The sequence below is a fragment of the Hemicordylus capensis genome, chromosome 4, assembly GCF_027244095.1.
Source record: "Hemicordylus capensis ecotype Gifberg chromosome 4, rHemCap1.1.pri, whole genome shotgun sequence".
NCBI classification, from domain to species: Eukaryota; Metazoa; Chordata; class Lepidosauria; order Squamata; family Cordylidae; genus Hemicordylus; species Hemicordylus capensis.
In genome coordinates this window covers 274130775-274202863 of record NC_069660.1, presented here as the reverse complement: position 1 = coordinate 274202863, position 72089 = coordinate 274130775, and the positions used below count along the sequence as shown (strand labels likewise).

Here is a 72089-nt window from a genome sequence, read left to right as displayed (position 1 = left end):
ATGTCCCATGTTCACTGGGACATTCGCTGCAGATGTCCCAACATCCTCCTGTCGTGTCCCTTTATTAAAAGGATAGAGGGCCCTGTTCATAACAACAACAACAACAACAACAACAACATCATCATCATCATCATCATATACTTTATTTATTCATATAACATATTGTTCTCTAAAAAATTGTTCTCTGGATGGCTCACAGCAGAGGATTAAAATGTACAACACGTAACACATCTAATCGTAACAGACAAAAAAGGTTAGAAGAAAATACAAAATACAATACAAAGCAGCTTAAACACTCATTAGTTGAAATCATTACAATTAGTTAAAAATCATTCATCCAATGTCCGCTTTAGACATGCTGGAAACACTTGTTTAAAGAAGTATTTGCTGTGCATAGAGGTGTCAGGCAAATGAACACCCACCCAGTGTGATAGAGGGGGATAAACAGCCTCCCCATGGGACATGCTAGGAGGGTATAAAGACATCTGTGAAGGACATGATGATGGCACACTCTTGGGGTGTCCCTTTGCTAATTGCATGGGCAGGGATTGTATCTTCTGAAAAGGCCCAGTGAAGACCATAGTATACCAGAGTGATATGTTCCGAAACTGAGCCCTTGACAGCAGCCTGATTGCAAAACTTCTCCAGCGGTAGTTTCTGGCCACTTTTCAAGGGCTGCCTTCCACAGAGTGCATTGCAAGCTAAACTGGATGTGATCAGTGCAGTGTTGGTGTTAATAACTGAGGTTGAGAATAATAATAGTGATGAACAACAACAACAACAGGTCTACTAGTCTAGTGGCTATAGGCACCTCCAGCCTCAGAGGCAAGATGCCATTGAATATCAGTTGTAGGAGAGCAAGGGCAGGAGAGAGGGCAAGCCCCCTTGCCTGTGGGATTCTTTGAGGCAGCTGTTGGGCCACTGTGTGAAACAGGATGCTGGACTAGATGGGCCTTCAGCTTGATCCAGCAAGACAGTTCTTATGTTCTTCTTCTTCTTCTTCTTCTTCTTCTTCTTCTTCTTCTTCTTCTTCTTCTTCTTATTATTATTATTATTATTATTATTATTAATTTGATTTCTATACCGCCCTTCCAAAAATGGCTCAGGGTGGTTTACACAGAGAAATAACAAACAAATAAGATTTGCGTCCCCAAAGGGCTCGCATTCTAAATAGAAACATAAGATAGACACCAGCAACACTCACTGGAAGTACTGTGCTAGGGGTGGATAGGGCCAGTTACTCTCCCCCTGCTAAATAAAGAGAATCACCACGGTAAAAGGTGCCTCTTTGCCCAGTTAGCAGGGGTAATTTAACACAAATGCCCCAGTATTCCCTTATCCTCCCTGTTACTGGATACTGCATCAGTGCAGTTATGAACAGGACTTAAATCATTATCCTTTAATGGCAGGGTCATCCAAAGAAAGGTCTCATTATTTTGAGATATTCCTCCTGGTATGAAGTTCTCTCCTGCTTCAGTTGCTAACCGCAGTAATTACAAATTTCAAGCCAAGTAGCTACAATCAAGTTGAGTAGCTTGATATTACAATACAGCGTCTCACAGATTTTACTCACAGATCTGAGTTCCACAGGAAGAAAGGGGATTTCCAGCCTCCCCCTCCCTCTGCAGCCCCCCCCCTCTGCAGCCCCCCCCCCGTGCCCCTCCCTCAATAACCGGTTTCTGAGGATTTGTACAGAACTGAATGGCATGTGGCTCAGAGAACTGCAGCAGGAAAAGGGAACTGGCAAAAATCAAGGGTGTGTGAAGGGCTGCACAACTTCAGCCTGGCTACAACTCCCATAAGTCCTGGCTATTGACGACTGTGGCTGGGGATTACGGGAATTATAGTCCAAGAATAGCTGGAGGGTCAAAGTTGTGCTATTCCAGTGCAAATGGCAATGTTTGTGTCTTATCTCTCACTGCCTGACTTTGTGTGAAATGTGGCCAAAGTTAAACCAGTTTTAAACCACTGATTTCAATGTGGGGGTGTTCAGTGCATTCTTAACTTCACATTTAGACCAATGGCATTTTGAGGTGCTTAGCAGTCGCAGGATCCTCCTGATGTTTCTTAATTTGACAAGGATACTATCATTCTCTTCTGATTTAAAGAGAACTGATCTCACATAATAATTAGATTATGAACAATTTCCTTAAGAATACATGTGCAAAAAAGCAAGCATGTGTTGCATTATGTGATGAAGCAAAAAAACAAGGTAATCAGTTTAAAAGACAAGTGTTCTATATCAGTGCTTTTAATTGCTCCTGTTATTTATTTTTGCCCGAAAGCAGTTCAGTAAAGAATTATTAAAGGTTCAATAAAGGATTGAACTATTTCAATAAAGGATTTTATCCTTTATCTCTTATGTACTCCAGTGAAACACTGTTATGTACACCAGTGGTAGATGATTTTAAATTTTAAATTTTGTGCTTTTAATTGTACTTGCAGTAAAGCAGTTCCATTCCACCACAACCCCTGTCTTTCTCTCTCTCACACACACACACCTTATTTTTATTCTGTGTCTTCTCTCTCACTGTCTGGCTTGTGAATTATGTGTCTGCTCTGCTCTTGTGTGTTTTGCCAGTGTTTGCTCATCACAGGTTGGTCATTTTTCATTGCTGGAGTTATATATAGTAATCACATTTACCGGTTGCATTCCCAGGGCAGAGAATAAAATGTATGTGTTTCTTTTTGTGATACAAGATTTAACCCCTTTTGGGCTGGACTGTCAAGCATACATGAAAATGCCAGCTTATAACAAAATTTATTTATTTATTTATTTATTTATTTAATCAAATTTATACCTCACTCAAACTTACGTCTCTGGGTGGCTAACAACAACTGAAACACATATAAAAGTTAAAAACAATACAATAATTTTAAAACCATAAAATTAAACAAACAGTATATTTAAAAACCTGAGAAAGCTTGGGTTAAAAAAAAGGGTTTTCAAATATTTTTTAAAAATTGCCAGAGATGGGGAGGATCATAACTCAGCAGGGAGCGCATTCCACAATCTTGGGGCAGCTACCGAGAAGGCCCTTCTCTGTGTGATCACCAAACGAGTTGGTAGTAACTGGAGACAGACCTCCTCAGATGACCTTAATGGGCGGTGGGGTTCATAGTGAAGAAGACACCCTCTTAAATACGAAGGACCTAAGCTGTTTAGGACTTTATAAGTTATAACTAGCTCTTTGAATTTCGCCTGGAAACCTATCGGCACCCAGTGTAACTCCATCAGCAACGGAGTGATGTGGTCTCTCCAAGATGACCCAGAGACCAACCTGGCTGCTGCATTCTGAACCAACTGGACTATGTACAGAGGCTGCCCCACGTAGAGTGCATTACAGAAGTCAAGTCTTGCACTCCAGTCACTTGCACTCCAGTTGCCTACCTTGCTGTTTCAGCCCCCATAGATCTTCCATATACCAAGGGGCCAATTTTGAAGCAGGTCGGATGCTTAAGAGAAATCATATCTACTGCCCTAGTGAGCACGTTGTTCCAATTCTCAACCAGGGCATCAACAGGCAAAACCAACACTGAATCCTTCCAAGGCTTCTTGGAATCCTACTGGATCCAATAACCTCTTCATGCAGACCATTCTAATAGGCCCCTCAACCTGCAGAAGTGGGAAGTGGCTGTAATCCCAACCTTAACCAGATGGTGGTCTGTCCACGACAATGGGGAGATCACAGGAGTCCCCACCCACAGAACACCACTCTGATCAGAGTAAAAGACCAAATCAAGCATGTGACCTGTGATGTGCATCGGTCCAGAGACCACTTGGGATAGGCCCATAGTTGTCATGGCCGCTATGAACTCCTGAGATGACCTGGACAAATTGGTCCCGAAACAAACATTGAAGTCCCGCAGCACCAAAAGTCTGTGAGACTCCAACGCAAGTCCCGCGACCAAGTCCGTGAGCTCAGTAAGGGACTCAGTTGGGCAGCGGGGCGATCGGTACACCAACAGAAGTCTCAATCTATCCCTGGCCCCCAAACTTAAGTACACACATTCAATATGGTCCAATACTCTAACAGGGACCCTGGTAAGAGAGATGTCCTCCTTATAGACCACAGCTACTCCACCTCCCCGCCCACATCCCCTCACCTGCTCCTCTACAGAATATCCTGGAGGGAGAAACTGGGACCAAACTGGACCACTAGCTTCCCCCAACCAAGTCTCAGTAATACTGTAGATACCAGGTCGGCTCCTTCATCCATAATCAAATCTCAAATGAGCTCTGGTTTATTTTGGACCGACCTGGCATTGCAGAGGAGCAAGGTAAGGCTATGTGGGTTGTTGGCAATGCTCCCTGAGGTCAAAGAGCTGGCAGGACAGCAGAAGGGGAAACAGCTATTAAATTTCTGACTACTCTTCCCCTGGAACGGCCTGCTGACCTGCCAACATTACTTCTTCTATTCCCCACCACCACCGGAATAGCTGCCCCACATTAAATGAAGGCGCCCCCTGTCTCCCCATCTCCAGGCAAACCCAAACACATTACCCAATCTCAGTAACAAAGCTGGCAGTAACTTACTGCTGCAACTCCTCAAACAGCCAAACTGAATAGAGTACAGCCCAACCCTCAGCCCTACACTGAACGCTGGCACCAAAGGCCGGACCCCCTTTGGCGGCCAGCTTCGGTGGCTGCCTGCCGCAGCCTTTCCCTTAAATAGCCTCCAGGTGTCCTCTCACCATTGGAGAGGAAAATGACACCATTGGACTTGGCAGGTGAACTATCCTGCTTCCATGTGCTGTACAACATCACCATGAATAAAAGCATGATGGACTGGAACTATGACTCTATTCAAAATCTATTAATGCCCACCTTCCTGAAATTTTGTAATGAATATACATTTTATCCTGTTCACACTGATCTACATTCTGTGCACTGCCTCACTGATCCAGGTATGGAGCATGCACACTAATTCCATGTGACCCAACAGCCCATCCCTGCTGTTAGCAAAGGTGGAGAGGCTCTCTAGCTATTAAGGATTCTGTTCTCACTTTAGCTATGGTTTCCCCAACATTCTTAATGGAAGAAGTGTTGCTAGAGTGAGAATGCAATCCTTAGTCACGCTGTGCAGCATGCAAGTCACTCTCAGAGGCAGAGAACATGTACAGTTGTGGATCCCAGCCACTGTTCCTTCTAAGGCGTGCACATGTGCATGCGCTCACAAGTTTTTGGAAGTCTACTCAGTTCAATTTAGATCCCGCTCAGGTTGAATCAGGAAGGCCCCACTTTGAATGCACATGCTTGCACACTGCCTTGATACTGCTGCCCAGAACAAAACTCATTCTGCGCAGAGAGGGAAAAAATTAGAGGGACCACTGATTCCAGTGTGTGTGTGGCTCTAATTTGTCTATTGTGTGAATTTAGATGAACCATTCATATATATCTAATCTGAAGACAGCAGGAGACCACAAGGTATGATATACATCCAGTGGCTTTTTGTTAAATAAGATGTGCCTATGTTCTATATGAATGAATTTCTGAAACTGTGAACTGATCATAAATACAGTGGGAATGAGCATCTAACTTGCATGTTCCTCTTTCTTCTCCTCTTTGACATGAGTCAGTCTTTGACATGCGTCAGTGGTAGAAATGCTGGTTAGTTAAGACACAGGAAAGAATGCAAGAGGAGAAACTGTGTTTAGTTAAACCACAGCTCCACATGCCATCTGAACCCAGAAGCTAGAGTTCAGCTGTATTTACAAACAGGATAAATATGGCACCACAGTTGCTAATATCATAAAACACACAAAGTTGTGATTTAACTAACTAGCATGCTTGCATAACCTCTCTGTACAGAGGAAGAAAGAGTTTGAAGCCTACTCTGCGAAGAGGAGAAGCAGACCTGAGAAGGTAGCAAGCTTTTCTAATTTTTTTTAAAAATATTTTTCTTCAACAAGCCAACAGGAGGAGGGGGGGATTTTGAGGGGCTATCTCCTTAGGGGAGAAGTCCGTGTGTGTGTGTTTGTTTGCCAGGGCTTGTTTTGTGGCCCTGTGGCTTTTCAGTTTTAGTTTCTCTTTTGCCTGGACAGAGATAGTGGGAGGAGCCATCTAGGCTGGAAATGAGTCACATCTGGTGGGAGGGGCCACATTCCTGTTGAGCCTGTTTGCTCAATTTGAGGCTTACTCTCTTCATAAGTGGCCAGGGGATGTAGCAACCAATGCTTAGTGAACAGAAACTAGTAGCCAGCGATCATAGGAGTTTTTCATGGAGTTTAGCAGGGCAGTGTGCAGAGGATGTTGAAAGGACCCCCTCTTGATCGCAAGGAGCCTATCAGGAAGAGATGGTACATTCTACTCCTTCTTGTATATTATCAGTAAGGAAGTTTAAACTGTTGATTAGCTGACAACTTCAGCTTAGGCCTAACTTTCCAAATACTCTGAAGAGCTAACAAAACCAGCCATAAAGGTAGAAAGTCAGCAGAGGAGGAGGCACTTCCCAGTATATTGTACAGAGCGCATGTATGACTATCTGCTCGATGGGCAGAAGTTGTGGATGAATGCTTGATGCAAGGAACTCCTGGCTTTCAGGGAACAGGTTTATTCCCTCCAAGCCAAGGTGGATGATCTCAAGAAACTCTGAGAGTCAGAGAGGTATGTGGATGAGACCTTCAGGGACATGATAGAGGCATCCCACTCCCAGACTGGTGGCCCCTCTGCTGTCATGGAGATTGAAGGTCCTGGGGAAGGAGGACATCATTTTGAGGAAGAGGGAAATGCTCCCCTTAGGAGAGACCCCTTCTGTGGATTATGAGCCCATATCCCCTTGCACAGCGGATACTCCTCTGTGGGGTGCGGGCCTCCTAGTAGTGGGAGATTTGATCATTAGGGGTATAGAGAGAGGTCTGTGACCCATGGTGACTTGCCTGCCTGATATGAAGGTTGCCGACGTCACGTGGTGCTAGATAGGCTGTTAGGCAGTGCTGGGGAGAAGTCAGCTTTTGTGTTGGGAAATATAGTTGGGAGGTCCTGGAAGCCAAATTTAGGCTGATAGGTAGCATATTGAAGTCCAGGACCCCCAAGATAGCAGTCTCAGAAATGCTACCTGTTCCATGTGCAAGGCTAGTGAGACAGGCAAAGTGAGGGGTCTCGTGTGGATGAGATGGTGGTGCTGGGAGGAGGGATTTAGATTTGTTAGGCACTGGGATACATTTTGGGGAAAGAAATACCTGTACAAAAGGGATGGGCTCCACTGGAACCAAGGTGGAACCAGACTGCTGGTGCTTAAAATAAAAACGGTTTTCACTTTTGAAATGACTGTAGTGCTTTTGAAATGACTGTAGTGTAGCTGACAGGACCTGGGCAATATCCAGTTCAGTAAATGCCACCCTTTAAGGTGCAAGAGTGTAAATGCTTCAGATAAACCAGAAGGGGACAGAGTGGAACCAGATAAAGAACACAGAAGGATGTGCTAGCTGGTCAGAGATCAAATGGCCATAAGAAAGATAGCATACACCTGGTAAGAGATCCAATTTATAGATGCTTATATGCCAATGCCAGAAGCCTCCTAGCCAAAATGGGCAAGCTGGAGCATTTGGTTGCTAATGAAAAAATAGATATAGTGGGCATAAGCGAAACATGGTGGGACACTGAAATATTCCTGGGACCAGTTATTCCTGGATATAAACTCTATAGAAAGGACAGGGAGGGGTGAATTGTGGGTGGAGTAGCACTGTATATTAAAGAAGGGATAGAATCTAACAAGCTAGAAATCCTAGAAAGACTGGAGTCCTCCATAGAAACTCTCTGGGTGACGATTCAAGGCCTGAAAGGAAATATTCTGCTAGGGACATGCTATCACCCTCCTGATCAATATGCCGACTGTGCCTAGGGGTTGCAGAAGGAAATCAGGGAGGCATCAAAGAGAGAAAGAGCTGTTATAATGGGTGGCTTCAATTACCCACACATAGACTGGGTAAATTCACAGTCAGGCAAATTTCTAGACATGCTGAATGACTGTGCCTTAGAACAGCTGGTCATGGAACCAACCAGAGAGAAGGTGACCTTAGACTTAATCCTGAGTGGGACGTGGTGCAAGATGTCAGTGTCATGGAACCTTTAGGGAACAGTGACCATAGTGTGATCAAATTCAGCATATATTCAGGGAGAGAATCACCAAGGAAATCTAACACTTTGAATTTTAGAAGAGGAAACTTCTCCAAAATGAGTATGGTGAAAAGAAAACCGAAAGGGAAATTTCAAAAGAGAGTCACTTCACTCCAGAATGCATGGAGTTTACTCAAAACCACAATACCTAGAAGCCCAGTATACCCAAATGGAGGAATCGTACCACCAAGTCCAGGAGGAATCCAGCATGGCTAACAGATAAAGCCAAGAAAGCTATAAAGGGGAAGAAGTATCCCTTCACAAATTGGAAGGCCTGCCCAAATGAAGAAAACAGAAAGGAACACAAAGGGGCCATTCACACGATTAGCAAAAAATCAGGCTAGGAGAGCCTAGCCCGATTTTTGCTATACGCGAGAACCACCGGTCTCGGCTAAGAGCCCGGTGGTTCCAGAGCAGGTAATCCGCTCAGGAACCCCTGGTAAAAAATGAAGTTTGCAGAGCGAGCGCTCTGCAAACCTGGTTTTTAGAATCGTGAGTAGCCGCAGCGCAGCTTTGTGCCATGCCTACTCATGAGTAGAGCCCCGGCCGGGAGGCTTAAAAGCAGCCTCCCGGCTTGGGGGTCTCCCCAGTATGCCCTGCACACTCATGTAGGGCATACTGGGGCTTGCAGGAGCCACACGGCCCCCGAGCTCCCCAGCCCCCACTGGCTCTGTCACGGAGCCGGCAATCGTGTGGGCGGTCGATCTGGCCGCCCAGGGCTCCCTCTCCGCTCACCCTGCAGAACCAGGTCTCACGGATTGTAAGAACCGGTTCAGTGTCTGGCAAAAGAAATGCGAGGAGGCAATAAAGGATGTGAAAAGAGAGTTTTGGAAACATTTATCAGAAAGCTAAAGGCAAATAACAAAAACTTCTTTAACTACATCAGAAGCAGGAAACCTGCCAGGGAGGCAATTGGACCATAAGATGATGTGGAAATGAAAGGGATTATTAAGGTGAATCCTATGGCTCTTGTATGAGGTATGACAGGAGGATATGGAGATTGCAGAGAAGCTGAATGTGTTATTTGCATTTGTCTGAACAACGGAGGCTACTGACCATATACCCACTCCGGAAATGAGCTTCTTGGGCTTGGAGGCTGAAGAACTGGGCCAATTTGAGGTGATGAGAGAAGATGTTCTGAACTGTTTTGAAAAATTAAAAATTAACAAATCGCCAGAGCCAGATGGCATCCACCCAAGAGTTCTGAAGGAACTCAAATGTGAAATTGCTGAACTCCTAGCAAAAATATGTCCCTACAATCAGGCTCTGTACCAGAGGACTAGAAAGTAGCTAATATAACTCCCATTTTCAAAAAGGGATCCACGGTGAATCCGGGAAATTACAGGCTGGTTAGCTAAACTTCTGCACCAGGTAAATTGATGGAAAGCATACTTAAGGACATAATTGTTAAGCATATAGAAGAAAAGGCCTTGTTGAAGGAGAACTAGCATGGCTTCTGCAAGGGCAAGTCTTGTCTCACTAACCTTTTGGAGTTCTTTGAGAGTGTCAACGGGCATGTGGATAAAGTTGATCCAGTTGACATAGTATACTTGGACTTCCAAAAAACTTTTGACCAAGTTCCCATAAAAGGCTCTTGAGTAAACTTAACAATCATGGGATAAGGAGACAGGTTCATGTGTGGATTGGTAACTGGCTGAAGGACAGGAAATAGAGGGTAGGAATAAATGGACAGTTTTCACAATTGAGGGAAGTAAGAAGTCCCCCAGTGATCTGTATTGGGACCAGTGTTTTTAACTTGCTCATAAATGAGCTAGAAGTTGGGGTAAGCAGCAAAGTGGCCAAATTTGCAGATGACACCAAACAATTGGTGATATGTATATTGGTGCCTAGAGATATACATAGCAGGTGGTATATAAATATGATAAATAAATATTTAGGGTTGTGAAATCCAAAACAATTTGCGAGGACCTCCAAAACAATCTCTCCAAAATGGACGAGTGGGTGACAAAATGGGAAATGTGGTTCATTCAGCATTAGCAAGTGCAAAGTGATACATATTGTGGCAAAACCCTGCAACTTCACATATATGTTGATGGGGTCTGAGCTGTCGGTGACTGACCAGGAGAGAGATCTTGGGGTCATGGTGGACAGCTTGTTGAAAGTGTAAACTCAATCATTAGGAAGGGGTTTGAATATTAAACTGCTGATATCGTAATGCCCTTATACAAATTGCCAAATACACTTTTGGAGTACTGTGTACAGTTCTGGTCACCATGCCTCAAAATGACATTATAGAACTAGAGAAGATGCAGAAGAGGGCAACCAAGATGATCAGGGACATGGAGCACCTTCCTTACAAAGATAGGCTTTTTAGTTTAGAAAAAAGATTACTGGTGACATGATAGCGGTCTATAAACATGTACTTGGTCTGGAGAGAGTGGAGAAAGAGAAATTTCCCCCTTCTCTCATAATACTAGAATGAGGGGACATCCATGAAACTGATTGACATGAAATTTAGTACTGACAAAAGGAAGCACTTTTTCACACCATGCATAATTAATCTATGGAATTCTCTGGCACAAGATGTGGTGACAGCCACCAGCCTGGATGGCTTTAAGAAGGGCTTAAATAAATTTATGGAGGACAAGTCTATCAGTGGATATTATTCTAAGCGCTACAGGTGACCTCCAACCTAGAGGCAAGATGCCTCTAAATACCAGTTGCAGGGGAGCAACAGCAGGAGAGAGGGCATGCCCTTCACTCTTACAGTACCTGTGGGCTTCCCAGAGGCATCTGGTGGGCCACTGTGTGAAACAAGATGCTGGACTAGATAGGCCTTGGGACTGATCCAGCTAGGCTGTTCTTACTTAGGGAAGAAAGAAAGGAGCACATGGACTCAGTGTTTATTCAGATGATCCAACAAACCATGAAATTCCTTCAGATGGAATGCAAACTAAATCATGTTTTTTGAGAGGTCATCTGAATTGGCCCTTCATCAAGTTCCTACCATGACATCAGTTCTTAACCTGAAGTCTATGAACCCATTGAAGGTTAATGGCTTAAGTCTAAATGGAAGCTCTTAATGGAAGCTCTTTGCTGTATTGAATTTAATTTGCTTCCCAGTAAGCCAGAATAAAGTTCTTGGAAAAAACTACAGGAAATGTTAGGAAAATATATAAAAGGATTTGAAGCCCATGGGTAATTCTTCAGGACCAGGGAGTGGGTCTATAGGTGCTCTCACTATATGAACATTCCTCATATATTACATAGTATGAGGACTATCCTTATTTTTCTCAAACTACTACTACTTTTAAAATATTGTACTATTGCTTTAAAAATAAAAATAAACAAGAATTGTTGTGTAGTGTGCTGGTTGGTCACTGCACTAAAAAAAGCTTTGTTAAATTGTTTTCCTATTTGAATAGTAAGATTTGTTGGCTAGAAAGGGTACCTAGGTGGGGAAGGGAGGTAGTACAATTGAGAGCTATAAGAAGCCAGGAAACTGTTGCACATATGTTTCCAGGACACCTTGTTACAAGAAAAGGCCTGGTCTTACTTCCAAGTTGAGAACATATACGGTTTCATGACATATCTGCCAATAAGGGACCTAGGGGGTGGGGGCAAAGGGTAACAAAAGTTCCTTGCTTTGATTGCTCTTGTAATGTAGGCCACTCTTATTCCTATTTTACAGCTAAGAACCTGCGTTTGACAGCTAGAGGCTTAAGCAAAGCCACACAGTGACTTTGCAGCTGCAACAAGGCCTAAACATGCATCTGCCAGTTTCAAATCTAATGAGCCTTTACCGGACACTCCTATAAAACTGTTCCAGATTCTTGAAGCTGCTCAAGCAGTGTCAAATGCTATTTGCACGGGCTTACAAAAAGGAGCAGAGGAAGCAGTGGCTGGCTGAGAGTGGGTGTGAAGCGGGAAAAGTGTTGCAAAGCAAATCACAAGGGAGTTTTCTCCTAATAGCCTCTCGAAAGGAGACTGCACAGCTGGAACCATTTTGCTTTAAGGAACTATAAGGGGGAGAAATTTGAATGGCAGGCTAAGCAATGCAACTTTCTGGGAAGAGATAATTCTGAAGAATATGAAACTCAAGCCAGCATAGTCCCTATTAAAAGCCTAGGGGTTGGCATTAGCAGTGCCACAGCAAGCTGCAGATCCAATCAGGATCCACACTCCTGGTTTCTGTGTGACCTGCCAGCCTGTGGGCACAGCTAGCGAGGGTGGTGGCTGCTCCGTGCATATCAAATTCTGCGTCAGAGCAGCTGCAACCTACTCCCATTGGGACCGGGGTTTCTCATACTGGAAACGAAAGCCCTTTGAACCCCGCATCATAGGAACATAGGAAGCTGTCATATATTGAGTCAGACCATTGGTCTATCTAGCTCAGTATTGTCTTCACAGATGGGCAGCAGCTTCTCCAAGGTTGTAGGCAGGAAACTCTCTCTCAGCCCTATCTTGGAGATGCCAGGGAGGGAACTTGGAACCTTCTGCTCTTCCCAGAGCGGCTCTATCTCCTGCGGGGAATATCTTGCAGTGCTCACACATCAAGTCTCCCATTCATATGCAGCCAAGGCAGACCCTGCTTAGCTAAGGGGACAAGTCATGCTTGCTACCACAAGACCAGCTCTCCTCCTGCAAGTTATCTGGGTCAGAGTTCATGACCATCTCATTCTGAGAATCCTCAGTGTCAGACTCAGGGTTCATGACAGGTTTCTTGTATCTTCTTTGATTGAAAAGTGGCATATAAAGTATCATGATGATGGGCCACATGATATGCAGTATTGCAGCTCTGTACTCCTGCACCCCGGGGCTGCTACAGATTCAAAGGCAGCCCCCACGCTGTTCAGAAGCAGAGGTGGTGCAAGCCACACTACTACGGTGCAGTGAATGGGAACAATGTGGTAGTGCTACTTGCACAACCACAGCTTCTATACAGTATCAGGGATACTTACGAGAGTGCAGCAACCCAAGGTGGAGCAGTACACAGCCATAGTGCTGCGCAGCATGTCAGTGACTAATAATAGTGGCCAATATACTGCACAGTGTTACACATGTGGTGGGACAGGTTTGCACAGTTGCACAATAGCATGGTTGTGCAAGTAAAAAATTGCACAAATGGAGTTGCGCAACAGTGTGGCCACTATGTATCCTGCAACTCCATTTGTACAATATTTGTGCTTGCACAACAGTGCTCTTGTGCAACTACACAGACATTACGTTCCGCTGTGTGTGTAAGATTGTGCAGGATGTCAGCCACTAATAAGAATAATAAGCACACTGTATTCAGCAGAATTCAAATGATAGTGAGTCACTTGAAAAGGCACTTTCTCTCAAGAGATATAGGTTAGATATGCAAGCATGACATCTGGTGAGTGGCAAGCTTGATGCAATGTTGTTCATTCCAGAATAAACTTTGATCTGCCAGAGACCTTGCTGCCAATCTCTATAGCCAGAAGAATGGGCAAAACTGGGCAATTAGCATTGAGTACAGGAAATGTACTGTCTTGCCATGTTTTCTGGGTAGATATGATGAATAACTTAAAAGCCAGCATTTCACATATTCTCAGAGCAAGTGTCACTGTTGGAACCCATAATGCTGCTGAAGGATTTTTCCAGCTCTATTAATAAACCAGACTTTTTATTTCTTTCTGTGCATGCAGCAACTGCATGAATCTGCTCAACGCATACAAATTGGTAGAAAGGTCTGCATGGATGCCTCCTTTGGATGTGCATTTGATGGCTGTCAGGAGATGGCTTTCTCAGTGGTGACGCCTAGCTATGGAATTCGTTCACCTGCTCGATCTGATCCACCCTTCCCTATTCTCTGGGTCACAAAAACCTGACTGTTCTGCAGGCCTTCTCTAACTTTTTGATTTTGTTTCTGATCTCTTGTTCTCTCCATTATTTTTTTTTAAAAATACTTAATTTTAGTCATCTTGATTTTTATCTGTGATAGTCACTTACATCCTGTATAGCCATCCATCCAAGTGGGATACAGGCTCACTGGCTGTGCATTGCTCACCACTCCAGTGCTTCTAATGAGGGTGCGGGAGGTTTTGTGTCATCACTGCTGTGCCCGACTCCCCATTGGGAATTATGGGAGTTGGGCACAGCTCTGCTGATGCAGAGTGTTGTTTGCATGGTGCTCTTGTGAAAGTGATGAGTAACACACAGCCGGCAAGGGTGTGTGCCTGACTGTGTGGTGTGTAAGCTACTCTTTTTAAAAATTTAAAATGTGTTAGTGGCTTTGAAACCATGCTGAAGAAAAGGGGGGGGGGAATAAATGGACTTCCCTATAATTTAAAAAAGATGTTTTTTTAAAAAGTTTGCAGTATATCTGGCTGCAGCACAAAAACTTTCACTGACACTTATGAGGGGGAGGTTGGTCTGGAAGGGAAGCAGTAGTAGCTTGTATTTATACAATCAAAAAGGAGGCCATTTTTGGCCCAACTAGACCTGATATTGTAAGAGACCCTTCCCAGAGCAGAGAGAGCACCTGCATGCAGAAGGTTCCAAGTTCCCTCCCTGACATCTCCAGATACGGCTGAGAAAGAGCTTGGAGAAGCCACTGCCAGTCTGTGTAGACAATACCAAGCTAGCTGGACCAATGGTCTGACTCAGTGAGCCCTTTCTCACAATTGTTGAGTGGGAAGAAAGCCTTAAAATGCTTACCTCCCAACAGATTATCTTCAGCACCTTGCTGGGCAGGTGGATAGCCCGGCCAGATGAATGCTGGCTTCTGCTGGCAGCAGGGAAGCTTGGGGGATGGGAAGCCCCTGGAACTCCCATAATGCACTGAGTGCATGCTGTACAATGAGGATCCCCCCAGTGCCGGCCAGGAGCCCCACAATCTCCCAGCCCCAGCGATGACAGATTATCAGGGAAACAAGGGAGTGCTTGCTCCCTTAACCTTATTTTGAAGGCGGGCTCCAGAGGTGGGTTTGCTGCCTCACTGCTGGCAGATGCCGAGCTGTTCTCACGTGCAGGTGAAACCGGGCTGGGCTTCCTTCACCCCATTTTGCCTGCACGTGAGAATAGCCTCAGGATCTAGCAGCTTCCTATGACTTTAATCATGGCATTGGCCCTAGTGCTTTCCCTTTTATTCTGTGTAAACAGCTCACGCGAGCGGCCTGCACTACCCACCCCCACAAGTGCTATTAGCAAGCGGGGGTGGGGGAGCAGGCATGCTGGGGCCAAAGAAATGATTGCCTGGATGTGGTCATATGATTTCAAAGCAAAGAGGATTTTAATCTTCTGGTTAAAGACAGATCAGCAAACATAACTGACCTACAATATATCATCATGCTTAACCGTTCAAAATGAAACAAGCCAGCTGCAGTGTCCGAATGGACGGGCTATGTGCCAAAGTGACGAGGATGCCTCTTCAGAAAAGCTTGGAGAAGAGATTCTCATGAATAACACATCAAGAATGACACTACTGGAGTGTGAGCATGTACCCATGGCCTGTTCTGGTGGTGGTGGCGGCGGCAATGAAAGTTGCCTTCTCTGCCACCATTGCTCCTGCTCCATGTTGTCCAGCTGATAGGCTTGTGTTGTAACCGGCACTTTACCACTATTTAAAGAGGGTTAAACTAGCCTCATGGAGTGTCAGTCTGAGTGAGCAATTTCGGGAACATTTTGTGGATAAAATTGCTCATTTCATGCTGACTTGAAGTCCACATTTGTGCCATGGTTAGAGATGGGTATACCTAATTATTTATCTCAGCAGGTTAGTCATGGATTCATTTCAGCGATGCACAGGGTGTAGATAGTCGACTTGGAAGCTTGAGGCCCACTATTTGCTTATTCAGTCCTTTTATTTCCCCACTTAGGGAAGGTGTATTTAGGGAAGGAATGCCTCTCTTAGGGAAGGTGTAGTCACTGCCCTATTAAAAGGAAGCAGTGCTTTTTCCCTTTAACAGGAGGAGGACCATGGCCTCCTTTAACAGAGAGAGGACCACCACCTCTTCTTTTTAAAACCCTCTTTGTACCAGGGTTATCGAAACAATTATCACCTTGCCCCTCATCTGCCATTCCTGGACAAGATCCTGGAGTGTGTAGTGGCAACCCATCTCCAGACAGAAACTTGGTTCAGCTACCTATCTCCCGCTTGAGCTGCCTTTCCCTAAATCATGTGGTGGTGATGGTGGAGTTCATCCAAACTGCTTCTCTACACAACACCATGAGGTCAATGCACACAATCAAAAACTGTGTTCTACCCGGGTTTGGGATATGCTCCCAATTTTCAGTTGTGTGGAAGCGAGGTAAGAGGAAAAGCTACCCATGTTTTCCTCCTACCTTGCTTCCACACAACTGAAAACTGGGAGCACACACAGCTCCCAGACCCAGGTAGAACACAGTTTTTGACTGTGTGAACAACCTCAATATCAGTTTAAGCTATACTGTATTTGGGTCAGGTATACAGAAGAGTTCAGACAAAACTTCCTTTGTGTGATTAGATAAAGGCACCTCAGCTAAGTTGCCAATGAAGAGATGGACATGAACGCTTATGGCACATTTTATTTATTTATTGATCGATCAATCGTATTTTTACACTGCCCTATATAAAATCTCAAGGTGTTACAATTTAACCCAACAAAAACCGAAAAATCATGTAAAACACATTGAAATTATCACAAATAAAACTTTGAAACATAATAAACTAAATGCCTGATAAAACAGGTGTGTTTTCAAAAGTTGTTTAATAACAGTAAGATGCAGAGATTCTGATGTCATTCCTAGAGAAGGCCCAGTTTTGGGTCGCCACTAAACGAGCCAGTGGCAACTGCAACCAGATGGGGTAGAGGCTGGTTGCCCCCCCACCCCCACCCCCACCAGCAGGCTGGTTCAAACATTGGCACCCAAGCCAGTTCGGTGGTTCCCAGAGGAGGCACTGAACTGGCTTGTGCAGATCCCTATTTGAAAGGTGTCTCTTTGCCCAGAACCAGTTGTATAGTAAATTTATTGTTTTACTTACCATCATGGCTCATATAAATGGAACAGGTGAAGAATGTAAGGTCAGGGTCGAGGGGGAGAAACTCAATGTTCCTCTTTTAGATTTTAAAATATTGGCAGGATTCTATCAGGATGTGCATGGAGTATTTATTAGATCAAGTAAGCTTTCAATATCCCAGTGTATTTCAATGCTTCTTTTAAAGCCTATTTTAGGAGAGGGGATCTATATATTTAATTCTCTTGGGACATGCGTGCCCAGGATTTGGCGGCAGAACCCGCATGACACACTGCGAGAAGAGGGGGGAGAGAAAGGCATCAGCAAGAGAAAGGCGGGGGGAGAAAGGCAGCGGCGGGCAGACGGGGGCAAGGAAAAATGGCGGTGGGGCCCTTCTTGGCCGCCCACCGTGGCTCTGTGGGTGGGGCGGAGGAATGGGAGGGGAGGAGGGCTGGAGAGCGTGGGCTGGAGGGATGGGGAAGAGAAGAGAGACCGGGCCGGGAGGAAGAGGGAAGGGGAAACAGCCGGCCCCAAAGCGCCCGCACAGATGCTCTGTGCGGGGGTCGGCTAGTTATTTGTAAATTCATTAGAGTGTAAATTCATTGGGGGAAATTAAAGTTTAACATGTAAATTCATTAAGTAGCCATGACTTAAATTCTAAGAGCTCATTGGAGCGTTTGAATTTAAGGTCTGTCTTCCTTAGTTGGCTGTTTTTATTAAACTTCTAGAAAGCTACACTTTACTTGTGATTGGGAACTACTAACTTGCTTCAGTGACAATTGTTGCTTTTTCAGTTGGTTTTTGAGCAATGCACCCCCCATGTCAATGAAATATGATGTCTGCTTGAGGGATACAACTACATAGCAGTTTTGTAGAGAGTTAGATTGTTTTCATCGCAATAAAGTGCTGCCAATTATACACTGTCCAAGTGTGGTTAACTTTTTGCCTCCCAAGCAAGCAATTTTGTTGGGTTTTGGCGTGGTTTGAGTAATTGAGACGCAGAAAGCAATTGCTCAGAACTTCGCTAAGCAAGGGCAACTCCTATATCTGATTAGCAAATGGGTTATTAAATTTCATTATGTGGAGCTACAAGATCAGAAATCCAGAGTATCACAGAAAAAACATGTCTTTTCAGAGATTCTCTTGAAAAAGCACTGTCCTGCATTTACCTTCTATCTTAGGTCTCTTTTTTAAAAACCAAAGTAGAGTCAATGGCATGTATAGTGTATATTTCAGATGCCCTGAGACAGACTTCAGCAAGCAAATGATATACACAGAATCCTAGAGAGCCCTTTCTCATGATCTGTGAAAGGGACTTGATGGCAGGCAGAGAGGAAGGCTTCAGAAACTTGCCTTCCCCACAGACGATCATAGGAACATAGGAAGGTGCCATATACTGAGTCAGACCATTGGTCTATCTAGCTCAGTATTGTCTGCACAGACTGGCAGCGGCTTCTCCAAGGTTGCAGGCAGGAATCTCTCTCAGCCCTATCTTGGAGAAGCCAGGGAGGGAACTTGAAACCTTCTGCTCTTCCAAGAGCGGCTTCATCCCCTGAGGGGAATATCTTGCACTGCTCACACATCAAGTCTCCCATTCAGATGCAGCCAGGGCAGACTCTGCTTAGCTATGGGGACAAGATAATTGATGGCTGCCCCTGGCAGTGTGGAGGGTTGGGTGTCAGGATGTGTGGTCCCAGCCCCTGGAAATCCTACAATGTACTGTGCAAGTGTGTGGTGCATTGTGGGGATTCCCTAGGTGCTCGCAGGAGGCCCACAGTCTCCTAGGTCTGGCTTAAAGCAGCTGGTGCTGAAAGGCTATTAAAAATCTGGGCTAAGGGAGCACTCACTCCCTTAACCCCCATTTAAGTGGTGGACTCCACAAGTGAGTTTGCGGCCAAAGCACAGCTAGGATCGGGTACGATCCTGGTCGTTCTTATGATCAGCCAAGACTGGGCTTGGCTTCCTTAGCCTGGTTTTGGCTGATTGTAAGAGCAGCATCACTATGTTAGAGTTGGAGTGGACAGGCGTGGAGCCAGAGTGCCAGTGGCCTGTGTCTGGCTGCTGCAGCAGCCCAACTCACCCCGCCCCCGTGTCTGACATCAGACACAGGGCTAGCCATGCCCCCACATCTGACATCAGACACAGGGTGTGTGATCTGGCTCCCAAATGGAGCCACGCAGCTCCATCTGGGAGTTAGAGTCCGGCCATTACTACATTCGCAGCACGTCCAGGAGTGGCTCTTCCCTGCCTTAAAGGCCGGAAAGAGCCACTCCTGGCTGCACCGTGAACGCAGCAACCATTTAACTCCCGAACAGGGGCCATGTGGCCCTACTCAGGAGCTAAACCAGCATCCCCATGTCTGACATCAGATGCTTGGGGTGTGTGTGTTGGGGCTGCGAAGTGTGGCCCCTGATTGGTGGCAGTCCAGGTTCTTTGAACTCATTCGCCCAATGGTGGCTCCGCCTCTGGGAGTGGACCTTTGAGGTCTAATAATCCAACCCCCTGCTCAGTGTAGGAAACTATTAACAGTGTCCCTAACATTCCCAAGCTTCAGTGGAATGGTGCTCCATCATCAGAAACTTCTTTTGCTCAAAGGAAAGTTGTGCTGATTCCAAGATCCATTTTAGGAGGACAATTTGCAGAAGGCAATTTTTGTGAGCACAAATTGCCTTCCATTGATGGAGCTCTGCCCTGCCCAAGATTTGGATGTCATTCAAGATGATAGTTGCATATTTAGTCTTGTTTATAAATGCATATTGGGACCCAACCTGGATTGTGACTGTAGTGGTAGAAAGCGGGGTTTAACTCTTTACCTATGTCACAGTCCCAATCCAGATCCTAATACTTGATCTGGTTGTTATTTGCCTCAGAGGGGACAACATACAAAGACAGGCTAACTTGACAAGAAGTTGGGCCACTCAAACAGTCCACTCCAATAAACTATGGTCTGTTGGATCATAAATGTGGTTGGAAGGATTGTTGAACACATAACCTCCCTCCTTCCCCTTTTCCCTCACACTTTCAAGAGGGAAGAATCCTAGTTCAACCACAGCTCTACAGTAAGAGCAAGTCAGTTTCCCCAAAGGGGAGATGTCTGCTTTTCTTCCTCTTTATATTCATTTTGGCATATGCAAAGACTTTCATATTTGCAAGGTCATTCTCTGGCTAGACAGTTTTGTCTAGCTGGTGTTTTATAGTTGCTCTGTTCTTGAATTTGGCCTGAATTGGGGGATTCCCCCCCCCCATTTTTGGTAATGCTTTGTGAAAGCTGGACTTTGAAGAAGCAAGATAGAAAAAGTATTGACGCTTTTGAACTTTGGTGCTGGAGAAGACCTTTGAGAATATCATGGACAGCCATGAAGACAAACAAATGGATCATAGAACAAATCAATCCAGAATTTTCACTCCTGGCACAAATTACCAGGCTCAAACTATCATACTTGGGATACATTATGCAAAAACTCAGCTCCCTTGAGAAGTCTATAATGCTGGGAAAAGTTGAAGGAAAGAGAAGAAGAGGACAACCAGCAGCAAGGTGAATGGACTCGATTACGACAGCAATGAATGCACCACTTAGAGACATTAAAGGCCAAGCTGACAGATCATCCTGGAGAGAATCTGTCTATGTGGTCACTAAGAGTTGACACCAGCTTGACAGCACTCACTCAATCAGTCATCAATCAATCAATGCTTTCTTGTTTGCTTTGTTTTACTGGTTCATGTGTTAAAGTGGCATTTGGATGTTTCTTAAATTGTGTGTTGCTTCTGGTATCCTTTGTGGAGAAAGTAACATAAGCTTATACATTTTTTAAAAAATGAATAAAATAACTTGACTTTGAAAAATAAAATACTTAATAGGATTAACATACACACAGAACATTATTTTGTGTTGCAACAAAACCAGAAATCATAATTTAGAATTAGAATGCCCCAGAAAACTGAGCAAAGAGGCATCTTTGGTGGCTATTTTATATTTATCAGAGAGACTCTGTTCTGCCCAGACTCTGTTCTGGGCAGAACAGAGATATTTAATCTCTGTTCTACCCAGCGTAGCATCTCTCCCTGTGGCTGTTGCTGGTGCTTTTTTCTAGATTGTGAGCCACTTTGGGAAAGGGACCCATTTTTTCCACACCTAGTTACTCTGTACATTAATTTGAAAACTCTTTTGTCAAAAAGTAGTTTTAAAATGTTTTTTACTACTTTAATGGTGCAGCGGGGAAATGACTTGACTAGCAAGTCAGAGGCTGCCAATTCAAATCCCCGCTGGTATGTTTCCCAGATTATGGGAAACAACTGTATCGGGCAGCAGCGATATAGGACGATGCTGAAAGGCATAATCTCATACTGTGAGGGAGGAGGCAATGGTAAACTCCTCCTGTATTCTACCAAAGAAAACCACAGGGCTCTGTGGGCACCAGGAGTCGACACCAACTTGGCGGCACGCTTTACCTTTACTTTGAAGGCTCATTTACACAGTTACAGTTAGGGTAGGACAAGTGTTCTGGAGCTGTGCACACTCCCATTTTGTGTGAGGGGGGGAAGCAAGGTCGAAGGGGGAGGAAGTAGTCATCTAGGAGAGAGGAACTGGGTCAGACGGCATTTTCTCCTGCCTCAGTGAAATGCTGGGTACGAGAACTGAGTTGAAAAGCAGTGTCTGACCAGCTCCTCTCTCCCAGATGAGCACTTCCTTCCTCCCACTCTAGCCTCAAACACAAAATGGGAGTAAGTACAGCTCCTGAACAAGTGTCTTACCCTAATTGTAATCATGTAAACTAGCCTTATAAACAAGCTCCTGTTAAGGATGGAGGGCATTTGGGGGTGTTGTGAGACCACAAAACATCTCTAAAAGTGTAGTTTTGGAGGGAGGAAACCCGGCCATCTCCCATAATCAAAAAGCACCCCTGAAGACAGACAGCCTCCTACCCATGGACTTCTTGGCCAAGGTCCAGGGCCTCCACAGCCCTTGGGGACCCCCCAAATCCTCTTTTACTCTGACCCAGGTGGTATGGTCACCTGGCCAAGCATGACATGGCTTAATTTGCAGTGGGGTGTGTGTGGCTCCAAAGGCCTTTAGGTCCAGGCTCCAAAATTACCTAGGTGCACCTCTGCCTAAAGAAGCAAAGAGCTGATATACTCTGTAGCCACAGAATGCCTGAACAAAAATTCCAAAAGGAGGTTCTTCTCCTGTCAAGCCACAGGGCACAGCCAATAATATTGGAAGTTGGTAGGAGGGTAGGATAAAAAATTAGGAGAAGCAGATGAGAGAAGACTCATTAGGACACTCCTCGTAACAGGAAAAAATAGGAGAAGCACTCTGACAAGACTCTCTGAACGCTTTCATCTTCCTCAGGCCCATTGATGTCCAGAATAGGACATCAATCCCTTCCCTTCCTTGCCAATGTCACATTTTTGTCATGGGTTCCACGTGTTTAATAAGGATAAACATGTTGGAAGTGAAGGACTTTGCGCTGTCTCTTGTCTCAATGACAGTGGAGGACAGACTAGTGAGTCAGAGGGCTAGAGGGTCAAGACATTGGTCATCCCTTCTCTACTGCTCTGACACTATCCCTTTGGAATGTAGATTGCTACTCTTAGGGACTAACTTACTTACTTCCTGCTTTGCACTTCCTCTCCCCCTTCTCTTCCTGTTCCTTCTACCTTGCAACATACAAGCTCCTCTCTCTGCACCATGTGTGCAGAGAAGCAGAATCCATCTGCATCCAGCTAGCTAGCTAGATTGGAGATCCTAACTCCTCACTTTCCTATCCAGAATGGAGTTCTCTAATAAATATTATTTATATTGATTTGAAACTATGAACTGGCTCCAAGTTACTTTACTCTCAGCATACACACATGCCTAACTAAATTCCACTGTGTTGTGCCTCTGTGCACTCTGCTATAATGAAAAGGGGTTTCTCCTACCAGAGAGAATTCCCAACAGGTTATGGGCCCAGTATTTTGAGCTGCGTGTACTGCAACTAAAGAGTTAGGTTTGTTCCAGGAGATCCAGTGAAATCTAGCTGTGGACACTTTGAATTGCTAATCTACAGCAGCTGCCCTTTCTTGGAGCTCAGTGAGGATGGCTACTTACCTAGAGGGAAAGCTCAGGCTGACTATCCTGAACCCAGACAATTACTTGGAATGGAAAACCCGACTGAGACTTGCATTGCGTGTGGAAGGACTACAGAAAGTCACTGAAGAAGACCCCCCCGCCGCAGATGGAACCACAGCTGCTGAGAAAACTGCTAAAGAGGCATGGCTACTCAAGGATGCAAAATCTTAAGCTTTGATCGCGGCTTCTGTGAGTAAAAATTATCTTTCGACTATATGTGATCTTGAGACCTCAAAGGAAATGCTAAGCAAGCTAGATTCTTTGCATATGAAAAAGGGGTGGGCATACACCTTTAACTTGAGAAAGAAAATGCAGAATCTCCAGTATAAAGATGGGGGCTGTTTTGCCACGCATGTTGGACTGCTATGGGGCTTTTTTTGTTTTTTTTGTTTTTTGCTGCATTTAAAGCTGCAAAGGAGGAATTTACAGAGAATCAGAAGCTGGAAGCTCTGTTCCTAAGCATGCCTCCCAGCTATAGCAATATAATCGGCCAATTGGAAACCCACACCGCTCTAACCTTTGAGAGAGCTGTGGAAACTATCTCTTCTGAGGCAAGCAGAAGGGAAGATTTGAATTCTCGACATGAAGGTGAATTGGCAAATAACTTTGCTCTTAAGGCAACAATTGGCCATTCCAGAGGAAACCCAAGGTGGGGAGGGAATGCTGCAAGAGGAAACTGCATGAGCCCCCCACATTTGCATACAAAGAGGTCTTTCTCCTACCAGAGAGAATTCCCAACAAAACAAATAAGTGAAGAAATAAGATGCTTTGCATTGAATGCAAAATTCAATCCATCAGCGCATCCATCCACCTCTTACACAAACTGACCTTAAAAAAAAACAACTTCAAGCAAATAATAATAATAATAATAAGAAGAAGAAGAATAAAAAATCCCCTGTTATTCTTCAGTGTGGGTGACATATATAATCAAAAAGCTAGGAATGTTGCTAAGTAAAATGCTTTCACCATCAACTTGCATCCCACACATATCTCTTCAAACATCTTATCATTTTAAAATCAGACGTTAACTGCATACTTAGATAGTATTAATGATAACTTTACCAGAAATGAAATTGGAACATTTATCTTCAATGGTTTTTTCATATCTGAGAGTTTGGGAAACATTTTTTATAACATGTATTATGAAGAAATACAGGAGCTTTCAGTTTTATTTACTGCAGGTTCACAATCTGTGATCATGAAGATGGAGTAGTATTTAGATTTGTGACATAAATCTTCTTCCTGGGTTTGCTATATGACACATAAAAACCAAGGAGGCTTAACTGTGCTAGACCAGTGATCTTCACTATTTTTAAAGCTGGGGCCACTTTAGCAAAAACAAACCCCCTCCACATACACACACTTTCAGCATGACAGTCATTTCCTATTGTGCTGACCTCCGCACAGTGCTGCGCTTTTCTTGGCATTGAGAGGGTCCTTTAAAAGAGACACAGTTCTCCCTTAAGAGCTCTAGGAGGAAATTTGGAGGGATACACTTCCCAGCACCCTGTGCATGCCTTTCAAGATGGTGCAGGGGCTCAAGCGGGCTCCATTTCCCCCAAAGGAGCTCCCCTGAGCGGGGCAAAGTGCAAGACTGCATGGTGAGAATGGTCATCTCTGCATGGTGCCAGGGAGACTGTGCATTCAGCTGTGGCTGAAGCGTCACACAGGCCCAATAAACAATTAGGAGCCGTACTTATAGTTGATGCGGTCCACCACTGACCCCTGGGCCTTACAATGATGAACACTGGGCTAGACAGTGGCCTACCAGGGACAAAGCCAGCAAGGGGAGAGTGGGCTCATGTTTGCCCTCTCCCTAGTGGCCGCTTGCATGTGACAGCCACGCCCCCTGCAGGTTACATCACACACAGAGGATGTGACCAGCACACAGAAGGCTAATGCAGCCCTTAGGAGCTCATTTCACAGCCAGTTCCGTTGGTGTTTTCTTGTTCTCTCCCTCACTCAGAGCGAATGAAGAAAATACCCAGCCGACAATGAAGCCAGCTGGGAAATGAGGCCACCAGAGCTTGGGGGCAAGCCAGGCAGCTCCCAGGAGCTGGGTGGCTTGCGTTCTTTGAACCCATCTGCCCAATTATAGCTCTGCCCCATGGCCTACAATAATGGTGAAGTTGTGCCGAGTCGGTGTCGACTCCTGGTGACCACAGAGCCCTGTGGTTGCCTTTGGTAGAATACAGGAGGGTTTACCATTGCCATTTCCCGTGCAGTATGAGATGATGCCTTTCAGAATCTTCCTATATCACTGCCGCCCAATATAGATGTTTCCCGTAGTCTGGGAAACATAGCAGCAGGGATTCAAATGGCAACCTCTTGCTCCCTAGACAAGTTACTTAACACATATTTAATTGTAAAGGAATTGTAATGCTTGAATCACATATGCATCAGTTTTGTGCTAGGAATAATCTTACCTTGTTGTCAGCCTTCCTGGAATTCTCCAAGGCAAACTATCTGCCCTCCAGCACTAAATTCTAGGCGTGGGCATGGCCTCAGAGCTGGGGAAGGAGGGAAGTTCATTCACTCACTTCTCCTATCAGTGGGAGCAAAAATATCTGAGCTCCTCTCCAGAAGAAAGTCAGACCAACAAGCCCATCCCCGCCCACCCCCCCACCCCCGCAGCTGTTGCATTTTTCTCTGAGCCCTCCCTGACTCCTGAGAGGTAATTGCTGGGGTTGCCCTGGCATGTGGAGCCCCCGGCTTCCCTTGGCACCCTGCCATTTGGCTGGGTACACAACCCTGTCTCGCAGGGGAGGAGAGGAAGTCCCGACACATGTAACGTATATTCACCAGCATCTGAATATATGAATATATATTTTGTATTACGTCATAACACTTGGAAACCAAATTATAATATCCTGGCAGAATATTAGCCTGTCAAATTTATGCAAGTCAAAATACCTCCACATGTTTGATATTTTCACAATATGTCTACACTGGAAAAATTCTGTTGAGCAGTGGTCTCATATACCACTGGTATATGAGTGCTCCATCATATACCAGTGGTCTCAAATCTTTAGAAGATCATAAAGAATTTGGGCCCTGATTACTTATGGAAATGTGCAAAAAACATACCTTAAAACAGGGATAAGCAACTTTGTGTCTCCAACTATAACTCCCATCACCCCCATCCACAATTTTATTGCAGAGCTAACATTACCTACTCCTGTCTTAAAAGATGGCAATTGTGTGGTAGAGGTCTCCTTTTTTGTGTGGTCATGTTGCTATCATAAGTGTGTGAACCTAACCCTAAGAAACAGCGCACAGCAGAATTTTAGACCTGAGGCCTAAAACTGCTTTTCCTCCAGTGGGTTTGCAGTGTAAATGCAAAGCCTACACTGACCACAATGCTAATTCACTTTACGAATTTCTCTGTTCTGCAACCAGTTCTGCACTGTAGTGGTTAGACATACAAGCAGGGGGGAAGGTCAAAGGCAATTTTAGTTTCATGTCTGAAACCATTGTAAGAGGTTGTGGTGGTAGTAGTACTGTGAGATTATACTAATTCTATATGCATCCACTACTTATGAATGTCTGCAGCTCTCCAATAAATACAGGTCATATTACTAGAATTCTGTATAATCATTCCATTCAAAGAGATGCACACTAATTTTAATATTTCTCATTTTTATTTTTATTTTTATTGTTAAATTTATATAATGCTTTTCATTAAAAAAAGTCCCGAGGCAGTTTCTTATAAGAATCAAGCACTAATATATTTAACATGCCAACAAATTACAGTTAGAAGAATAGATAAACCAATATATGATTTATTAATTAAAGTTCTTTAGAATATTACCTCAAACGGCAAGCAATCTCCTCCTGTATGATATCTCCTGGTAGTCAAATGACAGTTTGGGCTCCCTCTGCTGGCATGTTTCATCTATGGCATGAATAAATTCTCTCTCTCTCTCTCTCTCTCACTGGGAAATCTTAGTGTTCCTAATGGAATGCTTTTCCCAGACACTGTGTTAAACACACAAAGGCAAAGCTTCCTTAGCACAGTGGTGATTTTCAAGCATAAAACTTTCCTTTATTACAGCATGGTAAATCAAGCAATGCAAAATACTGGAGAGGACTGAAATTATGCTTTTTGAAATCCTATTGGTTTTAGTGGAAGTGTATGCCTTGGCTTTTGCTAATTAAAACCAATGAAATATCACCATGTAATGCATAAACCCCATATATGTCATGTCTTCAGTTTTCCCATTGAAATCAGTGGGAAACATTATTTATTTCTATAGCACTGCTCGTGTACATGGTGCTTTACAAAGAACAAAGACATGTACCCCTTCTTCAAGGGCCTTACAGTGTAGATATTAACACAAGGGAGACAATAGTTAATAAGAAAGTAAAATTTGATATTAAGAACAAAGTGCTCACTGGCTGCAAGATGGAGACGGGCAGCAGTTCTGGGCCCAATGCCTGCCAGGCCCTCTGCATCAAGGTGCTTCTGATGTCAGTGCAGGAGAAATGGCCAATGTGGGGGCCGCCATGAAGGCAGGAGGGGCCACCATGAGCCTTCCTACGCCCTTGATGCTCCCTGCTCCTATGCCAGCCAAGAGACCATCCACACAGTGGAGGAGACTGCTCTGGGCCTCTGAAGCTGTATGCCATTGCTGCTGCACTGCTGCTGCCATGAGGAAAATGGCAGTAGTGGCATTTGAAGGCAGTCTTAGCTGTGTGGATGGGCTTCTGGCTGGTGAGCAGCCAGCATTCATCTTTCTTGGATGGGCAGCTCACTGAGCAGGATGTCAGCCAGTGGTCGCCATGGAAACATGGCAGAACTGGCAGCTGACATCTTCCCCTCATGATGCTCTGGAATGACATCTGGCGCACTGCAGCAAAAATAGCAGGGACGTTTACACACAGCAGACTTTACTGTGGGTTTACTGGGAGGCTTTACTGCAAACTCAAAGTTGTCCCAAAAAACCAACACAAAAAGTGAGTTTTTTTAAACCCCGGATATAAATTGGGCTACAATATAATGCACAGTGAAAAACCCGAATTGTGTGTGAACTGCTCCCTGATAACTCGCAGGGACTTCAGAATAAATCTGGCCAATATGTGAACGCACCTCCTCCATTCTGCAGGAGATGTGAGCTAAAGGGATTTAAAAGCCCCATGTGTAAAGCTTCCAGGTGGAGCGATGCCAGCACCTGTTTAATGTTTAAAACAAAAACAAGAAAAAATTGCTACCATGCTACCAGTAAGACCCCTTCTTAGTGAAAAGGAATGTGAATAAAACCAATGTCATTGCAATGAATTAATGCATAACTACATGATAATACTGAAAAGAAAGAGTAACTAAAAGAAAATTTATATTTGGTGTATAAGGGAATATTTTATACAAAATAGCACAATGTTTCAATGATGTACTTCATACTTTAACTCAAGAATAATATTATGAATACTGAGGTCATTCACACAAAGAGGTCATTCACACAATCAAAAATTGTATTCTACCTGGGTTTGGGAGCTGTGTGAGCTCCCAATTTTCTTCCAACATGAGCTTCTAATGTGTGGAAACAACTTAAGAGGAAAACCTGGGTAGAAGTGATTATGTGGAAGCAAGGTAGGAGGAAAAGCTACCCAGGTTTTCCGCCTACTTTGCTTCCATATAATCACTTCTGTCTAGGTTTCCCTCCTACCTTGCTTCACACAACCAAAAATTGGGAGCACATGCAGTTCCCACTCCCAGGTAGAACACAGTTTTTGATTGTTTGAATGACGTCTTTGAATTTGAAAAGACAAATAGAATTTTTAAAACTCATGGTTCCTTTGAAGTATTCTGAGATCAAAATAAAATAAACAAATCTAATGTTGATTTATAAAATTCATGTGTAATATGATAATATAGGATTCATAATTCATACAATTCAGTGGATCTGTTATCACAACCAAAAGCTGGGTAGGAGGAGTGTCTGACCAGGATCAGACTTCTGTGCACTCCAGAGAACCGGTCGTAGGTTGCCAAACACCAATGGAGAAGGACAGAAAGGACAGGTAGGATGGCATGGCCATCCAACAATGTTTAGCCAGCATTTTAACTAGGGTGGAGAAAAAGCATGTCCCATGCCATCTTACCCCAATCACAGCTATCACACAACCACTTCCCTTTCCTCCTACTTGATTTTTTGTTAACCCCCAACTGGTTCTCAAGAGCACGCATGGTTCTGGAATCCTGGCCAGATGCTTCTCCTACCCATCTATTGGCCATGACAACAGGCCCAATATTTAGTTCATGTATATATAACAACGTTCTATATGAATGTAACATGACATTCTTGTGTGCAGTATGAGCTCACATAATCTTGTTTTTTTTTAATATGTCTGTTGCTGATGAAGGTGTAAGGTGAAACATTCAACTAAAATTTGGTTCCCTTCAATTGTATATCTGTTGTCAGTCATCTTTTTATACCCCCCACCCCACACACAGAGTGATTGAGTGCATCCTTCTAGGATGCAGAGTCCTGACAACCCTGTTAAGTTGCTTTTCAACTTTATCCTACACATATATACCATACTAGTAAGTGAGACCCGTTGTTGACCAGGCAAAGCCATTTTGCATAGATTACACTGCTAGAAACATTCAAGAAATGGGAAAAAATATGTGGGATAGGAATATGTTACGTTGCATGTCGAAATGTTTCTGCTAATGCATAATTGCACGAATGTAAAGCAAAGTAAAGTTGTGCCGTGGAGTTGGTATCGACTCCTGGCGACCACAGAGCCATGTGGGTTTTTTTGGAAGAATACAGGAAGAGGTTATGATTGCCTCCTCCCATGCAGTTTGAGATACTTGTTTTATATTCGTACACTAGCTGATCCCACACAGAGCATCTGTGCAGTTGTGTAGGGAGCCTGTGACATCCCCCCACAGCTCGCTCGGCCTCGCCCCCGCAGCTTGCTTGCTCGCCCTCCCCCTGCAGCTCACTCGCCCTCCCCCGCAGCTCGCTCGCTCGCCCTCCCCCTGCAGCTTGCTCGCTCGCCCTCCCCCGCAGCTTGCTCACTCGCCCTCCCCCCGCAGCTCACTCGCTCGCTCACCTGCCCCCGCAGCTCGCTCGCTTGCCCGCCCCCTGCAGCTCGCTCGCTCGCTCGCCCGCCCCCCGCAGCTCGCTTGCCCGCCCTCCCCCGCAGCTCGCTCGCCCTCCCCCTGCAGCTCACTCGCTCGCCCTCCCCCCGCAGCTCGCTCGCTCGCTCGCTCCCCCCCCCGCAGCTCTCCCCATTGGGCCGGCCAGGGCCAGGCCATCCCACCACCGCCTCCCACCTTCTCCTCCCGGCTAGTAAGGTTTTGCCCACCGTCTGCCCACCTCCTCACCTCCACCATCATTTCTCCCCACCACCGCCTCCTCTTCCTGGCCAGCGGGGCTTCGCCCGCTGTCCACCCACCTCTTTTGGCCGGAGGGGCTTCGCCTGCCAGCCCTCCACCTCCCTATCCTGACTGCAGCCATTCTTTCTCTCCGCTTCAATGCTGGAACTCTTGCACACTCTAGAGCATCTGCGTGTTAGTACTTGATTGCTCCCCTCACCTCAGAGATCTTCCCACCCTCACCTGGTCTGAACTCCTGCTCCTCCCCTATCCCGTTGCTTCTGATGTATGGCAAATTAGATATAGAAGAGCATAGCTTGAATTAAGCTACGCCATTCTGCCTAACTAGTCTCAAGGATCTGCTTTGCAGAAAAGCCCTGTCACTACTGTTTATTCCTGCTGGTAGTTTTCCCTTTCCCCAAAAGTCAGAGTAACCACGAGTGCTGAATGTGTTAAGGCTGGAATAGGCTGGCTGACTGCTTGCACTTACTTATCTTGTAACCTATTCCCTAACGGCAGGAACCTTGGCCAATCACGGATGGTGACAACAATCTGCCTCTTCTATGCAGCTGTTTTCTAAAGAATATTTTAGAGTATAAATGTATTGCTCTCTGTAATGAGTCTTTGTCCTGCTTTGAGCGCGAGCCAAGCAGCACCTTTGCTACTTAAGAGCAAATAAAGCTTTGATCTTAAGTCCTCTCATCTGGGCAGATTATTGGGCTCCATCCGCCCAGGAACGAACCTCCCCTATTGGGGTCAAGGGTACCCCGATACATCACTTCCATCCTCCTCACCCTTCTTGGTCGTGGCTGCAGCCTTGCTGCTGCCTATTGGCCAAGCTGCAGCCCCCTATCCCCAGAGACCTCCCCACCCTCACCCGAGCCCCGCTCCTGCTCCTCCCTTCAGGAGCAGCAGCAGTGGTTGACCAGGTAGTTCCTCGCTGCTGCCACCACCATGGCCACTCGTTCCCCTCAGTCTGCTGACAGGCCCAGGCCCATCCCTTGCCTGACTGCCTCCCTCTTACAATGGCCTCAGAAGTCCCAAACAGCAGCAGTGGTTGCCTGGACCCTTCCTTGCTGCCAGTACCGCCATGGCAACTCATTCCCCTCAAGCTGCTGACAGGCTCAGGCCCATCCCATGCCCTTCCTTCTGTCTCTCTTCCTCCTCCCTTCTTTTTCTCTCTTTCTCTCCTCCACACGCTCTTCTCCACTCTTTCTTCCCCCTCCCTTCATGTTTTTCTTCCTCCCTCCCTGAGTTAACAGATTTTATTCATTTACACAACGGCATCCTCCTTCTCCAGAAGGGGCTCTTTCCTCCCTCACGACCTGTCTTTTTGCAGACCCCTGCCTGCTATCCTTTTATATCAAGAACATCTTCTGACCACTAACAGTTGCATTCCAACTGACCTTAACTATCACAGGCCCCTCCTCCTTATCTGCATAGGGAATCCCCGCTGCCCAATCACCATGGTGCTTCTGCTCTCACAGGCTACTTCTCCCTATCTGCATATGGAATCCCCACTGCCCAGTCAGGTGCTTCTGCTTGCAAACTCTGCATATGGAATCCCCACTGCCCAATCAGGTGCTTCTGCTTGCAAACTCAGCCAATCGCCTCCTTCGTACCAGTTGCCACGCATGGCCCATCTTGGAGAAAAAATAATATAGATACTTGTGGGTTCAGTTGCTCTTTGTGCCCTCCAAGCATGGAACCAGCCGAGCGGCGGCCTAGGTCCAGCCTCGCCCGGAGGCCCCTCTGCTGACATCTGGCCGTGTGCCCCGAATGAACCACACTGGCCACATGCGCAAAGGGGGCATGGCCTTGGGCTCCGAAGATCCCGAGCGAGCCCTTCCCTTTCATGTCAGGCAGCGCTTGCTGTCTGAAAGCACCTATTCTCCCTTTCTGTCCCTCTCTGAGAGAAAGAAAGGGGAATAGACGCTTTCAGGCAGCAAACACTGCCTGGAAAAAGACCTTCAAGCAGTCACTGGCTCCCGGTAGCCCGGGCTGGGGTGGCGGTGGGGGTGTTTGTTTGGGGCTCTTCCAGAGCCCGAGCCACACTCCCCGGGGGCTTCTTCAACAGCTCCTGCCATTGGCAGCCTGGGTTCTTTGAACCCTTCCCACACTGGTGGCTATGCCCCTGGTGCCCTCAAGAACCCATGTGTTAAAAAATACTGTGTTTGTCATGGTGTGTGTGTGGATGATTCTTAACTTGCACCCCCAGTGGCAGGGGTGGGGGAGGCTCCAAAGGCCTTTCGGTCCAGGCTCCAAAATTACCTAAGTGCACCTCTGAAACTACCCGCAGGATAACTAAGTTGATATAAAGGGAGGTAGCCTGCGAATGGGTGAAATCACTATTTGAGGGCCACCTGTAAACTCTGTTTACATTTATGGAATAGCCTCCACAGTGAGGAATTAGCAGTGGAAGTTCTCTTGGTATAAATACATCTAGGCATAATGTTCATGTTTCGATCTTCTCTTGGGCATGATGTTATTTGGAATTATTGATCTGATTATTGAGTGTTAAAAATCTGTTGAGAACAATTAAAATATGATGATTTTTTTCTGTTAAAATAATTTTAAAAATAATTTCCCCCAGTATATTCCAGTGTTAGAAGTAGTGTGTTCAGCTAATTTAGGTGCTCATGCAAGATTTGGTATCTGTAGGTAAGCGGGAAGTATGATCTTCGGAATTCCTCCTAAAAATACAAAAACACTATTTAAACCTTTCAGCAAGCATATTCTGGTATAAAAGGAAAGGCATGCAGCTAATTTCAGTGGCAAGATTGTGTATGCAAAATTTGGTATACAGTATGTAGTGCATTGGGAAGTATGACTTTATTTCACACAAAGAACTAAGCAAATTATTCAAAATACATGATATAATATACTCTCTCTCTCTCTCTCTCTCTCTCTCTCTCTCTCTCTCTCTCTCTCTGAATGAATGAGAGAGAGAGAGAGAGAGAGAGAGAGACCACCACCCCCACCACACACAGGGCTTGTAGCTTACAAGCATTACTCCAGTGACAGTGGTTAAACTTCCAGGGGGCAGCAAGGATGGAGGAAAATACCTTTAAAATAGAGTGAATGTTGCCACCACCGGCACCTAGCAACCTGTGAGAAGCCCGGGAAGCCTACACAACATCTTGCTGGGAGGCCACCTTGCCTGCGCTTAGCTGGCCTCTACATGTGCAACAGCCATTTGAGTGATCAGCACAGCAGTTGAGTACTGTGCTGACCACTCAAATGGCTGCCACATCTCTCTGTGACTGGGAACTTAATTAATTTCCCTGGGATTTTCTTTTTTTCTAGTCTGGGTGAGGTATGGAACCTTCCAATGAAAATGGCATGTTTCTGTCTTTTGTGGTTTGGTCTGGAAGTTTCATGCCAGCCAGTGTGACCCAAGGAGGGTGGGGGGGGGGGGGAGAGAGAGAGAGAGAGAGAGCACCATCTGATGCAATGGCTGGAAATTTTGTACCTTATGGCTTCAGTAATAATTAATACCTCTGGACGGAGGTCAGAGCACTGAATCATTCACCAAACCCTTGGGAAGAGTGCTTCTGTAGTGTTGCCATGCCTGACATCAGCAACAGAAGTGGCTGCTTAAGAGGAGCAGACTAGACAGCCATAGGCCCGGATCGCACATATGACTGCCCTTCCTGTTTAGATAAAGCATCTTTCACATGTTCTTGGCTGATTTTAAACATACCAATGAAAACCCACAACCTCAAAAATAAAAATGTTGCAGTATGTTTAGAATCTGCCCAAGCCACAATGGGATATTACTTTGGGAAACATCCTCAGTAAGATGACAGCTGTGTGTTTGGGTTTGGATACATTCCCATCATTTTTGGAATTATTGAGAATGTGGTTTAAAATTAGCTGGAACCCCTTAGCTGCCATTGCACTCAAATGAGCTTCCATGCAGAAAGACACCTATGGACCAGGGCATCATTTGAATTAGAGATGGAATGCCATCCCAAAGATCTTCACATTCTTGGTAAGCTACCTTTATTTTGTCTGGCCTTCACTGTAACGTTCTCCTGGACTATCATAGGTCAGGATTCTCAACCTTGCCCCAATATTGCTGGACTACAGCATCCATCATGCCCTACCATAGAATATAGATTCATGGGTAGAAACAGAGCACAAATAGACTTTAAACGTTTTTATCTTTAATTTTTTAAAATTGTCACAAGAGTTCCCTTTTATACTGTACAACTGTGGGATGAGATTTGTGTTGCATATTGTGAGTAGCTTTTAGTATGATTAGTTGTATTGTATACATGCTGTAGCAAGTGGTACACCATTAAAAAACCCATATTTTTACTCAGGCTTTTTCAGCTTCTTGATAACTTATAGGTTTTAATTCTGTGAATGATTTTTAAATTGCTAGTTTTTATCCCCCCCCCCTCTGTTTTTATATGTGTTTTTAACTGTTTTATATAATTGTGAACTGCCCAGAGACGCGAGTTTGGGGCAGTATACAAGTGTGATAAATAAATAAATAAATAGATAAATAAATAAATAAATTTTTAAAAATGGTTGGTTTAAATAAATAACAAAACAACAGCTATATCCCACTCTTCCTTCAATGAGCACTACACATGGTTCTATCTATCTTCACAACGACCCAAAGTTTAGGCTGAGATTAATGACTGAACTGGGGTTGAACTAAAATCTTCCTGGTCCTAGTCAACACTCCAAATTATTTGTTTCCCATTCCTTGTTCCATGTCTTCTGCAAAGATATGGAGATTTCAGATGCAATGTTCTTTTAAACTTTGTGATTAATGCTATTGTGTTTCTTATGAATCATAATATTTGTACTGTATTGATAAGATACAGCTACTCTTTGAAAATCTGAGGAAGAACATCTTCTTGAAATACACAGGGCATTCAACTCCAAGAATAAATACTTGATGCAACAAAGGTTGTCTTCATATTGCAATAATTTTCATGGCATTTTTTATCCAGCCAAAGATTAGCATATAGAGTCCTTCCCCAGTTTCATTGCTTGAATAACCTTTTAAAGTAGATTAAACTGAGATATAGAGACAGAAACTAGATAGTGAAGTTGGTGTAGGCCTGAACCAGACTGAAGCCATGTTACCTTTCATATATTCTGTCTGTGTAAGGAGGACCTAGGGGATTCCTTATAAGGAGTTGTTTTTCTGTGCCAAGGAGGGCCAGGAGAGACTAGATAAGAAGGTGATGAGGTATTCACCTAAAAGAATACATGCACAGAAGTTAGGTGGAAATTTACAGAAAGTCCAGACAAAGGAAAGGGGCAGTACCTATGCACCATCTCCTAGGCTATAAATATGACATGCTTGTAAATGATCGGGGTCTTGGGTTTGAGCAATAGCTGCCAAGACCCTTGTTACTATAGAGCAAAATAAAGCCTTTTAAATCCTTCTCGGCTGGTGAAGTGTTTGGCTACTGACCCAGGAAAGAACCTCTCTTTGTTGGGGTACAACAAAGTAAGCTTCATGGCTGAAGAGTAACTATGGCTCTCTCACATAGATCTCTCCCACTGCCTATTGGAAACGGATACCAAAGTTTTCCAGAGCAAATACCCTGTTCAGGGCATGTGATCCCTACACTGTTTGACCACAGAGTGTTTGAGCCTGCGTCAGTGACCACGTGATTGGCAGAAACTATGGGATGACCCATGCATAGCTTCCCACTTTCTGCAAGGGGACAGGTCCCACACTTTTAAAGAGATGCTTCTTGTTCCTATTGTGAGGTACAGCACAGGATAAGGAACAAGTAATGCTGCTAAGAGAACAATCTCCGGATTACTTCAGGGATACAGTGCTGACAATACAATGCACCTGTCCAAAGCCTTGCTTAGTTTTGTAAGAATTTTTCAAAATATGTGGATGAAAATGTAAAGCAATATTTAAGAATGTCTATAATTTGCTATGTGACATTTAATGGTGATTATGGAGATATTTTATGCCACTGAGTGTTGGTTTAAATGTAGTGGAAAGTAAAATAGTGACAACTGAATGAATTACTGGAGTTAAATCTCCAGCTTCTGCCAATTCATTGTATAAATTGAGAGAAAGTAGTGGTAGAGAAATTATTCAGCTGTGCTGAAAGGTTTTTAATAGAATCCTCTCCCTTTAGATAGAGTATAATTAGATATATGGTGAAATTTGAGTGGCATAATAAAGGTCTCAACATGTTTTCCTTTCCTTCATATATTTGAAAATGCTGCAGTTGCTGAAAGCTGCAGTTCTGTACTTGTTTTCAGTGGGATTTAAACAGCCTAACTATGTACAGGATTGCAGCCTAAGTCAACAGAGTGCTAGAGTGAATGATTCTTTGCTTATATTTACTGTTGTTTCCACAACATACTGGAGCTAGTAACATACTAGATATGTCATGGTGAAAGCACTAATGTAAATGATGAAGGCATACTTACAAGTTGAACCATCACAAAAAACCATGGCTGAATCATGGCACAACCTGATGGGCATACATGCTGCTTTGTCCTTACCCCTTGAACACAGCAGAAGGAAGAACTAAGAGCTGGTGTGGTGTAGTCATTAAAGCCTAAGCTGTAAATCAGAACTTCCCTGGTTTGAATCTCGTCTCTTCATTTGAGTTTACTAGTCAGTGCTGTTAAGCAAGCTATTGCCTCTGCCCTGCAGTGTAGAGATAATAATGGGGGTAGTTATATTTATTTACCTTACCTTAATGCTTATTTACCTTTGTAAATTGTAAATTTAAATTGTAGAACTGGAAAAGGTGCAGAAGACGGCAACCAAGATGATCAGGGGCCTAGAGCACCTTTCTTATGAGGCAAGGCTACAACACCTGGGGCTATTTAGTTTAGAAAAAAGACGACTGCAGGGAGACATGATAGAGGTCTATAAAATCATGCATGGTGTGGAGAAAGTGGATAGAGAGAAATTCTTCTCCCTCTCCCATAACACTAGAACTAGGGGTCATCCCATAAAATTGATTGCCAGGAAATCTAGGACCAACAAACGGAAGTACTTTTTCACACAACGCATAATCAACTTGTGGAATTCTCTGCCCCGAGATGTGCTGGCAGCCAACAACCTGGATGGCTTTAAGAGGGGTTTGGATAACTTTATGGAGGAGAGGTCTATCATCGGCTACTAGTCAAAGGGCTACAGGCCACCTCCAGCCTCAAAGGCAGGATGCCTCTGAGTACCAGTTGCAGGGGATTAACAGCAGGAGAGAGGGCATACCCTCAACTCCTGCCTGTGGCTTCCAGCGGCATCTGGTGGGCCACTGTGCGAAACAGGATGCTGGACTAGATGGGCCTTGGGCCTGATCCAGCAGGGCTGTTCTTATGTACCTTACAGCTAATTTACCTTATTTAGCCTAGGGGGTTATGGGTGGGCACAAACCTGGTTGGTTCAGTTCGGTTCTGAACCAGACCTGAAACAGATCAGTTCTATTTTGCACCCCCCCCGAACCCCTTCCCCCGTTCGATTCGGGGGCAGTTCATGGAATTTTTAATTTTTTTTTTTAAATTAACATACCCCCTCCAGGGGCTCTGCCATGGGGGAGGGGTCTCCAGAGGCTCCCCCTCCTCCCAGCACCTCGTTCAGGTGGTTTTGGAGGCTGCCACGCATGCCCAATGGGTGATCCGGGCCGAACACTGCCTGAACCGGGCAATTTGGGGCTCTAAATTGAGGCAGCAGCACCCTTGGGAGGGAATAAGTTAATTTTAAAAGAATTTTTTAACTTAGAACCCCCCAAACAGGCCAGGGGGTTCAGCTCAATATCAAGCTGTTGAACCAAACTAGTTCGGTTCCAAACCAGTTTGCACATCCCTGCAAAGGGTCCCAAATAACTTTAATAGGGGGTTGGGAAGGTTTTTTGGTGCTTGTATTTTTTTCTAGTGGACTAAAACTGCTATGATCTTTTTTCCGTACCATTAAAAATATTGTGAATGTCTGGGGTGAGGCTTTTGTCAAAAACAGCTGGAGGAAAATCTTCAGCTGCAGGAGGCACCTGTAGTCCTTTTGATGAACACACAATCAAAATAATAGATATTATTTGCAGGCCTATCTTTAGTGTTTGAAAGTCAATTGCATGTCTGAAAATACATGATAAACATGTGCCTGGGAGCCTATCCCAGTTGTGACTTGGTATATGCAGGTAGGTTTGTTATGTGCTTTCAGACATGTAAATGCTCTTCAAATGTTACATAATACATGCATGTAACTTAGCGGGTATGGCCAGTGCAGTGCTACTAGGTTCAAGATGATTTGTTTTAATATTCAACTGGTTCAAGCACACTAGGGTAGGCAAAAACAGAATGAAATACCCACCATATTTTCTCAGAGATGGGATGGTAGAATATCTTGAATGATACAGGGGAAATGGGTGCACACAGAGAAAAGGAGATTTTAAGAGTATTTAAATCTTGTTTAAAATTGTTTAAAAGAAAAATATTGAGAAAAAGAGAACAATTTTTATTTAGGCAAATATATCATGTTTATTGTTTAAAAATCTGTTGAGACATATTGACTCAGCTTGCATCAGAGAACCTCTGTAAAACACAGCAGAAACAGCCAACTGGTAATGTTCAACCGCAGTTGAGAAGAACTCCATTGTTAAGTCAGATTTCCAAAAAGAATGGCTTTCATATTCTAGCTTGGCAAGATCCACATGGCATCACTGGAGAACTGAGTGGTCGATTTACGCAACACAGGAAAACCACACTGAAAGCCTCAGAAGAGACCAGATAAAGAGCTGAGATTAATCATGAATGCTTAAAAGTGCTCAAAGCCTGATAATTTCTTCAGCTATATAAAATCTGTCAAATGTGTTCATTGTACATTTTGAATAGAGAGCCACCTTGACAAGCCTCCACATGCATACATAAACACATACAAAATGGAAATTTCCATTCTGCAGGTGGAAAGACATGTTAGGAGCAGACAATTCCATAATTGGTTGAAATTATTGACCTATCGCTATCCTGGCTTATTACATTTGCCAGAACAAGGATGAGAGGATGCATCTCTGAGGTAATAAATGCCTCTTTGGGGACATATGAGGAGAGGTCCACTGGCTGTGGTGACACTTCCTCTAAAGAAGCCTTCACTAGACTCTTCTGATTCAGGTAACTATCCACCTATATTACAGGAGGCTAGTCTTAGGTTCTCCAGAAGCTGTTGGAATACATTTCCGATCATTCCCAGCTTCAGTTTACTGGGGATGATGAGAGTTGAAGTCCAACAGCGGGGGAGCTTAGGTTGGCCACCCTGGCCTATATCGGGTTTACAATTATTAGTTAAGGTCATGGAGCATGTGATAGAAAACCAAGTCCCAGTTTTTCTCTCACTTGGATTTGGAACTGAATCTGACTTCGTAACCCTGGGCCAGGAGATGGAGACTGGACCTCAGTATCATTGACATAGTCATTATGGACTTCTAGCCAGAATGGGATAGGGGTTGGGTGGCTGTTTCAATATAGAGTATTGCAATAGTTATGATCCTTTTGTGGGTGTGGGTTCCAGAAAGTGGTACTGGGTGATTTCTGTTCTGTGTATGCCTTTGATATAAGGTTTATTCTAATGTGCATCCTAGCAATTTTGTGCAATGCAAACCAAGATTTTGCACTGAAGGACCTATAGAGTTTAATAAAGAAGTTAGTTGTTTCTTAAAAAGAAATAGAGGGAAAAAGAAAAGAGAAACAGAAACAGAAAATAAAGATGAACACTGTTTCCTTTTAATCTCCACAACCTTATACAAATATTAGAATCCTTACCTTACTCTCTCTTTTTCTTGACAAGGCACCTCCATTTTTCCTGCTTCTTCTCTATCTCCGTCTCCTTCCTTCCCTGTTTATTTCTTTTTTGACTCATTCTTAGTTTCCTCTTCCATCTTTATTTCTGTTTAAAAAGTTCTGGAATGAGGGGATGCTCCTTGATGGGAATGGGTTGCTCCACTGCTAGTGCAGTTGGAAACGGAGCTTAGAATAAATGTTGCTTTGGTATATAGGGGACCATATCTTGCCCTCTATATTTTTCAACATTTACATAAAGCTCCAGGGTGGGATCACCAGGGATTTGTAGACTTTGTAGGTAACACCCAGATCTTTCTCTCATTTCCATCATGTGATACTAAAAGGCAATAGAAGTCCTAAACCAGTGTTAAGGTTAGATTTGAAATGGAGGGTGAAACAAATTAAAACCTGGGTAAGCTGGAGGCTGGAGAATCTGACAATCATGGAGGGTGTATACTGTCCATTTTGGAAGAATTACACTTCTCTTGAAGCATGTTAGCAGCTTGGGCGTTCTCCTGGATTTTCAGGTGACTGCAGTGTCAGGAGTCCTGTTTAGCAAAGCAGCCAGCTGCACCCTTTTCTGGAGAATCAAACCTGGTCTGGTCATGTCCAACTTGGAAATCAATGCCCTAGTCATTTCCAAATTGGATTACTAAATGCAAGATAATGTGTTTTGATATTCAACTGGTTAAAGCAAACTAGGGTAGGCAAAAACAGAATGAAGTCTTCAACTTAGTTTCTCTGGGGTGGAATGGTAGAATATCATGAATGATACAGGGAAAATGAGTGCACAGAGAGAATAAGACTGTAGGACTATTTAAAACTGCAATGTGATTTATGTGGGGCTGCCCTTATAAGTTGCTAAAATATGGTTGCCAGGGTTTAGTCCAGTACTACAGATCAGATTCAACTAGAAGAATATTCAGTTAACATCAGTGGTTGCCAATTTGTTTCCAGGTTGATTTCAAGGTATTGGTTTTAACTTGTAAAGGCCTGAATGGTCTGAGAATAGAGAATCACAAGAATCTTCATCTTATAGGAATACAGCAAATATTTATAAACTGCTTTTCAACCAAAGTTCCCAAAATGGTTTAGCTATAAATAAATAAAATGGCTCCCTGTCCCCATATAGCTCACAATCTAAAAAAGAAACATAAGACAGACACCAGCAACAGCCACTGCAGGGATGCTGTGCTGGGGATGGATAGGGCCAGTTGCTCTCCCCCTGCTAAATAAAGAGAATTGCTACTTTTAAAAGTGCCTCTTTGCTCAGTTGGCAGGGGAGTTCTTCTGTAAGAACTTGTCCCAAAGGTTTGCTCTGCTTCTGAGGCCCTTCCCCCCAGCCCAGCACTAGAAGTTCCAAGAGTGCGTGGATACAAAAGAGAGGGTCTTTTTGGTAGTGGCCCCAGTGCTCCAATTCTGAAAGAATAGATAGGATGGTTCTTTATGAAATATACAGGTCCCACGCCGACTTGCCAATTTAGCCATAGCTTTCAAACAGCCCAATTTAGCTACAGTATTTGTTTGAATCCAAGCCTAGCTTCCCCTCGCCTCAACATTCTTTTGTTTTAAAAATATTTTAAATTCAGAGTGCTCTTCCTTTCAAGTAAATAAAAGTAATCTTTAAAAAAACAAAACAGGTTGTCTTAAATTCAGAGTCACCTTTGATTTGGATAAATTCAGCATATCATTCTCCATGTAATGGTAGGAAAGGGGCTCAGAACAAAAAGCAAGGCAGGGAAGCCCCCTAGGATTTGGTGACTCCCAGGTTGCAGAATTCCTTCCCAAACAAAATACATCCCTATTGTTCAAAAGCATTTGCAGAAGAATGTTGTTCTTAAAACAGTGCTGATCTTAAGTTATGGACTCTGCTTTGTGGCTTGCCTTATAGTTGCTTCTATTACTGTTTAGAACGGTAGTTTCTGAGGCTCCCTTCCCACCCCAACCTTTTAATCTGTTGATTTATTGTTTTGTTTTATAAGCTAAGCTGGTAGTCGCTTTGAATACATGCTAATGTAGAGACAGGTGTAAATAAATAAATAAATGTGAAGGAACAATGGACATTTCAAGCTCAAAGTCTTGTCTTGCTTGTGTGTGTGTGTGTGTGTTTTTTAAAAGAGGTAAATACATTTTATAAATTTCCACTGATGCACAAAAGTGCTACCCCGAGCTAAACTGCCCTGCATGAAATAATGTGTCCTGTCCTTTTCTGCATTTCTAACTGCTAGATTTGGGCTGTTATTCATTGTTTTTGTGTGTATTTATACATTTCCTCTTTCTAGCTTCTAAGGGAATCGCTGAAATGTTTGCGATACATTCATGTACTCCATTTAATAAAATGCTCCGACTTTCTGACTTTCCTGTAATCTGGATGTCTTAAGCTACATATGTACTAAATTTCATACATACAAATTTACTGCTTTGGATATACCTAAAATTTTCTAATTTTCCAATTTTTCTAATTTTCTGGGATTTGGGGGTCATAATCTTTGATTTATCAAATCTTAGGTCTATGTCATGTGGAAGTAAAACTACAATTCTGATACATTCATCAATCAGTGAGTAAGGCCGAGTTAATATATACATGTATATACTTGTGGTAGTCAAAGAAATCGCTTGCACCTCTTTAATATTGTATCCCTGATAGACCTGGGAGTTCCAAACCACATTCTACTATGGCCCATATTCTGAAGCTAATTTTTTTGTTTTGTTTCAAAGCCTGAAGAGTAAAACAATTATTTTGAAATAAGTGCATAATGTACAGCCTGAGCCACGACTCAGTTAAGCTGATGTATCCAGTTTCAAGCAGATTTTATTCCCTATTAGTATTTTAGTTTAACCAGATTGTGGATAAAGTGGAGCAGAAAGTATTCCACAGAACTTGTGGCAAAATGTTAGGCATTCACACATTCAAAAATAAATGATAAAACATAAATTATGGCTCAGAACACAACACATCTTCACATCCAGTCCAGATTATCTGTGAGAACGACTGATAAATGTATCTTACTATCTTAGTATCTTACTGCGGTTGCAATTATAAAATTCAACTCAGATCTAGGTCTGGTTCACAAAATTGTTCAAATCTAGGTTTAATGTAGGTTACCAGCATTAGCGTGATGGTGTGAACCCATGCCAGGGTGGTTTATAGTCCAAGATGAATATGAGATTCTCACCTTGGCATGGGTTCACACAATCACACTAATGCTGGTAACCTACATTAAACCTAGATTTGAACAATTGTGTGAACCAGGCATACAGCAACACTTTTGGAAGTCCCTTTTCCAATATCAAATTGTAACTGAGGGGGAAATTGCTTACCACCACCACCACCCCCATCAGGATAGAGTTTAGAGAAGCACAAAGGCAGCTGTGCTACTGATATGGCTGTATAGTCTACTGCATGTGCAACCTGAGATGCTGGATTCATGGCAAGCTCTTTCCACAGCAATCCTCAAAGAGGGTGTGTGTGTGTGGGTGGGAGGGGGTGAGATGGACCATCTTCTGTGCATGGATCTCCCTTTTTGGACTAAGACCACTAAACAGTGAAGAAAGTGATTTCCATCTGTATGGGACTGAAGTACATTCTAGCTGTTCAAAGCTTTCCTCGAACAAAAATGTGCAAAAGGCCCAGAGTTTGGAGTGAATGCTTTATCACAGCTCTGTTCTCCAGCAGCTAATATGAGGGGTAATGCTTGTTTAGGCAAGTTTGCTTTGTGATAAGTCTGTGATGCCATTTCCAGTAAGCTCCGACCAAGCTGCTCTTAAACAACATTATGTAATCTAAGCTTTTAAATGTTTAACTTCTCAACTCCTGTAACATTTTGTAGCAAGTATTTGTATGCTCAGTGTGTACACTCACTGTTAGACCTTCAGGAATGGAATAACAATAAAGGAATGAGAAGACTTATTAAAAATGTTTGAGAAAGCATAGAGATCTTTACATTACAGCATAACAAGCCCATTCATAAAACCCCTCCCATCCCACTCATAACAAACCAGTTCCTGATAGATCCCTTCTCACAATTACAGTTCACTAAAAGTATTTAAAACTCTGTACATCTGGCCTTCAAAACATATGAAGCATTTATGGTATAGGAGGTGCACCACATGGTTCCTTCATGAGCCTCTTTTCCTGGTCTATTCCAAGAAATTGATCCCAACAGAAGGTAAAAAGAGAAACACCTTTGCCCCAGGTTTGATCTGAGAAAAGCTTGGCAGATCCTTCTGTCTCTCATTAAACAGACTTGTGAGCTACACCCATTTGTTGCTTCATTCTGTCCCTCTCTACTCAGAAATAGAAAGTATGTGCTCACTCGCACACTGGCTAGACATCTTGATTAACATAGTATGTATGTTTTGAGGGGCCGTGGAAGTATGATGGGAGACCTCGTACTTACCACTCCGCCTTTCCTTCTGTGTGCATGCTGCTGCTCAAAAGCCATTAGAGTCAAAACTGCAGGGAGCACTCCAGACTAATGGTTCCTGAGCAACAGTGTGCACGCAGGGAAAGGAGGGTTTCTATGAGAGCTCCCGTCACATTCCAACAGTCCCTCAAAACACACACACTATTAGTCAGACTGTCAGCCACTGCTTTTGGCTGGGATAATGCTCCAGTGCCTGTAGCATCACACCCCTCCAGTCCTGTATCACCAGTCAGAAAAACATGGCCAAGTGCTGTTTCCTCTGCCCGCAGTTCCTTCACTTTGCAGCTTGGGCCCCATTCCTGTGGTGTTGCGATATTAGATGTACCCCATCAACACAATTCATAGTACAATATTACTTACCCGCAGCCTTATCATAAAGATCTGGCTTTAACTATTTTGGCATTCATTGGATTTCAGGGGCCATTATTCAAGTTCTAAGTGCAAAGTGTTGTTTTTTTTTAAGGTATTTTAATTGGTTTTAAATAGTTTTGATTATTTTTGAATTGTTTTTATATTGTTTTTAGCATTGTTTGAATTGTGGGTTTTATGTCTCTTAAAAAGTTGTTGTACACCACCCAGAGCCTCTGGATGGGGCGGTTTATAAATGTAATTAATTAATAAATAAAATAAAATAAAATATTGATTGATACAAACAAGCAAGCTGTTATGCACGCACACCTGGTACTTCCAGCCAAGGAAGGGGAAAGGGTGGCAGGGAGGTAGACTGCCACCCCAAAGGCTTTTACCAGCAACGAGTGCCGGCAAGGGAAAAGCGGCAGGAGGAGGGTACCCTCTCCCGTCCTTAAAGCGGCACCCCCACTGCCTTTGAACTGCTCTGCCATGGTTCTGTGCACATCCCTACCTCTTAGTGCCTCATAATATTTAATAAATATTAAAGAGACCAGAGTTGTAAAAAACTCCAGAACACAGGACTGTCTCCTTAAGGAACTTTACAGGAAACTCCACAATGTAATAATTTTTCTTTCTTAGATATGCATTGTTCATTTTAGGTCAAGCATGCAGAACCTTTTGAGAAAATACAAAAAGGAAGCTGTGCAGAAATCTTATATATTTTCCTCCAAATATTTCAATGGGACTTAATCCTAAAGATTAAGAATTTGCCAGCCTGATTTGATGTGCAACACCATTTATTCATTCTAGTTTGCAGAAAGTGTCATCATCAAAACAGATCAGAATTTTTCATGGCCTTTGTCTATGAACTGTGTGTATATCGGGGGCGGGGGTTGGGGGAGACAGAGTAAAACTGAAGCTGCACCATTAAATACTCTCTCTCTCTTGCAGTGTAGATTAAAATTATATACTTCGGTGGCTTCCATAAGCTTTTGACAGTTCCTCACCAAAGATTCCTGAGTAAGATGAGATGGTTGCTGATGAATAAGAGCTGGTTGCTGTTAGAGAAGATGGCCAATAGGAAACAGAAATCACTACTAAACTGGCAGTTCTCACACTGGTAGGAAGAAAGTGTGTATAATGACACTAACACACCACTTGGAAATAAAGTAATTCTTTGTAAATGAAAGAATGTAAATGTAAATGATCAGTCTCATGTTTTACAACCACTGAACTTCTTGCTATTTTATTTTTCTATATCTTCAGCACTTGCATTTTATTATAAGCACATATGAAAAACCATCTGTGAAACACTTCCTTATGATTGGCAACATCTAATGCCTTATTTCAACATGTTTATGAGAAAATGATTTTGCAAGAGTCCAAAAAGGGTACTATTGGATTAAACTGTTTTGTTTTCTGGTTACTTTGACAACTAGACCAAACAACATTTTTGAAGTAAACTGATTTGTAAGCAATGAACGTGACAAGTACATATCTTGAACAGTGGATTAAATAGCCAATATTACCTGTAAGCTGCTCATAACTACCAACATTATTCAGTCTTTTATTAATTGATTAAATAGTGGAGCATGGAAGTATTTCCTCCCAAACAGGCTACCCCACTTAATCTGTTGTATTGGCACTGGATCTGCAGTACTCATAGGAAATCCATGGATTATTTATAATTTTCTAGAGAACTGACTATGAGAAATACCCATTTCTTGTTCTTATTTGAAACCAAAAGGGTCACAATTTTTTCTAGGTCACAATCATTAAGGTTAGGACTACGCTTTTCAAATAAAATCCTTTGATGACCTGACTATAAACTATGCAATCATACTCCCCATAAGATAAGTCTTCCATTGCATATGGAATTTCAGGCTTTTTCTTACAAGAGAAGCATGACTGTAGTTATATGGAACTGATCAAGGACTAGTTGAAGACTACTGACACATACATGATGTAGAGTTTCATTGCTATGCTCTCCCCCACTTTAAAATGCAAGAGACCAAGGCTTTCTTAAATAAACACCACACAATATGAAATTAGAGACCATATTCAGTGCTAAGGTTCTATAAGTATGAAATTAAGTTACAATTTGTGAAGTCTTTGTCTGTTGGATTATTTTTTGGGAAAACTAGGAAGCCAGAGCACCCACCCATGAACTACTCATTTTGCATTTCCTAGGGGGGAAATGAAGATCGAGGCATTTGAACACCACTTTTTAGCATGTATCATAATTGTCTCTGTCAGTTATTATATGCGTTTGCACACAGATCCCAAAGACAAGAAACAAATGGTAAAGATTAGGAACATTTACAAGGGTTATGAAGGAAAGTGAAAATAAATCCAGCTCAAATCCAGGAAGCTCCTAAATATCTGCCCATATCTGCCTAAAAGAGCATGCATTCATTTATAAGAGTGTGATATATATATTGTTTCCCATTTAAAGAACAAAAAGGACCATCTTTCAGAAGGGCATACAACAGAACAAAAGGAAACAAGCTGCAAGCTTCTGTCATGTATGACTTTGAAACTGGATTTCTCTGTCAAAGGCAGCAGTTGCACGGGTTTCCCCATTCCAGCTAAAGAAGTGCATTCTAACAGATCTTTGTCATAAAAATGAGCCTGTGAACTCACTCCAAACCCAGTCAGATTAAACATTTAGTCAAGTGATATACACACATGTTCATATTATCTAACTATCTATATATCAGAGGACGGAGGTGTACCTAGGTAATTTTGGAGCCTGGACCTAAAGGGCTTTGGAGCTGCCCACCCCTGCAAGTTAAGCATCATCCCCCTACACACACACACACACACACACACACACACACACACACACACACACCATGACACATGCAGTATTTTAACACATAGCCTCTTGAGGACAAAAACAGCAACTAAACTCACAAGAATGTAAGAATACAAAACAGGTATATTTAAGCAAATATGAATCAGCAGAAATATTTCAACATGCAACTTATTCCCACCCCACGTATTTCTTTCCCCACTCCCCCCTCTGTCTCTAAAGCAGGGGTCATGCTCAGCCGCCCAGCACATGACTGTGAAGTCATGCTCAGCCACCCAGCAAAGCAGGGGCCGGCGGCACAACAACCATACCACCTGAACAGACGAAAGAGGATTTGGGAGTCCCCAGGGAGTGTGGACACCCTGGACTTCTGCCAGGAAGTCCAGGGGTAAGAGCGCCTCTGTCAGAGGAAGTGATTTGCCATTAGAACTAACCATTCTGGCATTCCCATGCACCTTATCACATGATGAGCTTTTATTATTACAGTCTCCTATCCAGCAGCCTTACCAACAATACTAAAATACTAACTTACACTAAATGGCTCCCAATTTTTTTCCATAGGAATCCCAGAAAGGTTTGTTTGGAGATGGCACACATACTTCAACTTCAGTCCCCAAAATGAAATCCTTCTTTTCTAATCTGCCTCTCGGGCACGATTCTTCCAATGTACTAATTGAGAAGAGGCATACTCCAATACTTCGAGCAACTTTGATATTTCCATACACTTCCCTCTGTGCCTTGAAACATTTCTCATCACAATTTTACACTTTTTCCTTTGCTTTGTTTAAATTCAGCTGTGTAGAACAGCACTGAATAATCTTATAGCAGAAGAGGAACAGGAGACAGTTGTGCAGGTACAATGCAGTGTAGGAACTATGCACTGTAGGACATGTATGTTTACAGAATGTTTTACTTATAGTTTGGAATACTGTGATAACTGGTCTCCCAACGTGAGATAATGTTCTACAGAATTTGTTCTACAATTTCATGCAGCTTGCACAGATGTTCTGGTGTTGCCCAGAGCACTGCTGGAATTGCTAGCTCTAAGAAACTTTAGTTCCAAGTCATATACAGTGAAATGAAGTCTTGCTAGTTTGCCCAATATTCTGTCCTATTTTTATCCCAATCAATAGCACTGTTGCAATAATTCCTCTTCCTCCCTTCTGACTTCATCTTATCCTTCCTATGTGTGATTCACTTCCAGGTAACTGTTCTAAAATTCCTACTTACAACCCATGTGTAGGATCATCAAGCTGCATAAGCCAATGTTTCCGATACTTCCCATAGACAGAAGGAAGTTCAAAATTTACATGTGGTAAAATCACACAGCTGAACAATCATGGAAGGGTAGAGCTGCTGAACGTTGTTCATTTGGCTGCTGCCTGCACTTTGGCATGAAGAGCAAACATGTCTAACAAGATTAGCCCCTATCATTCAGATTATGGAGCGGCACACAGGAAAGGACCAAGATGCACCTTGCCAAAGGCGTCCGGACTACAGGGAAGTGGCAGGCGACACTTTCCCCTCCCACCAGGCTCTGGGCTGTAGGAAGATTCAATTTCTTGACACATTCGACCTTAAGCAGCAGCAGCAGCCGCGTTCAAAAGACTGATGTCTCAGCAGCTGGCAAATGAAACGCAGACTCAGACCTTCGCAGCCGGCTCCCTCTGAGAAAACCCCACCCAACCTGACACTTTCTGGCTTTTCCATGAATGGTTCTTTCCACCATCAATGTCACAGGGGTTGCACTGTACACACTCCGATGGGAAGCTGGCAGTGGAGACCCGGCTAATCCCACCTCCTCTGCCATTCAGCCGGGACAGTGACAAAGCCCACCCGTAGCTTTTTTGCCTACGCCTCTTAGCTACGGAGACATCCCCAGGGAGCACTGAAGAACTTGCTCACTGCCTGAGAGGAAGGCACTGCTGCGGAACAGAGAGCAAAGCGAGAACGGCCGAGCCTCCTCTCCAGAGCAGCAGCGTGTGAGGCAGCGCCGCCGCGGCAACCCTGCTGAGGCTTACTACACGCGCCTTCTGCTCGCCTCCCCGCCGGGGGCGCCCGTCAACTGCTCCGCAACAGGTGGAAGAACTCGCGTCTCCGTTGCAGGCCGGTTGCACGTGTTCCTAACGGAATCCCTACATTGCTAGTTTGGCCGCCGTCTCGGGAAGCGAAAGCAGCCCAGACGGAAGTCTCTCGGCCAAAGCGAGCTCTGCCAAACCGGGTTCGGCTCCGACAGCGGTCCCGAAGGGTGCCAAAAAGAGGCTGCGGAAAGCAGGGAAAGCTCGCTTAGCCGGCCATTTGCAGCCTTCTCAGGCGGGAGTTTGCAGCCAGGCGGCAACGCAATGGGCACTAAACTGGCACCACCATGAGCAACAAACTCCTCCTGGCGGACCATGTTCCATGGTAAGGAGAGCTTGCGCGCGCAGGTTAGCTTTCGCCTTGGCTCGCAAACGCACGCGCTCTGCTCGCTCAGCCTCTCTCGCTTGACCGCCGCCGCCGCGTAGTAGATCCCCCTCCAGCTCAGAAACCGAACCTACTACGAGCTTCTCTTTCCCCCTGCCTCCCCACCCCTCTTCCTTGGCTTCCTTCTCCTCGGCGCCTGCCTCCCACCTTGCGCTCTTTCGAAGCACGCGCCCTCCTCTTCCAGCGGCACTGCGGACTCCTTGCGTCGCTGCTACATGCAATGGAAAGCCGCGGTGCTTGCCCGCTCCCTTTTATCGCCTCAGCCGGTGGCGGGAATTTCCCCAGCTTCTAAGAACGAAACTAGAAGAGCCTTATTCCCAGCAGCGCTGGGGAAGGAAAGCCGGAATCTCCCGGGGGCAAATGCCAGCAAATAAAGACAAGGAAGGGTTGAGGCGCCCGCAGTCCTAGGAGCAGATGGCCTCATCCCCTCCCGGGCTGTTTCCCGGCTCCAAGCTGGGGAAACCCGGTAATACCGGGCCGGTATTCATGCCAAACGCAGCTGGGACTATCTGCTCTTACCGGACTAAGTTCCAGCAAGCGAGGCGAGCAAAGTCTCGACTTGCCGTCACCGACAGGTGCTTTTCTCTTTGGCGCTGGTGTCTTTTCCCGTAAACTCTCCAGGAAGGATCCGAAGAATAAGGCAAACGCCCAAAGTGGTGCTGGTCGAGCTGTAAACGCAGCAACTTCATTGAAACTCTCTCAAGCGAGTTTCTCTTTTAAAAACAGCAACAAGCTTCCTCCAAATGTTTGGAGCATGCAGGGGAAACCTAAGGGGGTGGGGGGGGGTGAGTCAGTGACTGAATATGAGAGAGAGAGATTCTTCTCGGGGATTCCTATAATCGGGGATCAATTCTGAGGAGTCAAGGTTTGCCTCTTGCAGGTGCCCCTGCGCAAGTGAGCAGTCCTTCCCCCCACAATCTTTTAGATAGGATCTATTTGGGATTGCAAACTACTACTTATTTGCATATACCAGAATATGCACCACCAGAAGCTTGGATTTGTTATTTCAGACCACTGCAGTTCCATGGTTGTCTGGGGGTGGGGGTGCAGATGGAACATATTTTATTTGTCAAGCAATATGGATGGTTCATCCTACTTGTATCTTGTTGTCAGCAGCCCCTTGGTAACTCTTGTTCCAGAAGAGGACAGCTACATAACAAATCAATTAAAAAAAATCCCCCCCCCCCAAGAAATTGAAAACTTTCAAGTACTCTTGAAATAACTCAAGAGTCCCCAGTGGCACTTGTAGGCTGTTTCCTGCTCTAGTACTGGCATTGCCATCTTGGTAAACTTTAAAATCCACAGCAAGGGAAGCCAAAATGCAAACATTGTTCCTTTGGTAGCTCTGAACTCCGGAGGCAGGTCTGGTGCTGTTTATGTTCCACTCCCACTGCCATGCTTTCCAGCAGTTCTGTATCATTGCTGAAGAATGCTTCGTTTCATTGGGTAAGGACTGAATGAGACAGATAAGCCTGGCAAGTGACAGTTTGCTGCTAGTTCCCAGAAGCTGCGTATGGACTTTACTCACTAGTGCAGACAAGCTGCCAGTTGAGGGTCCAAAACAGTTCTGAACAAGTCTGCAAAATGTGTTTCCCCTGGCTATTCAGTGAAGGCATCCTGCATTCTATCTCTCTCTGCCATCCTGTTTTTCTTGTTCACACAATTACCCACTGCTGTTTCTTCTAGGAACACAATGTTACAAAACATATGCCCTCACAGAGTAAATGGAGACCTGCTCCTCCATCTCTTTTGGGTGGGGTGAGGGGGGATTATTTTTTCAAAGCATTCAGATGATTCCAAGTGTATTAAACAGGACATTTCTTACACATCACTATTGCTCTGTTCTTATCATTCCTGTTGTTTTGGAAACATCTTTGCTATTGTTTTTGTGTTTTATAACATGCAGGTTTGATGTAAATGTCGTTTTGAGTGCCTTGCAAACAGGGGCATAACAAGGCTGGAGTGGGCCGAGAAACAAAATTTTAAAATGGGCCCCTCACTGATACACACACACACACACACACACACACACACACACTTACAATATATAATCATGTGACTTGCCTCTGGGGGGGCCCCTCGAGGTTTGGGGGACCCCAGGCAGCCGCCTCCCCTTGCCTAACGGTAGTTACGCCCCTGCTTGGAAAACTAGCTATTCGTTGACAAAATAAACATTTAACAATAATATATGTAATAATATGTCAGCCCATGTCCAGATGGTGACTTTGAAGCATATGTGGACATTATTCTTCTGAAGCTTATGACTATCTTCCACTGCCACCACTTCTACTGTTCCTGCTAGTCTGTCCCATAGTAACATAAAAAATACCGCTAGACCTGCATGACGTGCAGCACTACTGATCTCTGTGAAACATACTTGCAATTTCAAGATACTTGTTTCACTGACTTCCAGTATTTCTAGTTAGAACATGAAAGTGCTAGACTAAGATTAGGGTGTGCATAGACCACATGCGGCGGTTCACTCTGAATTTGGACCGAACCACTGCTCTACAGACCTGTTTGTTGGACCAACTGACTGGGTTGGTCAAACTGATGAACTAGCTTGAACCAATTCAGAGTAGTTCGTGGCAGACCGGTTCAACTGCAGACCAGCCCGTGCAGACCCCTAACAAAGCCTGATGAATGATCTCCAATTGGGAATTGACAGAGGAGGTGTGACTCTGTTGGTCCTTTTGGACCTCTCAGTGGCTTTCGATACTATCAACCATAGTATCCTTCTGGAGCGTCTGAGGGGGTTGGGAGTGGGAGGCACTGCTTTGCGGTGGTTCTACTCGTACATCTCGGGCAGGTCCCAGATGGTGTCCCTAGGAGACTAGTTCTTCAAAATCTGAACTTTTCTATGATGTCCCTCAGGGTTCCGTATTGTCTCTGATATTGTTTAACATCTACATGAAACCGCTGGGAGAGATGTAGGAGTTGCCATTTGGATGAACTCTTTGAAATAGCTAGGATGGCATCATCAGTGCCTGGAAGATATTCTAAGCAGCATCATGTTGATGGCTGAGATTAATCAGGAAAAGCTGGAACAACAAAGGGGAAAAAACTCTGCATGTTACTACTTGTACATACTCAGAAAGCAGTTCATAATAGAAAATGCATGTGTATAGCATCACTTATGAAAGTCATGCCCACGGATCAATTGTAGCCTTTCCCCACAAAATATGTTTGTGGAAACTTGAAAAGTGCCCTCTTTGTAGGCATTTTGTAGGCAAAATCTATAACTTACAAACACACACGGTCTTCATAAATGAAGCTATTATTGTGTATTTTGTACTCCAGTAATGTGTTCCGGAATACAAAATATTACATTGTTCACTAGTGGTGTGCACGGAACTGGTGCCTGCCAGTTCAAAGGTGGAGGGATCTCTTTAAGGATGTGGGGGGGGAGGGTGCTCTTACCCTTCCCGCTGCATTTCCCCCACTGCCGCTGCCTTTTAAAACAGTCCAGCAGGGAGGCAGTGTACCTGCTTGCCGCCCTTGTGCCTCCTTAGACTGGAAGTTGTCGCTGCGCTTGCACTTGTCATGTCGTGCACGTGAGCGCAACATGTGCATATGCAGTGGCAACTTCCGGTCACTTACATTTGAGGAGGCACCGGGGTGGCAAGGAGGTATGCTTCCGCCCCGCCGGACCATTTTAAAAGGCAGTGCTGGCGGGGGAAGTGTGGTGGGTGGGGTAAGAGTACCTTCTCTGTCTTTAAAGAGATCCCCCCCCCCATCTTCGAACCAGCCAAACTGCTGGTCTTTCGAACTGGTTCAGAGGCCCAAAGGGCCTCTGAACCGGTTGCGTGCACATTCCTACTATTCATATATCCTATTTTTTCTAGACCAGATGTTTTCAACAATAGAATATTATGAACATCTGGTTTGTGGGTTTTTTCCCTTGCTCCAGTTACAGTTAAATTTGATGGAAGGCTCTCCCACCTTCTTGATTATATTTTCTTCAGTTTCCAGTTATGTTAACTCAGTGCCTCTATGGGATCCAGATAATCTTGCTGAGCACTAATTTGTTATTTATATTCATTCAGTCTTATTTAATATTTGGCATGTTAACCATAACAAATGAGCATATAGGATGATTGGTACTAAATGTAATATAATCTAATTTTGTAATCTAGATTTTTTAAGTTATATCTTTGGGATTGTGCTGCTGTGCCTCTCTCTGGTTCCAGAAGCTTCACATACTTGCGAAGAGCAGAAAATAAAGCTACAATATCAAGATTTTCTAATTCACGACATTTTACTTTTGGTAGGTAGAATTTTATGGTTCTTTAAATTTTTTAAAAATACTAATATATTAACTTACATGACAAATTTTAACAGCTAGAACAATGTTTTATTGTTTTGATGCTGTTAATCTCATAATGCATAATGGAAATAAGGCGCAGTATGAGGGATCTATGAATATATGCTGTTATAGAATTATTGCAGTGATATAATATTGAAAGTCATTAATATATAGTTTGTATGAGCAATAGGGGTGTGCAATTCGGGTTTTTGGTGATTCGGTTTGGGACCCGAACCGAATCACCCCCGTTCTGTTCTGTGCCCGAATCTGGGCTACCCGAATCACCCCTGATTCGGTTCGGATTAAATCTGAATCGATTCGGGTATGAAAAATGGGTCCCAGGGGCAAAATAGTGGGGTGGGGTGGTAGTGCCCAATGGTTGGAGGCTACCACCCAAATTTCAGGAGAATTGGGCAAAGGGCTGATTTTGGGGGAAATTTTGAAGTTTTAGTGTCTTTGGGGCAGATCGGGGCATAGCGTGGGATCTGGGCAAAAAGAGTGGGGTGGGGTGGTAGTGCCTAATGGGTGGAGGCCACCACCCCAATTTCAGAGTGATTTGGCAGAGGGCTGATTTTTGGGGAATTGTTGAAGTTTACACGTCTTTAAGGTTTTTCTGATAGCAAGGTTCTATGATAGCAAATTAGAGTGGATTCGTGGTGTTTCATTGAAAATCTCATTAGCTATCATAGAATCCACACTCAGAATACCTCTGAAACAACACAACCCTGTACGCCATGGGTTAGAAACCCATGGGGGTGGTTGGCACCCTATGTGCACTACACTACCACTCGCTCTGGGCCACCCCAGCACCCCCCAAGTGCACTTATGGGTCTGCTGAAAGCTCCATGCATACCCTATGAGGAAAAACCTTAAAGACGCGTAAACTTTAACAATTCCCCAAAAATCAGCCCTCTGCCCAAATCCTTTGAAAAAATTCAGGTAGCTTCCTTGACCCTACCTGGCACTACCACCAACCCCACACTGCTCTAGGCCACCCCTTTGCCCCCCGCGTGAAGCTATACATTTGCTGACACCTCAATGCTTCTCTATGGGGAAAAACCTTAAAGACGTGTAAACTTCAACAATTCCCCCAAAATCAGCCCTCTGCCCAATCACTCTGAAATTGGGGTGGTGGCCTCCACCCATTAAGCACTACCACCCCACCCCACTCTTTTTGCCCAGATCCCACGCTATGCCCCCGAACTGCCCCAAAGACACTAAAACTTCAAAAATTCCCCAAACACCAGCCCTTTGCCCAATTCCCCTGAAATTTGGGTGGTAGCCTCCATCCATTAGGCACTACCACCCCACCCCACTATTTTGCCCCTGGGACCCAAAATTCGAGCTGACGTCACATCAGACCTTTTTGCATTCAAATCAATGGAGGCAAAAAGGCGGGAAATTCAAAGAGACATCAGCCCGAATCACCTGAATTTTTCGGGCCCAAAAAATATCGGGGGACATCGGGGGTGATTTGGTTTGGACCGAATCACCTGAAATTGCTCGTTTTGGGCACAGATCGATCTGTGCCCGAAATCTTTTGCACATCCCTAATGAGCAATATTTGGATTTTGAGCAATTGTTTGTGACCAAAATCTGAACTATTCTCCATCTATGCACAGTGTACCCTGTTCTTACAGATGAGGCTCTGGCAACTCTGTTTTATTGTATCCTGCAAATGGCATTTGGTGTTTAACAACAAAAATGCATGAATTTGAAGATGGTAATTATCATTTAAAATTATAGTGAAAGGAAAGTAGACAGATTCACATTTACCAGAACTTCTTATCTTTAAATGTTTGTTTTAATTTTTTATGTTGTATTTTAATGTTGTGTAAACCACCTTGAGTCAGCTTAAGTGGCACAGCAGGGAAATGCTTGACTAACAAGCAGAAGGTTGCCAGTTCGAATCCCAACTGGTGGGCAGCAACTATACAGGAAGATGCTGAAAGGCATCATCTCATACTGCACGGGAGGAGGCAATGGTAAACCCCTCCTGTATTCTACCAAAGAAAACCACAGGACTCTGTGGGCACCATGAGTCGAAATCGACTTGACAGCACACTTTACCACCACCTTGAGATATGTACTCAAGTACAAATGGGCAAATAAATATCCTTGAATCCTAAATTGCTCAAGGGAGATATGTGTTAAATGGGGACATAAATGACAGTAAACAATGTTAATGTTATAATATGAAACAGCATTGTAAAACTGCTATATAAGCCTCCGAATCAGAATTTATCCATTTATACCACTCACGCATGTTCTAAGCCAAATTTCTAACTGAGGGACAAATTGTCTTGATTTTTATGATGAATAGAATTTTTGTCTTTCAGTCCTTATAATTACAGAATGCTGGAAAAAAAAAATCACTTTAAAAACAGAGCCATTCCTGCAGCCTATTACTGCTCTGATGCTAGTGCATTTTTAGTAGCCAACATGCAGGTAATGGAGTTCACATAAACAACTGTATGTCATGTCTATGGAACTTCTGTATTTAAATAATGTTTGTATAATACTATGATTCCATAGCACATTGATAGGGAGTGGCTATATTTTTATTCCTAGCTACTAATCCCTTTCTATTCTGTTCTAGGGAAAGGGGTTCTCCAGTTTATGCACACAAGCCACTTTCCCATCATTCTGGTTGGTCCATTACCAGATGTCTCCATTCCAAACTGTAGAGTATACAGCAGGCACTTTAATGACCAAGGAATAAATAGCTAGCAATAGTAACCTGCACAAAAGACGACTATTACTAATCCCTGATTTTAAGGAAAGAGTTGAACTTTCTTAAATGCTTGTCTATGAAGGTTTGCTTTATACTTTCTCTCTAAACTACAGGCTGTCTCTTGGCCATGCAATGCATATCTGATTCAGATGTAACAATAGAAAAATCATGCACACAACCATTTTTGGCGAGTTGGGCGAGCATGGCGGGAAGGGAAGATCCAGCCCCTCCGCCGATCCCGTTTGTTGTGTGGGATGTGCTGCTTGCGCATCCACATGATCTGCACTTCTCCTGGCAACGCGGATCTCTGAAGGCCAGGAAAAATGAGTCCCAGTCTCCAGGAATCTCGAAATGCCCCACACGAGCATTTAGAGATTCCCCTGTGAATCAGGCAGACGCTGTGTATGCTCAGGCAGGGGAGATAGCACCAGGATGAGCCTTGATGCTGCACATGAGCAGCCCTACCTAGGTAGGACTGAAAAATGTATTCATATGTATGTAGTCTGTCATACCTTGTGTGCTCCATAAGGAGTAAATCATTTCTGTCTATCTAATAGTGGTCTTGATGGCAATAAAGTCATAATGGATGGGTTGGGAATTTTGAAACTAAATAGTCTGAAATAAAATGATTTTGCAGGGTTTCCAATTAAGCAAAACTTTTCTATGCCATTGTAGGAATGTGCATGAACCACAGTTCAAGCACAGTTTGGGAGTTTTAAGAAAGAGGAGAGCAGTGAGTTCTCCACACAGCAGGCTTTACCACGAGGCTTCAGGGAGGCTTTACTGTAAACACAAAGTTATTCCAAAAACCTGACTTTTTAAATCAAGTGGATATTTTTACCCCGGATATAAATTGGGCTGCACTCTAACTCACAGTGAAAACCCAAATCGTGTGTGAAGTGTTCCTCAATAGCTCACAGCGACTTTAGAGTAAATCTGCCCAATATGTGAGCGCACACCCTCCATTCCAGAGAGATGCAAGCTAAAGGGCTTTAAAAGCCCTGTGTGGAAAACTTCCAGGTTGTTACCTGCTCTCTGCCGCCCCATGCAGCATAGCACCCACATGTGGTGCACAGTGCCCATATGCGTGGCTGCCATGTGCATGCTGTCACCGTGCAGGAATTCTTGGGACACCTGCCACCCCAGCAAGAAGCTGCAACTGTGCTCGAACTGTGGTTCGCGCACATCCCTACTGAATTGTTCTAGTTTGAACATATTTGTGTATTTAGAAAATGGGGAAGACTAACCCTGAAATCTCATGCACATTGACTTAGGATTGAATTCCAGGAAAGTTATCGGGTGTGCATAAAGCAGGTTAGGTGGTGATGGGATGTGTAATAGGTACAACCTACCTAAGTGGCTGTTTATTTTGTCCATATTGGTCTAGAACTGTTTTCAGGCCCCTATTTATACAGTCCCAACCACTCAGACATGTTTTGCTGCAAAACATTTTTCCAGCTCAGCCATATGGCTCTCTCATCCTGAGGCCTTCTGGTTTGCTTCTTAGAAGCAATATACAGCACAAGTTGTTATATCTGAGTAAATGTGCTTAGGTCAGCCTATGGAAGCAGGAAGGAAATTCCTTAGGGAAAATGTGCAAAGCTAAAACATTTGACATGTGATACTTCCTAAGTGTCCTCTAATTTAAATATGGATTGTAATATTTTGTATTGCAACAAAGCATGGATAATACAGCCTTGATGTATATTAGCTGAAGCTTTTTTTCTGTAATGAAAATCAATTTCTGAAAGATCAGTAACTTTTACTCCCATTCTTAACTTTAATTTGTAGCTCCATACAATGGAGGTTTGTATGGATTGTGTAGAAAACCAGGAGAGGAGGACCCAGTTTGTTAAAGCCTTCTTTCTCTTTCATACTCACAATGCGCCCCTTGAATTTCTTCTGCCATCATATTAAGCAGGAGAGCAACTGTCCCTATCCAGCCTCAGCACATCTCTCCAGTGATTATTATTGTTGTTGGTATCTATCTTATGTTTCTTTTACAATTATGAGCCCTTTTAGGAAAGGGAAGCATCTTATTTTTATTATTTTTCTTTGTAAACCACTTTGTATATAAATAGTATATAAAATTTGTATATAAATAGCCTCTTGCAGAATAGTCTTGTGCAGAATACAAGAATACGCTGGTACTCGAATATTTTCCTATACTCTACATGCATCGTCATAGTTACACAGGCTTATGGGGGTAGGTCAAGAGCTCCACTCTTGCAAGGAGCTAGTAAACTAGCTGCACTAAAGGCTTTCCTCACAGTGCAGTGTGCAAGGAGGAGGAGGAGGAGGAGGAGGAGAAGGGTTTTTTTTGCTTTTCTGTTCTCCCCACAAAAGCCCTTTTTGGTGCCAGGAATATGTCCCTGGCATCACACAGCCTGCAGGGACATATTTTCTGACAATGAAAAGGGTTTTTTTGCAGGGATGGGAGATAAGCTACAATCATGTCCTTTCCCTTCTGGTGCACTGCAAGGTCAACTGCGGGCATGGCTAGTGTACCGGTTCCTTGCTGCTGCGCTCAAAGATTGCTTTGCAGAGCAGTGTTCAGGAAGGAAAATGACGATGTGTTTTTTGCAAGAGCTCCACCCTCCTAAGTCTACATAACATTCGGGCCACTATGGTTATTTTGTAGTGTTTAGGAAAGCATTCAATTTTTCCTAATATCTAATTTTTTTCTTTCAAAAAAGTTGGAAAAGGCTTTGCGGGGGGGAGGGATAGGGAAAGTCCCTTCTCTTTTTTTCTCAGTATTCACATCTCTAGCCAGGGGACATTGTAGACTGCAATTACTGTATATAGTAATTGTCCAGACCTTAAAGATGAGACCTACAAAGTCTCTGTCATTGCCAGGCAGCCCTTGCTGCTGCTTCTTTCCCTCTTTGCAAGGGTAGCATTTGCTAAGAAGAAGAGCTACCTGTCTGGTGGCAAGGCATTACAAACTGAGCCAAACCTTATGGAGTTTGGGCTCTACTTGTAATAAGGTGGAAATAGAGAAACCCTTGAGTTTGAGCTCAGCCATTCCAAACTTCAAATGCCAGTAAGGGTGCCTGAAAGTCTGACCATATTATTTTCTAATATAATCCCAATGGGTTTTTCTTTGGGAGCATCTCATAAAGCAAAGATTCCCACTTACAGGTTGCAATAAACTATAAGGGAGTAACAGTGAAGCAAAGGGACCAACAAGGTGAAACACGAGATGTTAGGATGATGCACAAAGTTATTTATTCAATTTCTATGCTGCTTTTCATTGAAATAATAATAATCTCAAAGCGGTTTGCAGTATAATTTACACAATGCACAATTAAAATACAAAAGTACAGATATTAAATATAAAACATATCATCTGTTTAAAAGTTAAAAAACCTGTATAATAATAATTTGATTTCTATACCACCCTTCCCAAAATGGCTCTGAGCGGTTTACACAGAAAATAACAAACAAATAAGATGGATCCCTGTCCCCAAAGGGCTCACAATCTAAAAAGAAACATAAGATAGACACCAGCAACAGTCACTGGAAGTACTGTGCAGGGGTTGGATAGGGCCAGTTACTCTCCCCCTGCGAAATAAAGAGAATCACCACGGTAAAAGGTGCCTCTTTGCCCAGTTAGCAGGGGTATACAAAACAATAATATACAAGACACAGAGCAGCAGAAGTAAAAAAACCCCCAAATACTTTCATTTAAAAGCCTGCATGAAAAGCCACACCTTTACTTGTTTCCTAAAAACTGTCATGGAGGCTGAAGAGCAGATGCCAGCCGGAAGAGCATTCCAAAGCCTGGGCACATGGAGTTCACTCAGATGATCTTATCCGGCAGGACACTTGGGAGCTGTCTGTCCTTCAGATATTCAGGGCCCAAATGATTAAGGGCTTTAACGACTGCAAATGACTTATTCAAAACATATGCATCAGACAGCTAATATGAAGAGCTATTTGAGTTTTATGTGTGCACTGTTTATATGAAATGTGGACATCTCAGCATATTCAGGAATGAAACTTTGTACCAGTAGCTGGCAGTGGTGCCTGAAAAACCTACAAGACTATGCATGAGTCATTGCTTCCTGCCCAAATTTCAGTTGTTGAACTACTTTGCAAAGCACCAGTTCACAGTGTCTGAGATCCAAGATTACACATGCACTGGTGCTTTTTTGCCATAGTCTAAAGGTTTTAGTGAGTTTATAATATTAGAAAGAGAAATACAGAAATGTCTAAATGTTTTTTACTTGCATTCTAATTTGTTTTAGGAAAATATTACAATACAAGCTGATCCTAGATGCAACCTGAATAACAACATCAGATATCGTTGTAATGAAACTGAGGTAAAGTGATTTTTCCAGAGTTCATATATATCTATAGTTAGTTCCTGTGGGCATAGCCTTTTCTGTTGGTTAAGCTTGATCACCATGCCAATAAGGTGGCTGTTTGTTTTCTCTCCAGCATCTTGTGTGCTCAGCCTGGAGTTTGTTTATTTATTTGATTTGATTTATATACTACCCTTCAAAAAGTGGCTCAGGGCGGTTGCAACCTCTAAGCTCAGCATGGCAGTTGTACCCTCTAAGCTCAATATGGCCAGGGATTTGGATTTAGAGATGGGGAGACATGGGATGGGAATTGCTGCTTGTACTTAGGATAGATTAGCTGCTCTTCCATTCAAGTTCTCCAAGTGGCTTATAAAACAAAAATAAAATAAATAAAAACTCAACATTAAAAACAAAGCAGTAGTAAAATTCCAGCAAAAAATCCTGCTCAGTCTTAAAAGACCTGGACTAATCAAAAGGGTTTACATGACATCAAAAATAAAGCAAGAATAATGCTAGATGAACCAATTCAGGAAGTGAATTCCAAAGTGGGGTGTCACAACTGAAAAGGCTCTGGGTCCATTCACACAACCAGCCCTATCCAAGCTTCCACAACCCAAACTACGGGGTAAAGCTAGTCATGTGGTGTGCCGGGATTGGTTCTGATTCTGGCACTCTCTAACCAGGAACCCCATGTTTTCTACCCCAGCTAAAAGTGAAGTCGGAGGGCAGCTGCTGGCAGCCAGCTCAACCATAGAGCCAGGATGAAGGAGGGTAATTGAAGCTGGTATTCCCCCAATGCACCGCATGAACAGTGCATTGAATTGTGGGATACCTGGAGGCTGGGCCTTGCTCTCACCGGCTCACAATCTCCACACCACTCACTGCAGCAGTGATCTTGTGGATAAGCAGTGTGTCAATGCAAGGAAGGAGCCTTGATCGTATGGGGCGAGGTAGGTATAATCCAGCCCTCCCACCAGCCCTCCCTGGCCCCAAGGATTTTGGTCATGTGAACAACTTTTCTGCTTCTCATTACCACGGAGGTACTCTGAGGACGATGGTAATATCTGGAATATTTGTGTAGGAAAAGGCAATCCTTTACTGCAAGCTCTTCAGTATGTAATCTAGCTACACATCTCTGAATTCTAAACCGAAATAATCATCTGGTGGCTTGTGATCCAGTTACTTCCGAGGAAGAATGTTGGCTCTTTCATTGTGAAATATGGATCGTGGGTGGCCCCATGTAGTGAGCTTTGCTATGGATGACTGCTTGAATTTCTATCTGCTAATGCCTGTAGTTATAGCAACTGGCCGCTGGAGAATCTTTGCTATGCTGTTGTGTTTGTTCCTGTCTGCTGTAGGGTTAAGAGTGTTAGAGGTTATTAGCTTTTACCCCAGTGGGTAAAACAGCAGAGCACTGAGGAATGGGCACACACTCCAGTTACAGAGTGGGTAGCAGAGGATGCTTTAGTTGTTGCAGCTATTTAGAGAAAATACACTTGGAGAGCCTTATAGAACTAAATACTAAGTATTTATTGTTAAGTACACTTGGATAGGAAAGACCTGAAACTAATCTAAAGGACTACATAATGAATAGGTAAGGAGAGAGAGAGACATTTCCATCTGCTCTCTAGGAGGAAGGGAAGGATTGTGACTCAGCACAGGAAGTGCGGAAGAGTCAGATCAGGGGTCATAGAGTAGGGACAAGTAGAACAGTCGGGGAGACCCTTACTCACTATCTCTACTCCCAATGCCCCTAGTGGTCATTAGGATGGTTGGTGCAAAGGTCGATGCACTGGAAGTCCATCTCCAACAAAGAGGAATACAGTCTTCACTCCTCCCTTTGCTAACAAATGACATCATAAATTAGAAAAAAATAAGCTGTTACTTTCCCCCCCTTTTTTGTGTGTGCGCTTCATGGAATAACTGACCACTGTCAAATAATAGGCAGGCACCAGGGGTTAAGCTATAATTGAGCAGATGGGTTCAAAGAACCCAAGCTCCAGAGAGTTCCCCAGATCCACCCCTCCTTACCTTCTTCATAATCTCCCTCATTCCATGGGGCCGCTGGAGAGAGGGATGAACACGCCCCCCCCCGTGTCCTCTAGCTACACCCTTGGCAGGCACTTGAGTAGGCCTGCCATCAGACACAGTATTTGTCTGTTTATACTGACTAGCATGCCTTATCAAATTGATCAAACTGACTAGCATACTCCAGGCCTTAGCAAAGGTTCCTTAGCTCTAGGAGCCAGTTTGCCCTCTACTCCCTGGAGGGGTGGACTCCCTGCCTTGCTTACTCGCTTCTCCTCTTGGTCGTGCCTATCTGGCTCAGGCAAGCAACAGCTGGACATGATCAGAAGGAGAAATGAGCAAGCAAGAAAGGTCAAGTTGATCCCTCCTCTTCTAAGCTGTGTCCATCTGGCTTAGGCAGCTATAGGATTACGGCAACCAGAGCGTTTTTCACACAGTGCTTCAGTTCTGGAAGTATGCCACGAGCGAAGCCACTTCAAATAAGGCAGAAGGTAGCTTCCTATTTGCATCTTGAAAGCTTGCATCTCAAACGCTTACCTGGCAGCCACTCTCACTTTATCCCAAAAAAGGGACTGAAATACAGGGTTGCTGTGTTGTTGTTTTTTACCTCGGACATAAGCAGGCTAAGCTTAAACTTGGAAGGAAAAATCCAAGTTGTGTGTGAAGTGCTCCCAAAGATCTTGCAGGGACTTCAGCGAGAATCTGCCCGAAGTGTGAAAGCACACATTTCCTTCTTGGGGAGATTCAAAGTAAAAGCACTGTGTAGAAAAGCTCCAGAAGAAAGGCTCCGCAAGCAAGTGGGGGGGCCTCTCCCCTCCTTATTGCATCAGCCCATTGCCTGCCTGAACAAGACAGATGTGAAACCCCTTCCTTGCTTGCTCACTCCTCCCGGTCATGTCTATCAGGTCCAGACAGGCAATGTGACCAGGAGGAGGAGCAAGCTGCCCCACTTTGCTTGCTTGCTCCTCCTGGTCGCCAGTCCCATCACCTGGCTCAGGTGCTTGGGAATTGTCAAATCCTGTCTTAGGTTTCCCTTCAACTCAATATAGGTATCATTCAATTAAATCATACAGTTTAGCATTCAAAAGTCTCCCAAACCAGTGCAAAGAACTGCCTTGATAGTGCTAGGAGTTAGGGGTGTGCATGGAACTGTCTGGCCCGTTTCGAGGCCAGACTGGTCTCGAATGGAACCGGACCAGTTCAGTCTGGCCCTCCATCGAACACCCCCCCCCCCGGACCGGTCCACAATTTTTTAAAAAAAATTTATTAATTTTTTTTTAAAAAAAAAATTCAAGTAGATGATAAGTACCTTTAGACCCTTCGGGCGGCTTGCTGAAGCCAATCGTATGTGTGGGGGTCCACGTGGGTTCCCTTTCCCTCCGCCAGCCTTCCTCATCACTGCTGCGGCCTGCCGTGGCCAGGTAACTGGAGCATTTTCGGTCCTTTCGGGCCTCCGTAAGAGTGCGTGGCCACCACGCATGCACCAATGCCCTCTGCGAGGCCACAGCCCAGTCCACAAATTTTGTTTTTTAAAATTAAAGTAGAAAAGTACCTTTAGCCCCTTCGGGGGGCTTGCTGAAGCAGCGGGGGGGGGGTCTGCACGGGTTCCCTCCCCCCCCCACCGGGCTTCCTCATCACCACCGTGGCCAGATAACTGGAGCATTTTTGGCCCGTTCAGGCCTCTGTAAGAGCATGCGGCCACCATTTTGGCCGCCGCGCATGCACCAATGCCCTCTGTGAGGCCACGCTTCCCTGCGGCTTCAGCAAGCCCCCCGAAGGGGCTAAAAGTACTTATCTACTTTAATTTAAAAATAAAAATAAAAAATTGCAGACTGTGGACCGGACCCAGCAGTCCGGTTCTGGTCCAACGGAACCAGGTGTGGGGTGGTTCGGTTCGACCCCAGACCGGACCGGTGGACCGGTCCATCACTACTAGAAGTTCCCAGTATATTACCGTAAAGTTCCTACCTGCTGTTTCAAGTTCTAATTTTTATACCAGTGAAGTTGGAGGCTCACACCGTAGAATGGGGAAGGTCCAGCAAAGTGTCAGATCTTCTAGTGTCCTTTGAAAGTGAAGTGGAGAGCAAAGGAGAAACTGGAAATGACAGTTTCTGCCTATAGTAATTCAGTCTGTTTCCTCACGTTTGAATTCTTAAAAGTGTATGGAAAAACCATCGAGTATCTTCTGCTGCCTTTTTTGCTAGCCAGCTGCACTCCTACTCATTAAGCAATATTTCATTACAGGAGATACCATCCATACTTAATATGGCACACCTGCTCCAAACAAGATCCTGTAAATGTAACATCAGCAGTGAATTAAAGAACCATCTAACAAATGTTTCAGATATGACATTCAAAATTCTAAAGGTATTTCCTCATTATTGCAGCTTGTTTTCTTTTGTCTGCTTTGTCATTCATAGGGCAAGTTCAGACATTACACAGAGCCATGGTTTATTTCAACTAACTGTGGTTTGTTTGTATGTCTGAACCCCATGTCAGTCATCAATCTGTGGTTTATTTCAAGTAGTCAAACCAGGATCTGAACCCAAGGTTTGAAGTTGGTTGGTTTGTGCTAATAATGGTCTCGAATGATGTCTGAATCCTAAATTGTGGTTTAATCTTGGTTTGTTTCAGTAGCTTCACCCTTGCAGGGTTCTTGTATGAAAGTGAGGCAAGCCTAGATTGTGGGAGTTAAGGAGAAAGAACAGGACTAAACAAACCGCACTATGTATGGTTAATAAATAAACCAAAATTTGGTGATTGTAGCACCAACCCAAGTTTGTTAAATAAATCTTGTTAAAATAAAAAACTATGGTCCCATGTGATATCTGAACAGGCATAGTCTCTTATCTCTAAACAGTAAACAAGCAAACAACAGTAGAGGAACAATGAAGGGCAAAGTCTAAGGTTACAAATGCTTGACCTGGACCCCCAGGAACTAGTTTTCTATTGAAATGTTATTGCCGATAATTTCTATAGTATTTTTTTTTAGTGTGGAAAATAGGAGTGTGCATGAAACTGGCTGGTCCAGATCAGTTCGAATCTGAACCGGACCAGGCCAGTTCGGTCTGGTACCCCCTCAAATCCCTCCCTGGTTCGGTCCTGGGGTGGGTGGATTCGCGAACCTTTTAAAGGGAAAAGTTTTTTTGGTTTTGTTTTTTTAATTTTCAGCTTACTCACTATAGAATATTCTGGAGGGAGAAACTGGGCCCAAACTGGGCCACTAGCCTCCCCCAACCAACTCTCAGTAATACACATCAGGTCAGCCCCTTCATCCATAATCAAGTCATGGATGAGTTCAGCTTTATTTTGGACCAATCTGGCATTGCAGAGAAGCAGGATAAGGCTATGTGGGTTGTTGGCAGTGCTCCCCGAGGTCAGAGAGCTGGAAGGACTGCCAGAAGTGGGGACAGCAATTAAATTTCTGACCACCCTTCCCCTGGAATGGCCTGCTAACCTGACAAAGTTACTCCTTCTATTCCCGACCACCACCACCGAGATAGCTGCACCACATTCAAAGGTGCCCCCTGTCTCCCCATCTCCAGATGAACCCAAACATATTACAGGAATTTCAGCCCAGTTCTAAAAAGAGCTAAACTAACTAAACAGAAGCCCCACTGTTGAATAACTCCTCCCTAATCTGATAACTGAACAGAAGGTCTGGCCCTTGCCCTTGTAGTCCCCCGAAGTGGCTCCCCAGAGGGGCGACCCCCTTTCGTGTCGCCCCTTCGGTGGCATACCTGCCGGTGGCAGGCCTGCCACCACAGGCAGTATGCCTATATAGTCCTGGGCGGCAGCAGCAGCTCCAACAGGTGGAATTCAGGAACAAAAACTGACCAGTCTCACCTCTGGCTCCAGTCCTGCAAGGACTCACCACCACAGCCAGTCCTGGGGGGAGCAGATGGCAAACGAAGGGGGGAGCCGAAGAGGAAGCAGCCAGGCAAAGACCCCAGCCTCTCACTCTGGGGTCTGCCAAGGCCAGATGGTGTCTTTCCTCTTCTCTCCTCTAGCAGCCTTTTGCCATCAGATAACAATTAAAAATTCAGGTATATGATGAAGCATAGTTCTGTGTTGCTTTGAAAAACAAATCGATCCATTCTTTCCTGATTTGCTAGCCTCTAAAGTCCCTATAACAGGATAAAATCAGCAAAGGATGCTTATCTCGGCTAAGACAATATCTCCCCTGCTAACTTGGCAAGGAGACACCTTTTAATATGGTGATTCTTTATTTGGCAGGGAGAGAGTAACTGGCCCTATCCACCCCCAGCACAGTATCTCCAGTGACTGTTGCTGGTGTCTATCTGATGTTTCTTTTTAGATTGTGACCCCTTTGGGGACAGGGGTCCATCTTATTTGTTTGTTATTTCTCTGTGTAAACCGCCCTGAGCCATTTTTGGAAGGACGGTATAGAAATTGAATGAATGAATGAATCTCCTGTTTTGCCAGCTCTGGGTTCTGAAGCCAGAGCTGAGATAGGCACGTCCTGGCAAGTTACTTTCTCTTTCTGAATGTAGCTGCTTGATTCAGATTGTCTAGGAGCACTCTGGCACTTCTAGAGCTAAATAGACATTTTCTTCCTCCTCCTCTTCTTTTTACAGGCTTTGATTTTTCTCTCTATTTTCTTTCACTGAGCCAAAAGCAAGGGGTCTTGTCAGAATAGGCGAGGTGAGGTAGCAAATTGACTTAAGGAGGGAGGTGGTAGCAAGATTCCAGGGGTGCCTGCAAGGGCATACAAGGCTGTTGGCAAATGGTCTTTGAACATGAGCTTTTTATATTGGAGATATACTGCCTGTGACTATGGAGGCTCCACTTAGCCAGCACTACAAATTCAGTCATCCAAAAACCTTCAGTATACTTGTGCTCTAAAAAGCACAACTTGTGTTCACTTGTGCTCTAAAAGACATGGAAATTGCAAGTTAAACTGCTCATCTTAAATTCCATTGCATATAAGTTGTAAAGACTTTGTACAGTCTCATATTATGGTGCTTTAAAATGAGGCTGCATGCACCCACACACTTTGCTGTGGCCTTTCTGCTCAAGGTTGGTCTGGGGAGGGGTGAGGACAGGCAAACATTCAACAGATGCTATTTCCCCAGTTACTTGCTAGAGATGCCTCTGATGAACTTGTTCAGGATACATCTTTGAGGCACAGCGCTTCCCCAAAATGCCGTTTGTACAGTACTAAATGTCCAGCCAGATATTGAAGAGGTCCCCAGTCCAGCCACAGTAACTTCCTACTGATATACCTGATGGTTTCCTGTTTGATGCATCTTGCAAGACATAGTTCTTTACCCAAATGCTATGTAAGGCATAGCAAGGCTTGGAACCTTTATCCATGAAGTTAAGCCGGGATTGCCAACATTATCCAAATCTGGAACATACGCTGTTAACACACATAGAGACTGTTCTCAGAAACAGCCTGGCCTAGGCTGCTTGTGTGGAGCACCAGGATCCACATGGATCCCGACACTCCCTCCCAGCATGACCTCGCTTCCTAGCGCAGCTCTTAGCTGAGGTTGGGGGGGGGGGGAGGGAGTGCTCCCTTAACCTGGCTACCGAGATAGTGTTTCCTTGGGCTGCCTAGAACACTCATCGGATAGGGAACTCTCTCAAGACACCATACTTGTCACACGGTGCAGCTTGGGTTGTGTGGGTGCTCAGCTCGTGCACCAAAGAAACAGAGATCAATCATATGGGGGAAGGTAGTCCCATAATTTTGTATTTCTTAGATTTGTGTGAATGAACTCTTTTCTGCTTCAGTAAAAACAATGACTAGGAATCATGTGTGCATTGTTCTGTTTTCTTCTTGTCTTCCTTGTATAGCTCTTACCTTTCATGGTTGAAAGTGTAAGCAAAATGGATGTTAGCTTGGTCCCATCTTCCAGGGTTCTTGCAATAATTACAAAGGGGTGATTGACAGTTGAGGGATCTCTTTCCTTCATTGCTCTCCATTGCATGCACGGGAGCAGGATTTATTCTCTGTCAGTTGGTGCTGTCTACACTGATCTTCTGACAGTAAAGACAGCGGGTTTGTGTGGCTTGTTAACTCTGAAATTGTTTTTCTGCGGTAGTGATAAATGTTGATTGCATACCAAGTTAATACTTTTTAAAAATAAGATTGTTAAACTTACTTATATTAAAAAGATATTAAACTTATATTAAATTTAAACATATTGCACTACACCTAATACTTCTGTTTAAGCCTACCTATTGTGAAATATCTGACACACTGACCACTGAATTACAAATAATATGAACCTTTACAGTTTAAGCACCAATTTTTTGTATCTTAATACAGGCGTGCTGCAACCACGCTCCTCAAACAAAGGAAGGACCAACATGTCTTGGGAGAAAGTCATGTTCTTTATGTCGTATAAGAAAACTTGTTTCTGACTTTAGGTTATATTGGAATCAGTTTTATAGGCACTCTAATGTAAACCTTTGTAAGCCACCCTGAGATGCCTTTACTGGATGTATGGGGCAAAAATAAGAATCGAGTGACACTTTATGAACTACAAAATGCTCTACTTTTTCAGAGCAGACTATTTTTCTACATAATTGTGCACTGCAAGTTTCTCTGATTTCTGCTCACTTAATATTCTGTGCCTAAGTCCTGAGAATATTGTAATATTTTTCGTGGAGAGGTTGCGCAGACGAAATAGTGGCAAATAAGCTGGACCCTCAGTATCTCAAGGCAGCTGTCATCCTAATGAAAGCAAAGAAATGGAACAGAACTGTAACTTGTACTTCAGCCATCTTTAGACTCCGAATCTCCATCTGCAAGTATATTTTCAAGTGTATCACCACTTTTCCTCGATTCAAGAAGAAAGCAATATTTTTAAAATTACAGAACTTGCTGAATTCATATGTTTTTATTAATACATACAATGTGGCTCTAAAAAGCATCATTATAACACAGGCTCATAGGTAAATTTTACAATGGTGTACATTAATAGATTTGAAAAATACTTTAGAGAGAGGCCAAAGAAGAAAAGGATGATTTCGAAGAGTGGTTTATAGTTTAGAAAATAGTAGTACAGAAACGGTGAAAATAGCTTTTACAAATAAGGACTGTGAATAAGAAAGTATTATTGCTTTGTGTGGATGTTGTAAAAGTTCTTGTAGGAATATTGGAATTGCTTAGGTTTCAACTTCTCAGGACAAAAGCCACTTGATGCAGAAAAGCAATGCAATTTAAAATATTCAGACTTTTTATAAAATATGGAATTTGTATCTAGAATGTTTGTATTTAATACTTTTATAATTGTCTGCCATTTTATACAACTATTATTCATGTTAAAGAATCCATAATGATATATCATACAACATTCACAATATTAAGAAGCAGGGGGGAGGGGCCTACCTGAAAGTAGAAGGTGTCAACTGATCTTTTGAAATGTAGTGTTGGAAATATAACTAAGATTTGATTCTCAGCTATTAAGCTAAGCAAATTGTGTGTCCCTTTTTATAATTCTAGCAAAACACTGCTTTAAAATATATAGCAATGACCTATAAATGCATTGTCTTAGATCCAGATTAACAAAATGGGTGTGTAATGGAGCGCTCTATGCCCACTTGGGCAGCCTTCCCCACCAAGGCTGCACCCAGTGCAGAGGCTAGTTTTGGATTTTCTACTTTCCCCTCAGATTGCCTGTAAGTAGAAATATGTCCCTGAGGGTCATGCAGCCCTTGGGGACATACATTCATGTATTGTAGAGCTTCCAGGGGAAAGAGTGATGAGTGGGTTGGATGTTGCTTACTGCTTCTTCACCTGGAAACACACTATAGCACACAGGTAGCCATCAGCAACATACTTTGGGAAGCTAGGAACCCCAAAATTCCACCTAACCAGTGCACACTGGCAACATGCAGCTAGTACTTCTCTAAAGTGGGCGATCACTCTACATGCCTACTTCAGTAGTTGGGATCTGAGCCACTGTCTAATTCCTATTCCTATGGTGATGATTGTTTCTTTTAACACTTTTGCTTTTTAAAAAAACAAACCAACCCAAGACAACATTGTGTATCAAAATGCCAGTCATTCACCCTCCAGTTCAAGCAATAATATGTCTTGATCCTGTGTCATTAAAGTTATTGACCCCATTCTAAGTGGGACACTCAGATATAAACACAATTTAAGCCTGGTTCCCCTTTCCCCCCTTTTTATTATACCAGGGTCAGGTAATGCTCCCCACCCACCGCCCATACATTTGACATGAAAATGAGACTAGGTGTTAGCGACTCCATAAACCACATGAGCACCACAAAAATTATACAGAATACCAGCCATAACTGAGCACTTGCCTCACAGCTAGACTTACAGCTGGGTCTGATCATATTTAATCTGTGTTAAGGTTTTCAGTTTCCTGGTGTTTTTCCAGGCACAATTCAAGGTGCTGGTTTTGA

The 72089-nt window shown here is 43.8% G+C and overlaps 1 long non-coding RNA gene across 1 annotated transcript; it reads right to left on the bottom strand.

The window, feature by feature from the left end:
* Positions 1–38998: 38998 nt before the first annotated feature.
* Positions 38999–50517, bottom strand: LOC128322751 (uncharacterized). The gene is made up of 3 exons (XR_008305945.1): positions 50456–50517; positions 40235–40358; positions 38999–39190 (listed from the first exon to the last, which is right to left on the bottom strand). It is a non-coding gene; the product is annotated as an uncharacterized LOC128322751 (long non-coding RNA).
* Positions 50518–72089: the final 21572 nt, after the last annotated feature.